This window comes from Phyllobates terribilis, unplaced genomic scaffold (assembly GCF_046119375.1).
Source record: "Phyllobates terribilis strain yellow unplaced genomic scaffold, ASM4611937v1 Scaffold_817__1_contigs__length_633815, whole genome shotgun sequence".
Classification (NCBI taxonomy): Eukaryota; Metazoa; Chordata; class Amphibia; order Anura; family Dendrobatidae; genus Phyllobates; species Phyllobates terribilis.
In genome coordinates this window covers 215,082-287,170 of record NW_027363577.1, presented here as the reverse complement: position 1 = coordinate 287,170, position 72,089 = coordinate 215,082, and the positions used below count along the sequence as shown (strand labels likewise).

The window sequence follows — 72,089 nt, the reverse complement described above, 5'->3', positions numbered from 1 at the left end:
GCCATGCCCCCAAAAAGTGAAATGATGAATTGGTGCCGGGCAGCTATTGGTCTGAGAGGTAGAGATTACCAGGCAATGGTAGAACCAGTTTACTCAGACAGTAGGCCCACCATTTTGACAGCACGGGGGGTGGTCAATGTACGTCATGGGAGGGTGCCCGTTCGCATAATAAATATCGGGAAGAGGGAAGTGTACCTGCCCCGGTATGCCACGCTAGCCAAATTGTATCCCATCAATCAAAATTCCATACAGTCCGTAGAACCCTTGCCTCCATCTTCCCCGGAGGAAGGTAACGGCTCTATGGAAACAATGGAGGACTGGTGTCAGCAACTACATTTGGGTACTGACTCCACTCCCTCACACCAGAGACAGGGAGTCTATCGGGTGGTTCAAGAGTACGAGAGAGTGTTTAGTAAACACCCGTTAGACTTCGGGCGAGTAAAGGGGGTAGAACACCACATCCCCACGGGAGACCATCTTCCCATAAAAGAGAGGTATCGACCCGTACCCCCTGCACACTACCAACACGCCAAGGGGATGCTTAGGGACATGAAGGAGGCTGGGGTGATCAGGGATAGCTGTAGCCCCTGGGCAGCTCCACTAGTCTTAGTCAAAAAGAAAGACAACACCATGAGGATGTGTGTAGATTACCGGAAAATCAACCGTATCACACACAAGGATGCGTACCCCTTACCAAGGATAGAGGAGTCTTTGGCTGCTTTAAGATCTGCTAACTTCTTCTCTACCTTGGATCTCACTAGCGGGTACTGGCAGGTTCCTGTAGCAGAGGCGGACCGGGAGAAGACCGCATTCACCACCCCGATGGGACTTAGCGAGTTTACCTGCATGCCGTTCGGACTCTGTAACGCACCAGGCACCTTTCAAAGATTAATGGAGTGCTGTCTGGGCCACAAAAACTTCGAGACGGTCCTGTTGTACCTGGACGATGTCATCGTATATTCCAAGACTTATGAGGACCACCTGAAACACCTGGCGGAAGTGTTCGAAGCTCTGGCAAACTACGGCCTAAAGGTAAAACCCTCCAAGTGTCACCTCCTAAAACCAAAGGTGCAGTACCTGGGACACGTGGTGAGCGCTGACGGAGTGGCTCCCGACCCTGATAAGATCACCGCAATTAAGGAATGGCCAAGTCCCTCCAGTGTAAAGGAAGTGCGGCAGTTCCTCGGGTTGGTAGGCTATTACCGCAGATTCATCCCCGGTTTCACCAAAAAGGCAGCTCCTATGCAGGACCTCCTGATAGGCCAGTCCCGGAAGGCCAAGAACCAGAAGCCGCCCTTCAAATGGGAGAAGTTAGAAGAAGAGTCCTTCCGCCAGCTGAAGATGGCCCTCACGGGGGATGAAATCCTGGCGTACCCTGATTACAGCCAGCCCTTTATCCTCTACACCGACGCAAGTAACATCGGGCTAGGAGCCGTACTGTCCCAGATCCAGCAGGGGAAAGAACGAGTAATCGCTTACGCCAGTCGAAAAGTGCGACCCACCGAAAGAAACCCTGAGAATTACAGCTCATTTAAGCTAGAGTTCCTGGCAGTGGTGTGGGCAGTCACCGAACGCTTTAAGCACTACCTCGCTTCTTCCCGGTTCACCGTGTACACGGATAACAACCCGTTGACACACCTGGACACGGCAAGACTCGGTGCCCTAGAGCAGAGATGGATGGCCCGTCTGTCCAACTACGAGTTCACAATCAAATACCGGGCAGGACGCTCCAATACCAACGTGGACGCCCTGTCCAGGATGCCAAACCTACCGGACGTAGGAGAAGATCCAGAGGGACTGGAAGAAGTCGAACTCCCCGCGTTCCACCGTCATGGGACTATCCAGTATTCCCATCGGGTAAGGAGTAAGCAAGCCGCTACGGTTAACCCCTTGCCTCACTACAACTGGGAGGAAACGCAAGACAGTGACCCTGCCGTCCGACTGGTGAAGGAGATGCTGACTCGGCCAGAGGCTCGCCTTGACCCAGACGCTCCGGAGGAAGCCAAACAACTGTGGGCTGAGAAGAGTCGACTGTTCCTTTACAAGGGGAAGTTGTGCCGCAGAATGGTTAACTCCCGGACGCATGAACTAATCTGGCAAGTAGTGGTGCCACGAAGAGACGCAGCCATGGTGATGGAGGCATACCACGACGGGGCTGGACACTTCGGATGGAAGAAGCTGGAGTTGGGTAGGCATGAGGGGAACCATCGAGAGGTGGTGCAGAGACTGTGGCCCGTGCAACCTAAGAAGGAAGAACCATGCCAGCCAGAAGACCCCCCTTCAGTCCATCGTCACCAAGCAGCCGTTGGAACTGGTAGCCTTGGATCATGTAAAACTGACCCCAAGCAGAAGTGGCTACGTCTACGCGTTAACCATTGTGGATCATTACTCCCGGTTCTTGGTTGTCGTCCCCGTTAAGGACTTAACAGCTCAAACAGCAGCTAGAGCCTTCCAGCAGCACTTCTGCCGTCCACACGGGTACCCGGACCAAGTGCTGACGGACCAGGGACCTGCCTTTGAAGCGGAGGTCTTCCAGGAATTCTGCAATCTGTATGGCTGCCGGAAGATAAGGACGACACCCTATCATCCGCAAACTAATGGACTTTGTGAGAAAATGAACCAGGTGGTAATGGATCTTCTGAAAACGTTGCCCCTGGAAGAACGCAGTCTGTGGCCTGAGAAGCTGCCCGACCTGGTGGACCTATACAACTACATCCCTGTAGGTTCCACCAACTGTACCCCGGCTTACCTAATGAGGGCAAGGCCTGGTAAGCTACCTGTTGACCTGGAGATGGGAGTCCTGACACCCGAGGAGAGCGTGGAGCGAAGTCTCTGTCTCGCTAGGGAAAGACAAGAGAAAACTTACAACCAGTATGCTCCCGCTGTTCCCCTGGTACCCGGAGAGCAGGTCTTGAAGAGGAAGAGACGGCTCCACAAGTTGGACGACCAGTGGGAGAAGGACCCGTACACCGTACTGCCCTCAAGCCACGACAACCCAAAGGTCTGTACCATCAGTAAAGACGGAGGGGAAACCACAGCCATTGTATCCCGGGATCACCTGAAGAAGTGTCCCGAACAGCTACGGAACCCAGAAGGAGAGCAAGAAGACCCTCGACCCGTAGAGGAAAGGGAAGATATGGTTAGTACTGTGCTCGGAGACTTCCCTCGGTCCTGGACTCAAGTCAATGGTGCAGTTGTGGTACCCGTCCTCACGTTCCTCCAACCAGCATCCCAAGTGCCTACGGAGCAACAGGTAGAGCTGGAAGAGCAGCCGGTCCAGGAGGCAGCAGACTCCACACAAGCAGAACAGGAGGATCAACCCTCTGCTCATAGTGAGCCTGCCGTACCCCTAGTGAGCCAAAGAGCCCGTAGACAGCTGCCCAGTTTACCGTTGACAGCTCCTACACCCTGTAGTTCAGGGCCAGACAGTCAGCTCCGTAGGTCCACTAGGGCCACTAGAGGCCAGTTACCCGCACGTTGGAGGATTTGAAGTGTTTAAATTGTTTTATTTGTGGTCACCTGTCTGTTACTTGTAAATAATTATGTGTTTCTAGTTATTTTTAGGAGTCCTTGGTGGATTTACCGGGAATCCTTGTACAATTGGTTGGAGCGTAACCTAGGAATGGACTAAAGACTGTTAAGGACTCGGGGCAGGACAGACCCCTACCTGGTTACGTCTCCCTGTTTTGGTGAAATGGACACCTTGCTTTTCTTCAAAACTGCACCCGGTTGCGGACACGCCGTAACCATCTTTATGTGTTTTTCTTATTGTATTATTATTGTTTATACCTTGTTATGTTTTTCTAAAAAATATGTTTAGTCCCGGAGTACTAAATTTCACTAGGGGGAATGTGACACCCCAGGGGTCTGGTTGCCACAGTGATAGAGATATTACGTCTGAGAGCAGGTGGGAGGTCTCTTGGTCAGGGATCCTATGCATGCCACACCTCCTGCCCAGTCCTGGGAGGGGAAGAACTTCCCCTATATAAACCTAGGGCTGAGGCAGGGTTAGTGTGTAGAGAAGAAGTAGAGACAGAGAAGAGAAGCAGATATAGGAAAAGAACATCAGGAGCTCTGTGGGAGCAGTGCTATAAGGAGTCAGGGGCTGGCAGCTGCAGAGCTCGCCCTGACTGAGAAGCTATCACCGGACCCGGAGTCCGAGGCTGTGGGGACTAATCTTTACCCAGCAGCAGAAACCGCCCGGCAGGGGATTTCAGGTCCTCTGGTCAAGAAACCCGAAGGCACGGTCACACGCGTGGGACCAGCACCGCCGTCGTGGAGCGGACGCCACTAGAAGGCCCCGAGTCACCGGCCATACGGGTGAGCACCACACGGTACACTCAGGGACGTGGGCTACTTATACCCGCCTCTAGCAAGGTAGCCAGAAGAGTACAGTCAGTTTGGGAGGCCTACAACTCCGCCTGGCCAGGGGAGATCCCATCTGCTCAAGGACTGACCAGGCCCCGATCGCTAGCCAGTACTCCGGGAGGGTCTATCTTTATCACCAGTAAAGACCCTGAACTACACCGCATCGTCTCTGAGTGATTCCTGCTACCCCCATCATCCACGTCGGCTGCCCTGAGGCCATACCCCTCCCGTTGGGGGTGATACTATCACGCTGCACAATCCTACCACCGGCCTCAGCGGTCTGCCCTGCAGCGGCAGCTCCTTCGCTGCATTCAACGGGTGGCGTAGTCGTCCAACATCTACTGCTAATACAACGCCACTTAGTCTGACTCCCTGGGCACGGACCGGGTCACCGCCACGAGACTACAACCCTCAACAGATCCGGCTCCGGGTAAGCTCCTGCATGCGCAACGCTGTGCGACACAGGTCCAAGGGTGCGTCACTAGTACTAACATTGTGTACTGCCCACAAAGCCCCCAATTCTAGCCGCAGAAGGCTTATTATGATCTGACTTTACAGGACGCAAAGGAATACGCCAAATTAAAAACCAAAATATTGGCACGCTCAGGAGTGACTATGTCTGTCAGAGCACAAAGGGTCCACCACTGGGCGTATGCTGGCGACAGATCTCCACGCTCATAGATGTTCGACTTGTTACATGTTGTACAAAAATGGCTGCAGCCAGTGTCTTCCTCTCCTGCCCAGATGGTTGAGCGTGTGGTGATGGACAGGTTCATCCATTCCCTAACCAGGCCGATGCAGACCTGGTTTGCCCAAGGTGACCCTCGGACGCAGACAATCTCGTAGGTCTGGTAGAAAGATACCAAGTGGTCGAAAAATCCCTGGGGAAACCCGACATAGCCACCTACCCTTACTGGAGTGCCCAAAAGGGGATGGGTTCACCATGGAAGGGATTCAGAGCTACAACTGATGGCATTCCATTTCCACTGAAGAGACTGCAAGGTCTGTTGTGAAGGATGTGATTTGTTGGCGATGTCGCAGTCCGGGACACGTAGCCGCCCAGTGTCATACATCTGCTGAGCCTAGGCAGATGATGTTCATACTATGCTTACCCAACATGCAGTGTGGACTGTCGACACGGCGAGGGACCGCAGGGGTGTGCCATGTCCGTTAATGGAGTGATGGGCTGTTGGACTCCAGGAGTCTGGTGACCTTGATCCGGGATAGTGTTCTGGTTCTCATTTCCACTGTCGAAAGTAAGTTCCTGGCCAAGTGGCAGGGCCCATATGAGGTGGTGGAGAAACTCAGTTAAGTGAACTCCGAGTCCACCAGCATGGCTGAAGAAAGCCGCACCAAGTATACCATGTGAACTTGCTCAAGCTGTGGTGGAACCGGGAGCCTGTGGAAACTCCTTGCCTGGGAGCCGCTCCCGAAGGCAAGGTGGAAGAGGTCACTATTTCAGAGACTCTATTGGCAGCCCAGAAGCAAGAGTGTCGAGAACTACTACAGTGGAATCGGGAGCTGTTCTCAGAGTTGCCGGAGCATACTCAGGTGGTAGAGCATGACGAGTTAACAGAACCACATGTAAGAGTGAATCTGAAGCCGTATCGGGTTCCGGAAGCACGCCGGGAAATGATCTCGGCCGAGGTGAAAAGGAGGTTAGACCTCGATGTGATAGAGGAGTCAAAGAGTGGGTGGTCGAGCCCAATCGTCCTCGTACCAAAACCCAACGGAGAGTGGAGGTTTTGTAATGACTAGCGCCGGCTGAATGAGGTGTCCAAGTGTGATGCGTACCCGATGCCCCGCGTTGACGAACTCATCGAAAGGCTTGGACAGGCGAGATACATCACCACTCTCGACCTGACGAAGGGCTATCGGCAGATCCCCATGTCCCAGGTGGCCAAGGAGAAGACGGTTTTCTCTACACCCAGATGGGTGCTTTCAATACACTTGGATGCCATTCGGGTTACAGGGGGCCTCAGCCACCTTCCAGAGGGCTATGGATCGGATCATAGCCCCACATAAGAAGTATGCCGCAGCCTACCTTGACGACATTGTAGTTTTTAGCCCAGACTTTAGACCTTAACTACAGCCCATTCTGGATGCTCTAAGGAAGGCGGGATTTGCAATAAATCTGAAAAAATGCACCTTTGGAAAAGAGGAGGCCAAGTACTTGGGCTATGTCGTCGGGAGAGGCGAAATAAAGCCGCAAGTTAATAAAGTGGAGGCAATCCAGACCTGCCCGCAACTGCTCTCCAAGAAGCAAGTGAGAGCATTCCTGGGAATGGTGGGATATTACCGGCAGTTTAACCCAAATTTTGCCATGATGGCTGCACCACTGACGGATCTCCTAAAAAGCACCAGGTCAACCATGGGGAAGTGGACGGAGAAAACAGAGACCACGTTCCAACTGTTGAAGTCAGCACTGTGTAAACAACCGGTCCTGGTCGCACCAGACTTTAACCCCTTTATGACATAGGGCGTATTAGTACGTATCTGTGCCCTGGGCCTTATGGACCAGATACGTATTAATACGCCCTATCTTTAATGCGGCACCGCGACCGAAGTCGCGGTGATAGCATTAAAATTCCGGTGCCATCTTACCTTAGGGTAGATGGCGCCAGCATCTTAGGGGTGTCGCCGCCCCTTCACACCCACGATCGCTGTGATTGGCTGTTCAATTCTGAACAGCCAATCACAGCATTTCTCACTGTTTCCGGCAATCAGATTGCCAGAAACAGTGATGTGCAGCCTAGGATTGGTGCTCCTAAGAGCACTGATCCTAGGTTGTTGCCTAGTAACCCTGCCTGTCACCTCCCCATGACCCCCTGTGATGTCAAATAAGCCCCAGCCAGGTCTGATTGGAGCGATCGATGATGACATCGATCGCTCCAATCAGAGTACCTGAACACAGGTGACAGGGCGGTCACAGGGCGATGACCGGCTTGTGATCTGCCTGTCACCTCTTTGTGACCCCCTGTGATGCTGCCCAGGCCCCTGCCATCTCTGATTGGTGCGATCGATGTCATCATCGATCGCACCAATCAGAGTACCTGACCGGGAGGTGACCGGGTGGTGACCAGCCGGTGACCTGCCTGTCACCACCCTGTCACCCCCCTGTGACCGCCCAGCAGATCCTCACACTTGGTGAGGATTTCTACAGAGCGGTCACGTCTGATCTGCGCTGTGCTGGGCCTTGTAGTGCCACAGAATCTTCTGTTACACTACAAGACCTTTCTCCTACCTGCTCCAGTCGCTGCTGCTGCTCCGGCATCCTGCTGCGGTCTCCAGGGTCCTGGATCTCCTGCTCCGGCACCCTGCTGCTGTCTCCAGGTTGCTGGGTCTCCAGCTTCGGCGTCCTGCTGCTGTCTCCAGGGTCCTGGGTCTCCAGCTCCTTATCCAGCTGCTGCGGATCCTGCTCCAGAGCCTCTTCCAGAACCTGCTGCTGATCCTGCTGAAAGAAGAACAGAGAAGACTTTGGTAAGTCCATCTCTGTTCTCCCCTCATCCACCCCTCTCCCCCCCTCCTCCTCTCCCCCCCTCCTTTTACCCCCAATCCTCCTCCCCCCCAGTTTTTTTTTTTACGTGCGTCCTGCAGCGGCCGAGCGCTGAGCAGTGTCTACGTCACTGATCAACGTCCGTGCTCGCTGCTTTTCAGGACTTTTTCTTGCCCCTGTCAATTCTCCCCCCCCACCTTTGCACCACATCCGCGCACACACCCAGCAGCTGCCGAGAGTTGATAGGTGACATAGTTCACCGATCCGTTTGCACCACCTACGGTAGTTCCTTTTTTTCTCTTTTTTTTTTCAGAAAAAAAAAATTCACACCAAGCACACTGACACACACACACTCTAAATAAAGTACTGACACACACGCACCACATACACGAGAAAAAAAAAATGTCCGGCTCATCCCAAACTTGCTATTCAGCGGAGGAGGCATACGCTATTGTTGCCTCCGACACTGAGACTGAAAGCGAGGGTGAGGATCCCACATTTCTTTACTTTTCCGACGCCTCATCGTCCTCCTCTTCCTCCTCTTCTTCCTCCTCTTCCTCCTCAGGTGCTGCTGGACCGCCCCGCAGTCGTCGCAGGAGAGAAGATGTTCCAGTGCCCCCCACTATTGACCCCATATGGACCTCGCCCCCCGAAAATGTTGAGCCACTGATTCCTGATTTCGTGGCGGAATCAGGAATCAAGTTTGACACCACCGGCCTGACAGAAATAGACTTTTTCAAAGTCTTTTTCTCTGAGGACTTTATAAACCTCATGGTGGGCCAAACTAATTTGTATGCTCATCAATTTTTGGAACAAAACCCCTCTTCATCATTTTCTAACTGGTCTCCTGTAGACGCAGAAGAAATGATGAAGTTTTGGGGCCTGGTCCTTCATATGGGGATCCTGAAAAAAACAGAGGTTCGGCAATACTGGAGTGTTGACGTTTTGTATAACACTCCAGTGTTCCGAATGGTCATGACCCAGACACGTTTTGAGGCCATCCGCAAGTTCTTGCATTACCAAGATAATGCAATGTGTCCTGCATGCGATGACCCAAACTTTGATCGTCTTTTCAAAGTTCGGCCGGTCATCGAGCACTTCAACAAGTTTGGTGAAGTGCACGTGCCCCAAAGGGACATCTGCGTGGATGAGTCCTTAATTTCTTTTAAGGGGCGGCTTGGATTCCGGCAGTACTTGCCCAGTAAAAGGTCCAGGTACAGGATCAAGCTGTATAAACTTTGGGGGAGTACCTCAGGGTACACTCACAAGTTTAGAGTTTATGAAGGGAAGGACTCCTGGATTGAACCCCCTGAATGCCCCCCTGTTCTGGGAGTGAGTGGGAAAATTGTGTGGGACTTGGTGCACCCACTGCTGGATAAAGGTTATCACCTGTACGTGGATAACTTTTATACAAGTAACCCGCTCTTCAAGTCCCTCTCTGCGCGACATACCGCAGCTTGCGGTACTGTCCGCAAAAATCAGAAAGGCCTCCCAAAGGCGCTAATTGGGCAGCTGCTCAGAAGGGGTGAGAGCAGAGCCCAATGTAGCGACCACCTGTTGGTGGTCAAGTACAAGGACAAGAGGGATGTCCTTCTCTTGACCACCATACATGGTGATGGCAGCACCCTCAGCACTGTAAGAGGTTCCACTACACAGGTCGCCAAACCAGACTGTGTAGTGGGGTACAACAAGTACATGGGGGGAGTTGATCTCTCTGATCAAGTCCTCCAGCCGTACAGTGCTTTGAGAAAGGCCTAGGTATGGTATAAGAAGCCGGCCGTGCACATTGTTCAGATGGCAATGCACAACGCTTTCCTTCTGTCAAAATGTGCAGGCCAGACTTCTACGTCGTACCTTCACTTCCAGGAGACAGTTATCAAGGCCCTGATATTTGGCAGTGGTGGTGGAGCGGGCCCCTCTACTTCTGGAACTGAAGGACCTAGAATTGTACCTGACCAGCATTTCCTGGGGCAGATCCCTCACAGCGGAATAAAAGGTAAGTCACAAAAGAAGTGCCGAGTGTGTTACCGAAGGGGAATACGCAAGGACACCATTTACCAATGTGACACCTGCCCCGACAAACCTGGCCTCTGCATGAAAGACTGCTTCAAAAGGTACCATACTTCCATGGACTATTGAATTAATTTCTGATGTATGACAACCTGACGAACACTACACAGCTGACGTAATGTTCGTCAGATTGTCATACTTCAGTTGTGTAGTGTTTGTCAGGTTGTCCTACACAACTGGCGTATAACACTACATTATAAAATTGACAAATCAGGTATCTGTTCCAAAAAGGGGGCACTTGTTGGGCATTTCCACTGTTTAGGCACATCAGGGGCTCTGAGAACGTGACATGACGCCCGCAGACCATTCCATCAAAGTCTGCATTCCAAAGCATCACTCCTTCCCTTCCAAGCCCTGACATGCGCACAAACAGTAGTTTTCTCCAACACATGGGGTATCAGCGTACTCAGAAGAAATTGCACAACAACTTTTGGGATCCAATCTCTCCTAGTACCCTTGTGAAAATAAAAATATTGCGGCTAAAAGAGCATTTTTGTGGAAAAAAAAATATTTTTTTCACGGCTCTACGTCATAAACCTTTGCAAAACACTTGGGGGTTCAAAGTGCTCACCACACATCTAGATAAGTTCCCTGAGGGGTCTAGTTTCCAAAATGGAGTCACTTGTGGGGGATATCCAATGTTTAGGCACACAGGGGCTCTCCAAACGCGACATGGTGTCCGCTAACAAGTTGAAACCATGTCGCGTTTGGAGAGCCCCTGTGTGCCTAAACATTGGAGTTCCCCCACAAGTGACCCCATTTTGGAAACTAGACCCCCCAAGGCACCTATATAGATGCATATTGAGCACTTGGAACCCCCAGGTGCTTCACAAATTAATCCGTAAAAATAAAAAAGTGTTTTTTTTTCCACTTTTTCATTTTTACGAATCAATTTGTGAAGCACCTGGGGGTTCCAAGTGCTCACTATGCATCTAGATAGGTGCCTTGTGGGGTCTAGTTTCCAAAATGGGTTCACTTATGGGGGAGCCCCAATGTTTAGGCACACAGGGGCTCTCCAAACGCGACATTGCGTCCGCTAATTATTCAAGCAAATATTCCAATCAAAAAGTCAAATGGCGCTCCTTCCCATCCAAGCCCTGCCGTGCGCCCAAACAGTGTTTTCCCCCACATATGGGGTATCTGCGTGCCCAGGGGAAATTGCACAACAAATTTTGGGGTCCATTTTTTCTTGTTACCCCTGCAAAAATAAAAAAAATTGGGTCTAAACTAACATTTTTGTGAAAAAAGTTAAATGTTCATTTTTTTCTTCCACATTCCAAAAATTCCTGTGAAGCACCTGAAGGCTTAATAAAGTTCTTGAATGTGGTATTGAGCACCTTGAGGGGTGCAGTTTTTAGAATGGTGTCACTTTTGGGTATTTTCTGTCATAAAGACCTCTCAAAGTGACTTCAAATGTGATGTGGTCCCTAAAAAAATGGTTTTGTAAATTTTGTTGGAAAAATGAGAAATCGCTGGTCAACTTTTAACCCTTATAAGCTCCCTAACAAAAAAAAAATTTGGTTCCAAAATTGTGCTGATGTAAAGTAGACATGTGGGAAATGTTACTTATTAACTATTTTGTGTGACACATCTCTCTGATTTAAGGGCATAAAAATAAAAATTTTGAAAATTGCAAAATTTTCAAAATTTTCGCCAAATTTCCATTTTTTTCACAAATAAACGCAAGTGATATCGAAGAAATTTTACCACAATCATGAAGTACAATATGTCACGAAAAAAGAATCTCAGAATCAGGGGGATCCATTTAAGTTTTCCAGAGTAATTACCTCATAAAGTGACAGTGGTCAGAATTGTAAAAATTGGCCTGGTCATTAACGTGCAAATCACCCTCGGGGGTAAAGGGGTTAAGAAAGAGTTTGTGGTCCAGACAGACGCTTCAGAGCTTGGTCTAGGAGCTGTACTCTCTCAAGAGATAAATGGATAAATGGGGAAGAACATCCCATTCTCTATCTGAGCCGGAAGCTGTCCTCCTGCGAGAAAAACTACGCAATAGTAGAAAAGGAGTGTTTAGCCATAAAGTGGGCCGTAGATACATTAAGATACTACCTACTAGGCCGGAAGTTTAAGTTGGTGTCAGACCATGCCCCGTTGAGATGGTTGAGGGAAAAGAGGGGTAACAATGCCAGGGTAACTAGATGGTTCCTAGCTCTTCAGGACTTCAACTTTCACGTAGAGCATAGGCCTGGGAAGTTACATGGGAACGCTGATGCCCTTTCCCGTTTTAGGTCAATTAGGATTACCATAATTTTTAATATTTGCCAAATGCCAGAATAAGGAGAGAGAGAATGTATTAAGGCATTTAAAAAAACGGGAAAGGTTTATTCTGATTTCATGTCAGATATTGAGAAAAACATGCATATGTGTCTTTTTATATAGTGTATGTAAACTTCTGGTTTCAACTGTACATCTTGGGCCTCTTCCTTGTATAATGTGCTCTATTCTGCGCCATTTCCTGGTATAATGTTCCCCATCCTGAGCACCTTCCTGGTATAACGCACTACATCATGAGCACCTTCCTGGTATAATGCACTCCATCCTGGGCATCTTCCTGGAATAATGTACCCAATTCTCAGCACATTCCTGGTATAATGTACCCCATTCTGAGCACATTCCTGGTATAATGTCCCCCATCATGAGCACATTCCTGGTATAATGTCCCCCATCCTGAGCCCTTTCCTGGTATAATGTTCCCCATCCTGGGACCCTTCCTGGTATAATGCACTTCATCCTGGGACCCTTCCTGGTATAAGCACCCATCAGCCCACGGGTGCTTTTAATTAGTGTTGGTTTCTACCTGCCCACTTAAATTTGTAGGTTTCTCTCCTAAGAGAGGCATGTTTGCCCATTTATATTGTAGGCTTATAGCCCAAGAGAGGCATGTTTAAGAGGTTAGTTACCCATCATGCGGAGGCTACCTTGTCGTGGTTGATGGGCATACATGAATTGGCCAATTTGTGCGCTAAGAGCCTTCATTTTTTGTAAGTACATTTTATTTAGCAATAATGCAGTTTAGCTCTTATGTTCTCAGTGTCTGCATATGTATTGTCCCTTGCAGTGTGTTGCTGTGCTTTCTTATTGTACCCTTCCTGGTATAATGTCCCCCATCCTGTGCCCCTTCCATTAATAATGTTTGCTGTTCTTCTCCAATACATTTAAAAATAAATAAATTATTCTTCTTCCCTTCCTCCACTCCCACAACTCGCAGCGTATTCTTCTATAGCACTTGAAGGAACTGGCATCTAACTTCGTCTTGCTGGCATGGTGCATGACGTCACGGTCATGTGCCGCCTGTGACTGGCACACCAACGTCAACAGCCGGCCTCTGATTGGCTGGCAGGGTGTATTGCGGTGCAGGGACACAGATGGTCTCTGCGTCTCAATACATTTCAGCTGAATGTGTGTCCTTGCATGCACCTCTAACTGAAATAGGTGCTGGTGGCGGCCAACCCCCCTCCTGCACGGGCCCGGTCGCACCCTCTGTGACCGATGTCGTTCCGCTCCTGGAAGGGATATGCTGATGTTTACTATTGGATTCTATCATGTATGTGAGAATAAAAGGCTTCTTGAGATTGATGACACTGCCATATCTAGCAGTCAAGACTTCTCAATAATAGCGGACAATTGAGGCTGCTGGGATCTAGATCAATCACACAACGACACATGTACAATGCAATAGTGTTTTTATTAGCAAAATCATAAGAATCATTAACCTGAATTACATCGTGATTTACCAATAAAGAAGGTCAGCTCCAGATTTTACATAATGGAACATAATAGCCAAATTGTAAAATCCAGGATCTGGAGCATTTATTCAAGATTAATAGATTATTATTAAGTAAGTAAAATTGTGAAGGCTCCGGCTTATTTACGGATAATAACGGACTTTGAAGTGAAAAAACAAGATATATATGATGTGTTTAAGTCCTGGAATTCGGAGATGTCCACATGTGTAATGGAGGCCTCCACCATCCAGGTGCCTAAACTGTAAACAGGAAAATTATGTGCAAATTAATCAATATGGCAAAAGTCTGAAATATTCTATCTGCTGACAAGAGCGGTTTATCTCCAGTTTACCCAATACAGAGAAAATGCCGCCAGTGATCGATAATGGCGCCATCATCCCATTCTCTCACACATTTACACTGCTGCACTGCCATCTAGTGATGAAAGAAAAAAAGTACAATACCAACACAGTTTATTGTCACTATTGGTGGGATCATATTATTAACACGGCTCATTATAGACTGCAGGTTATTTACAAGTTAATGAACGTTACAGAATATAATAACTAAACTATTGTACATGGCTTTATCAGTGAAGAAGGGTCCTTGTACATACCTCACAAATAAGAAAGAGAGCGAGTGTATAGTGCTGGGACCCTAATCTCACCTGGTCCTTTATATGTGCTCACACAGAAATATTCTCCTAATGAAGACATGCTGGTTCAGTATGCCTTCAATTTTGAATAAATCCCCAACAGTGTCACCAGCAAAGCACCCCCACACCATCGCACCTCCTCCTCCATGCTTCACGGTGGGAACCAGGCATGTAGAGTCCATCCGTTCACCTTTTCTGCGTCGCATAAAGACACGGTGGTTGGAACCAAAGATCTCAAATTTAGACTCATCAGACCAAAGCACAGATTTCCACTGGTCTAATGTGCATTCCTTGTGTTCTTTAGCCCAAACAAGTCTCTTCTGCTTGTTGCCTGTCCTTAGCAGTGGTTTCCTAGCAGCTATTTTACCATGAAGGCCTGCTGCACAAAGTCTCCTCTTAACAGTTGTTGTAGAGATGTGTCTGCTGCTAGAACTCTGTGTGGCATTGACCTAGTCTCTAATCTGAGCTGCTGTTAACCTGCAATTTCTGTGGCTGGTGACTCGGATAAACTTATCCTCAGAAGCAGAGGTGACTCTTGGTCTTCCTTTCCTGGGGCGATCCTCATGTGAGCCAGTTTCTTTGTAGCACTTGATGGTTTTTGCAACTGCATTTGGGGACACTTTCAAAGTTTTCCCAATTTTTCAAACTGACTGACCTTAATTTCTTAAAGTAATGATGGCCACTCGTTTTTCTTTACTTAGCTGCTTTTTTCTTGCCATAATACAAATTCTAACAGTCTATTCAGTAGGACTATCAGCTGTGTATCCACCAGACTTCTGCACAACACAACTGATGGTCCCAACACCATTTATAAGGCAAGAAATCCCACTTATTAAACCTTACAGGGCACACCTGTGAAGTGAAAACCATTTCCGGTGACTACCTCTTGAAGCTCATCAAGAGAATGCCAAGAGTGTGCAAAGCAGTCATCAAAGCAAAAGGTGGTTACTTTGAAAAACCTATAATATAAGACATAATTTCAGTTGTTTAACACTTTTTTGTTAAGTATATAATTCCATGTGTTAATTCATAGTTTTGATGCCTTCAGTGTGAATGTACAATTTTCATAGTCATGAAAATACAGAAAAATCTTTAAATGAGAAGGTGTGTCCAAACTTTTGGTCTGTACTGTATATATATATATATATATATATATATATATATATATATATACGCGGCTGCTGATGTTCTCGGCTGTCCCCATCAGTCCCATAGACACTGGATGGAGTGTGGCAGTGCGCATGCCCCGCAACGGCTCCATACTATTTCCTCCATAAGAGAGGATAGGGATCACCACTCTAGTGATTGGTGGGGTTCCCAGTAACTACCATCACCGATCCTGCTGATCCTTTCTCCTGTCAATAGGTTTTTTTATGTTTTACATGGTCCAATAGAGAGATCAGAGGTGCGATATAGTGAACTAACACATGCGAAGCCTAAATCATATAAAATGTGAAACCACCAGACTGTGACCGTAGCCAAACATCTTCTAACCTTCCTTACAATTCCTAAAATTGTTGACCAATGTTTTTCTTTAAAGGGGTTCTCCAACCATAGACACTTATGACAAATATACTTCAAAAACTCTTACCAACACTTATCAACCATTTGCAGTCCAAAAAGACCCACAGTGGCCAAGAAAGTAAGGAGAAAGTTTGGCCAGTTTTAATGGCCTGTCTCCAATAGGTGGATGTCCCCAAGTAAATATCATTACTGGCAGATAAACCCTTTTACCACTTTGAAAATCTAACACTCAGAGCAGCGAATCATCCGCAAAACAATTTTATATTACATCCATTTATAATCTACATAATAAATTGAGCAACTTTGTTACTAGATAGAATTGCTTGTCTTGCACTGGCCCTGAGTTATACCTTATTCTCTTCCACATCTCCATTGATCATTCTTAATTTTACTGCATAGCCTGCTTGTTCAGTGTCTGGACAGCAATTATGCTCTTTACTTTATTTGTATTCTTGGCATCATACAGTCATCTGATGTGTTAGAAGGGGCATCATTAAGTCAGTTATTAGGGGAAATAAAATTCAATGCTGGATCCCTGCAGATCCATTGCCATATGGCACCCCTGGATCCCATTGACGCAAGCCGCTGAGTGGTCTTCGAGGTCTGCATTGTATGGATGGTAGGAATAGCGCTGCATGCTGCACCTTTTTTGCCATGAAAAGCAAATGAATGCATAATGGAGCTACAGACGGAGGGCCGGAGCACAGAACAGGACCCTACAAAAAGCAGTACAGCAGAACTAAGCTGTAGCTAATCATGTGTCATCCCACACCTTTACATTCAGTAGTAATTCAGTGTGAATGCAGCTGGCCATGGGAGGAAGCAAAAGAGTATACAGACAGGACACCACAGGATGGCAGCTGATTCTGTGAGGTAAAACATTTCCCTGCCTGTTTAAAAACTTGTTTTCCCTCACATAAAGAATCGGCTGTGATCCCCTGCTGTAATGTCTGTATACTCTCTTGCATCCTCCCCGTCCAGGAGATGAGGTATGTTCAGACCATGTTCCTGTATGGTCAGACATTACACAGTACACAGCAGGGGCATATTTCTAAGATTATCTCAGCACAGGAACATTTTATTTAAACACATCCAGTTGTGGAACTTATTATTATTCCAAGATCTATTGATTAAAATGAATTTTGTTTGTGGGAAAATGCATTTAAATAATTGAAAGAGGGTTACAATTGCTCCTTTGAAACTTGATGCAGGTAATCTTATATGAGAGTAATGGCGTATTCACACATCTGTGTGTCATAGATCGTGATGCACAAGCTGTTTGCGAGTCTCCTGCTCCGATCTTTGACAGCCTCATATACGTCTATTAGGCCACATTGGCAGAAATGGAAGCTGGCACGTTTAGGTGGGCTGCACTGTGGGAATGAAGAGCCTTGGGATTCCCAAACGTTTTTGATTAATATCAATGCGTTTCTGCAATGGACCAGGGCCTTTCTCAAGGTATAAAAAAAAACAAGCTCTTCACTCCCGCAGCACGGCCCACCTAAATGTGCCAGCTTCCATTTTTGCCATTCCACCTCTTGAAGAACCTTTCCTCCAGCCACAGGGCAGCAGCGGCTTTCTACACCATTATAGCTGTGGTGACTGCACACAACACCTCTAGGTGAGCGCTGCCATCAATTATCCCGACCCCTTATCAGACGCTATTGCCCTATTTTGTGTGCGCTCCTGTCCTTCTCCACAGCGTCTCTATTAGGCACCTTCACACGTTCAGTAAGTTTCATCAGTGACGTGTTTCTATTATACTTTTCCTCTAATTGTTCCACTCCTGGTTTTGGCTTCCTAATACTGAGGTAAAATACTGACCAAATTACTGAATGTATGAACATGGCCTTAAGCTCTTAAGTTCGGGTCAAGAGGCCAGCAACTAATCTTAGAATCATTTTGTGCTCAGACCATGACGCGCCTTAATGTGTAGAGTCACTTTCATCTTACAACTAAATAAAAACTACGTATTGTTTTAAAGGGGTATGCTACCACTTATCAATTAGGAGAAGGCATCAATATAAGTCAGTAGTATCAGATTGATAGGTGTCCAAATCCTAACACCACCAATCAGCTGTTACCAGCTCCAGCATGGAATCAATGGGGTGGCAGAGTGTTGGAACTCTACCAATCTGATCTTGGTGGTCCATCCTAAGTATAAGTGATCAATATCATAACAGTGAATGACCCTTTTAACTTTTTTTTGCAAATACTTGCTTCTCTCATCCTGAAATGCAGCATGTTTTTGGATCAAATCACATGTGGCATTTTTTTTTGCATACATTTTTTCGACTAAAATTCAATTCTTACATTTAAAGGGGTTGTCTTATCCTAAAGAGGACCTGTCACCAAATTTTTCATGTTTTTTTTTCTATTTTATCTTTCATTTGCGGAGATATTAGCAATGAAAGTATTTGGCGCCTAATGAGTTAAAAAAATTAAGTCCAAGTAGATGTTATCAGAGTTTTCACTGGGGGTGCGAAATTCTTCTCCCTGCATGATGCTGACCAATTATAAGCAGATGACAACACTGAAAAGAAAGATGATCACATCCCCACCACAGATTAGAGCAGATTTCTCAGTGTCTAAGATGTAAGGATACAGACCTGGTCTCCTGGGCTAACCTCCTGCATGAGTAGAGCACACAACTGACTAATACCTTTCAGTTAAGGTCTCTGTGGGTGAAGGGGCAGCACAAGAGAGTTTAGTTGTGCAACATTACAAACCTTTCTAACAGATTTCCTCCTCTTATGGCACTCTCACCTCTGCTGTACTGCGCCTATCCCAAACTGCCTGTCCAGAAATGAGAGCACAGCGTCAGTATCACACTTAGATCCGTTGTGCTCAACTTGTACTCATTCTGCAGTGAGATTAGAGCAGACTGTCATTACATTTCACCATAGAAGTAACCCAGAACACACTGCTCCTGTGTGAGGTGTAATAACAGCCTAATATCACTGCAGAGAGAATACAAGTTGCTTGAGCACAGAAGACATAAGTGTGATACTGGCACACTCCATAATCAGGAGAGTCAATAAAAGGGTTTGTAATGTGACACAGAGAAACTCAGCTGTGCGGCTCCTTCCTTGTCTAAGAGCTGTTATCTCTGCTTTCTAATCATGCAGAAGGTTAGACCAGGAGATCAGGACTCTCCATCATTATACATCTTAGGCTAGGTTCCCACGTTGAGCTTTTGGTGAGTTTTTGATGTTGCAGAATTTCTGCACCCATTAAGATAGGTTACTTGTATTATTTCTAAAATATGCAGCGAAAAAACTCACTAAAAACTCATTGTGAGAACGTGTCTTTATACCCTAAGAAACCCGCTTTGAGCTATGGTGGGGGCGTGTTCTTCTTTTCTTTGACTGTTGCTGCTTGCTTATGATTGGTCAGCATCATACAGGAGAAATCTGCAGCATATTTAAGGATTTCTCACAAGCCTCATTCGGGTAAATGCAAAAAGGTAAATAAAATTACCAAAATCTCCACAACAAAAGTGTAGCTCTACCTACAGCGTATTCACACCCAGACTATAAGATTATGGCCGGTCTCTGGGTGGTGTTTTTTTACACAGTAGTCAGAACCTACAACATTGTGGTGCCGTGCATTACATGGGCTATACTAAGGGAGCGCCTGTCAGCATAGAGCGAATACGTCCATATAGCGACCAGCAGAAAGTGTAAGAGAAGAACTATAGAAGGATGGACCATAGTGGAGCATTCCGGACTGGAGCAACATAAGGAGCCAGAAGGCTTCCCCCCGGTATTCCATGCTATGTGCTCCTTATAAAGTGACATCTCTCCATAGACCCCTCTGTGAAGACCACCCCCTTATCCAGATGATACATTCTCACTTCCACCATATATAATGCAGACTGGCCATTTTATTTTTTTTTTCAGAAAATCCCCAATTTTGGGTCGTCAGCTGTAAAAGAAGAAATGCTTTACACCAGTGCTGGGAACCTATGGCAGCGTGCAGAGGGGGCAGCAGAGCCCTCCTGGGGGGCACCATGGCCGCAGCACTAGCGCTACTGGATCGGGCCGGCGGGGAGAACTCTGAGCCGCCGAGTGCCGGCACCAGCTCCGCTACTGCAGCTAGATGTGCGATCTCTCTCGGACGGAAACACATCGAGCTGAAGTGTATTGCAGCGCACGAACTAGCCAGGCCCGTGCGCTGCAATACACGCTGCCGGCCAATCAGAGGCCAGCGCCGGCCAATCAGAAGCCAGCATGACGTCGGCCGGTCAATCAGAGGCCAGCGTCTGTCGGCCAATCAGAGGCCAGTATGACGTCGGCCGGCCAATCAGAGGCCAGCGGCTTCCGGCCAATCAGAGGCCAGCATGACGTCGGCCGGCCAATCAGAGGCCAGAGGCTGACGGCCAATCATAGGCCAGCATGACGTCGGCCGGCCAATCAGAGGCCAGCGGCTTCCGGCCAATCAGAGGCCAGCATGACGTCGGCCGGCCAATCAGAGGCCAGCGACTGACGGCCAATGAGAGGCCAGCATGACGTCGGCCGGTCAATCAGAGGCCAGCGTCTGACGGCCAATCAGAAACTAGCATGACATTAGGCGGCCAATCAGAGGCCAGCGGCTGACGACCAATCATAGGCCAGCATGACGTCGGCCGGCCAACAGAGGCCAGCGGCTGCCGTCCAATCAGAGGCCAGCATGAATTCGGCCGGACAATCAGAGGCCTGCGGCTTCTGGCCAATCAGAGACCAGCATGACGTTGGCCGGCCAATCACAGGCTAGCGGCTTCATGCAGACTGGCCATTTTTTTTTTTTTTTTTCAGAAAATCCCCAATTTTGGGTCGTCAGCTGTAAAAGAAGAAATGCTTTACACCAGTGCTGGGAACCTATGGCAGCGTGCAGAGGGGGCAGCAGAGCCCTCCTGGGGGGCACCATGGCCGCAGCACTAGCACTACTGGATCGGGCCGGTGGGGAGAACTCTGAGCGGAAACACATCGAGCTGAAGGGTATTGCAGCGCAGGAACTAGCCAGGCCCGTGCGCTGCAATACACGCTATCGGCCAATCAGAGGCCATCGGCTGCCGGCCAATCAGAGGCCAGCATGAATTCGGCCGGACAATCAGAGACCAGCATGACGTTGGCCGGCCAATCACAGGCTAGCGGCTTCCGGACAATCAGAAGCGGCTGCCGGCCAATCAGAGGCCATCATGACGTCCGCTGGCCTCTGATTGGCCGGCAGCGTGTACTGCAGCGCGCACGGGCCTGGCTAGTACGTGCGCTGCAATACACTTCAGCTAGATGTGCCGACTACAGGAGAGGACGCTGCGCGGGAGAAGAAGGAAGGTGAGGAGGAGGGTTTATTATGTGTTTTTTTTTTTTTTTTTAATATGTGATGCACAGTGACTGGGGGGGAGAGGGAGCATATATACCAGGACTGAGGGGAGGGCCAGCATATATACCAGGACTGAGGGGGGGAGCATATATACCAGGATTGAGGGGTGGGCCAGCATATATACCAGGATTGAGGGGAGGGCCAGCATATATACAAGGATTGAGGGAAGGGCCTGCATATATACCAGGATTGGGGGGAGGGCCAGCATATATACCAGGATTGAGGGGAGGGCCAGCATATATACCAGGATTGAGGGGAGAGCCAGCATATATACCAGGATTGAGGGGAGGGCCAGCATATATACAAGGATTGAGGGGAGGGCCAGCATATATACCAGGATTGAGGGGGGGCCAGCATATATACCAGGATTCAGGTGAGGGCCAGCATATATACCAGGATTCAGGGGAGGGCCAGCATATATACCAGGATTGAGGGGAGGGCCACCATATATACCAGGATTGAGGGGGGGCCAGCATATATACCAGGATTGAGGGGGGGGGCAGCATATATACCAGGATTGAGGGGAGGGCCACCATATATACCAGGATTGAGGGGGGGGGGCAGCATATATACCAGGATTCAGGGGAGAGCCAGCATATATACCAGGATTGAGGGGAGGGCCACCATATATACCAGGATTCAGGGGAGAGCCAGCATAAATACCAGGATTGAGGGGAGGGCCACCATATATACCAGGATTGAGGGGAGCGCCAGCACATATACCAGGATTGAGGGGACGGCCAGCATATATACCAGGATTGAGGGGGGGGGCAGCATATATACCAGGATTGAGGGGAGGGCCAGCATATATACCAGGATTGAGGGGAGGGCCAGCATATATACCAGGATTGAGGGGAGGGCCAGCATATATACCAGGATTGAGGGGAGGGCCAGCATATATACTAGGATTGAGGGGAGGGCCAGCATATATACCAGGATTGAGGGGAGGGCCAGCATATATACCAGGATTGAGGGGAGGGCCAGCATACATACTAGGATTGAGGGGAGGGCCAGCATATATACCAGGATTGAGGGGAGGGCCAGCATATATACGAGGATTGAGGGGAGGGCCAGCATATATACCAGGATTGAGGGGAGGGCCAGCATATATACCAGGATTGAGGGGAGGGCCAGCATATATACCAGGATTGAGGGGAGGGCCAGCATATATACCAGGATTGGGGGGAGGGCCAGCATATATACCAGGATTGAGGGGAGGGCCAGCATATATACCAGGATTGAGGGGGGGGGGCAGCATATATACCAGGATTGAGGGTAGGGCCAGCATATATACCAGGATTGATGGGAGGGTCAGCATATATACCAGGATTGAGGGGAGGGCCAGCATATATACCAGGATTGAGGGGAGGGCCACCATATATACCAGGATTGAGGGGAGGGCCAGCATATATACCAGGATTGGGGGGAGGGCCAGCATATATACCAGGATTGAGGGGAGGGCCAGCATATATACCAGGATTGAGGGGGGGGCAGCATATATACCAGGATTGAGGGGAGGGCCAGCATATATACCAGGATTGAGGGGAGGGCCAGCATATATACCAGGATTGAGGGGAGGGCCAGCATATATACCAGGATTGAGGGGAGGGCCAGCATATATACCAGGATTGAGGGGAGGGCCAGCATATATACCAGGATTGAGGGGAGGGCCAGCATATATATCAGGATTGAGGGGAGGGCCAGCATATATACCAGGATTGGGGGGAGGGCCAGCATATATACCAGGATTGAGGGGAGGGCCAGCATATATACCAGGATTAAGGGGGGGGCCAGCATATATACCAGGATTGAGGGTAGGGCCAGCATATATACCAGGATGTGGGCGAGCACATTCTTTATTTCTGCAGTCTCTTACCCCTGCTCCTGTCTGTGGCTACTCTATGCTGCCCTCGTCTGCTCTTTGTATCAGTTGTTTGTATCAGTAAAACCTCAATATTTAGGATAAATTGCCGTGTTGGCACTTGGCGATAAATAAGTGGGTTTTGGATTGCAGTTTGGGCACTCGGTCTCTAAAAGATTCGCCATCACTGCTTTAAACCAATCAGTGTGCAAATATCAACATTTTTGAGAAAATACAATACATTTGATCAGATGTCAAAAAATATTCCAGAAAAAAAAATTGTGATCAGAAATCATAAAGAAAAATTAACTCTTTAATACCATTTTTACCAAAAATACATTGTAAAAAAAAAAGAAGTGTAATTTTCTACAGTACAATATTTATTTCTATTTTTCTCAAAAGAATTTTCATTTTAGGCCCCCAACAATTGAAAATCAATGTAAAAAGTGTATTTTAATACAATAAAAAAAATCAGGGTAATTGTTCAGTTGTATTGCCAGTTTTACAGCACGACCCGTAGCGATTTACGATCCCACAGGCCGATGAGCTACAATCTTCCTGAGAAAGGATTCATCAATGTATCAGATGCTTTCTTGCATGTTTCTACATGGAGCAATACACATATGTTCCATGTCCCTTCCTCTAAGAAACCTTCAATGAACCCTGATAGGATCTACAGAGAATAGACAAGACGTCCTTTACAGTGTTACACACTTACTCGATACTCAGTCTAATTTCATCATTCATTTTACTTTCTGCTTATAAATGCATTCATTAAAATAATGAATATCTGCATTGAGGACAGTAGAAGAACTAGTTTGTGTTTGTTCATCAAGATGCATTATCTTGGTCTCGTCTTGGCACTGTTAACTGTTGGTAGGTAGCAGAGTACTGGAGAGGTTGCTCCCGTCGTTCAGAGAGTTGCTCCGGTGCGGTGTTCTGTTGGTAGACTGACCGCTTTGTTGGTTTACTATCAGGTGGTGAATCATATCGGTTATGAGATTGAGTTTATGATCCATTTGAGTTACCTACAAATGTATAAAAAAAAATTCAAACAAAGAGAATAGCATAGATACAGACCACACTCCATACACATTTCACACTACCCGTGAGCGCTGCCTGATATTGTAGCTTATCCCTAACCAAATCAATGGGGCACTTAGTTGCAATACCAGACACACCCCATGGACTAGAGAGGCACATTTTTGGGGAGAAATAAAGTAGATAGATCCTTTAATGCAATATTGGTTAGCCATTTAGACATTGTTGTTTTATTTGAAAACTAGAGTTGGTGCGATTCGTTTCGCAGCACTCGGTCCATCGGCCACGTCAGTAATCTTTGGATGCTGGACAGGAGCCTCAAGACCTGCCTTCTACCTTCCAAGATTCCCTGCTTCTCTTCTGATTAGCTGCATCTTTATGGTTACAGCATGATGCATATGTGACATTGCATCAGGCCGGCTAATCAGTAGAACAGCTGTGGATGCCGGGATGTAGGAGGTGGTTCTCAGGGCTCCGATGCAGCGGTCACAGATTATGGATGTGGCTGATGGACTGCGTCCTGCGAATTGACTCGCACCAACTCTATTGGAAACCTTTGTCAGATTGAACTACTTAATGAACTCAGAAAGAGCTTTCTGTCCACATCCATGAAAGTAGTAGCCAACACTTAAAGGGGTTTTCTACTACTCGGACATCTCCTTCTCCATAAATATATTTTTGCCCTCCGTAAAATAATAACACCTATACTCCCCTCCAGTGTTCCAGCCGTGTCGGCATTGGCTCTCCTTGGGATCACGTGACATTGTTATGTCAAGTGATCCCTGCTGCCAATCAGCGCTGGCTTCACTCTTCCTGCCTCCAGTTATAGCACATACCTGTACATCCGGAGGAAGTAAGAGCAGCAACAGCTCTCACTTCCTCTGGATGTATGCAAGTTGGCCAAAGGTGGGGAGAGTAAAGTCAGTGCTGATTGCCCCTAGGAATCATGAGATATAATGTCATGCTGTCACGCAAGGTGTGGGAAAGACTAAGTGCAACACAAAGGGAAAAGGGAAAGGGAACCCAGACTAGGGAAAGTGGGGAGTGGAGAACTCCTAGGCTGATCTAGTGTCACCCTGTCTCCACTAATGTCCCTTTATTGGTTCTTCACCAATCGCCGCACGCGTACCTCGGCCTGTCTTTCCCTGCCATTAGGCTCAGGCTAGGGAACAGAAAGGATGAGCACTAGTTGATCCCCACTGCACACTAAACACAACAAGGGGGGACAAACAAGGGAAAATCGCTTAGCTTTAGTCGACTCCAGACAAATGCGCACACGTTCTCTAGCACCGGAGAGGAAGAAGTGCTGCTCTTGCTCAAGCCTTCACAAGGGGTAATGAATATCGCCGGCACTTCCCTCTGGCTCACAACAGGTATTTATACATCCAGGCCAGGGTGTTAATTAGCCGGAAGGAAGCTAGCCGCTGGGTCCTAGAGATACATATTCTAAGAAGTTGTCTGTAAGGCCAAATGAAGAGATCTCCTGCAACCAACTGCAGGATGACTGTCTGTCACTTCTGACACACCCATGACACACGCAATCCCCAGGAGAGCCAGTGCAGACACTTCTGGAATAGTGCTGGCACTGGAGGTGAGTATAGGTGTTATTATTTTACTGGGACACACACATATGGATTGAGAAGGAGTTGTCTGAGTAATGGAAAACCCCTTTAAGCCTCCATAAACAATAGATTAAGATAATAGTCTAAGGAGACATCCAGACTCTTCCCTGACAGATGAGGTCAGAGGAGGTAAAATTCAAACTGCCTGACCCTTAATGCCCGACCCTTTTGTTATTCAGGTGATAAGCTACTGCCAGAGCCGTTTGGCAGTGATTTTCACAGTTCTCCACTTTGAAAACACATCAACATTTAACCAAGCCAAACCTTCTCGTGTATGAGAGTTGGGAGAGGTAGTGGACGGCCGAACCAGCAATCAACTTTCAGTTATTGTGTGTGGCCACCTTAACTTGTTGTTTCCCAAATTTTTTGTGTTAAGTATATAATTCCACCTGTGTTAATTCATAGTTTTGATGCCTTCAGTGTGAATGTACAATTTTCATAGTCATGAAAATACAGAACAATCTTTAAATGAGAAGGTGTATCCAAACTTTTGGTCTGTACTGTATATATATATATATATATATATATATATATATATATATATTATTTAGAATCATTTATTTTTATTTCAGACATGTAGTTCATACACATTCTAAAATATGTAGATCTAGATTCTTTCTATTTGAACAAAGGAAATGTTTGATGCCTAAAAGGAGTTTTCATAAGTGATCTCTTGAGCAGCTCAGAGCTATGCAGTCTCCTTACTTCCTGATTTCTGGCAGGACGGGCTCTTCTCCCTGAGTGATAGCTCTGATGAGCAGCAGAGCTGTAGTATTATTAGAACTATAAAGCTCAACACAAGTTCTGCTGTAACACATTCAGCCATCAGTGGTTGGTTCTGGAATGTTCTCTATCACTATCACTATTTTTACACATAGAGACAACAGGGTATTTGAGCAAGCACACAGCCACAGACAATGAGAGCCTAGATACTGGGTGCCAGGAATTGTGATTCTACAGGATGGATAAGAGCATCTCGTCAAAAGCCTAAAGGGAGAAGGCAGGGAGCAGCTAACTGATGTATAGAAATGAATGGGCTGGACAGAGATAACGGTATGTTAGGAGTTAACTTTTCTCCTGGAATGTGACTACTGCACACTCTCTACCAAGGTCTACTAGTGGCTGAACTCCATGGAAATGGGCTTTACACTATGTAAGATAAAAGCTCTCATTGCAGGAGAATGACAGCAGATAGAAAAAGCAAGTCAGTGGCAAACTTGCGTATTTTCATGCTGTTTAACTAATTAAAGAAACTTAGTAATTTGAGAATACCTGTTTATTGACAAAGGTGTTATGAGACTTAATGAGGTTGTCTGGTTTAGAAACCACTTGCACATACTTGGGGCACTATACAGGTTAATAGTGGGGATTCTCCGTTGTAAACCTGAACCCATTTTATGCAGACTAGAGAGCAGTTACATGGAGTCATTCCCACTTTGAAGGTCCCAGGACTTCATTCATTACATAGTCAGCTTATTGATTTCACTGGATACTGTGCAGTACCTCCTCTTTCCTTTGGTGGCAGTGCAGGAGAATTAAATGCTTGTTGCCAGATTTTTCAACAAATGGCTTATCGCTGAGATTGCCAGCAACAGATCATCCTTTAGTCAGCATATTGGGGCCCTTCTAACAAAAAGACATTAACTAATGCAGACATTCCCTTTAAGTACAAAGCACATGCCAGTATACTATCTGCAAAGTAAAAAATAAATAAATTCTTAAGTGCTTAAAAGGAACGTGTCCTCTGTTGTTTAACCCCTATCTGCCCTACATGTATAGTGCATGTTGGGTGCGAGTGTGTGGAGTGGACTCTGCAACTCCACCCGCAATATACCTGCAGATTCCAGCTGTGTTATACTGCCGGTATTTGTCTGTAAAAGCCGCTATTAGAGCAGCTCTGGTTGCTGCTGTTAACCCCTTAGATGCTGCAGTAAATCCCTGACCGTGGTAGTTAAGGTGCGATGTCCCAGAGGTTAACCATTTTGGATGCCCATGGGATGTTGCCTTCCACCCCCCTTCACTAAGTGAAAGTGCTGCTTATGGATTTCAGTGGCAACCATGAGCCTGCTGACCGCCCCCATGGTTGCCATGTTGGTACATGAAAAAGTGGGATTGAAACATCGTATATAACCCAAAAAATGTTATTAATGAAAACCTCAGCAATTAACAAGCCCTCATAAAGCTCTATCGACCGAATCTCTGAAATATTTTCACCATCAAAATAAAAACTATACAAGTTTGATATCTGGTTTTTCAAGTTTGCTCAACGTGAAGAATCATGTTCACAGGTCATTTTCACTGCACAATAAAACCTTAGAAACAAAACCCAAATACAATGAAAAACGCAATCCCATTTAACTTCACTTGGAATTTTTGTTCCAGTTTTCCAGTATATTGTAGGGTAAAAAACCAGCCCTCATACAGCTATGTCACACGAAAGGGGAGAAAGAAGGAGAGGAACAAAGAAAAAGCCCAAAAACTAAAACTGTCCATGGTGAGAAGGGATTACATTAAATTTACTGTAAATGTCATTTTTTTTAGATTTTCACTTTTTAACATCACAATCAAAAAAATCAATCCTGAAGTCTTACAATTTTCACACTGGCCACTAGTCCTAAGAATAGACTCATTGTGAAGGAAGGGTGAGGAGGTGAGCTGTGACTATCATTTCTTGTGAATGGTGGCTACTTTATCTGCTTTATATAGAGGTGTCATCTTTCATTGTCATTTTCACTGATGATAATAAAACTGCTGAAAAATCTTCTGCATACAACAGGAAATATGAAACTAATTTTGGCCAGGGTGATAATTGCAGGATCTGTGGGTGTGTTTTTTTTAGTTTAGATGGTTACTATAGTGAAAAAAAAGTAAAAAAAAAATAATAAATTTCATGTAAAAAGGTAATTGAAACAATTGGTTATTGTTTGATAACACATTCTCTTTAACTGCTCTTCTCTAATAAGATGGCAATATTGCACCGTTGCAAAAATAGGAAGAAGTAGTTTGTCAATTTTAAAGCAGCTTCTTGGAAACTAATGACTTAGTCATTGATATAACATCCTGACAAAATGACTGTTCACTGTCTGTTTCTGAGAAATTAATTCAAAGGTCACAACCGATATGGCTGCACTTCCTATTATCACTTTTGGAAAGACAGACAGTGGATAATGATTATTTCTATTATATATGATCTACGGTATATTCTGATTTGCTAAAAGTGAGATAAGTGACAAGTCTATTGGAAGTAGCAATCCTAAAAGTCAATATCGACCCTTTAACGAGCCTTGTCACATGACTTGGGATAAAAGCCAAACCAGAATCTCAATTTGCAGCCACGGTGTTTCAGGGTATTGCTCCTCGTCAGTACAAAGCATGAGATCCGATTTGACTGTATGAGAGGCTTCTCACTGGGATCTAAAGGGTCATTTTTCTCCTTGTGGAGATTGACATGCCTGGCATGCCAGTGTATATATAGATACTCGGCACTCAAATATTCATAATGATAATGCAATTCTTTATTTCATAAAGAAATCCCAAAATTCAATGTAACGTTTCAGCCTTATGCAAAAGGCCTTTTTCAAACACTGAGACATAAATGAAACAGATAAAGAAATCAATATTACAAAATTAACACCACAATAGAATGTTTTATTTTAATTTTTTTTATTATAAGAAAATAACATCCTGTTGTATTGTTGAAATCACTTGAGATTTATTTAAATATAAAGACATTATTATATAACTAGATGGTGGCCCGATTCGAAAGCATTGGGTATTCTAGAATAGGTATGCAGCCGACGGGGCGCAATTAGCAGAGCGGCGTTTAAATTTGGCGCCCAAATCGCTGATTGGTCACGTTCGGCAACCGCCGGCCGCGACCAATCAGCGATTTTGGCGCAAAATTTAAACAACGCTCTGCTGATTGGTCACGGCCGTCAGATGCGACTAATCAGCGACTTTGGGGCCAAATTTAAACCCCGCTCTGCTGATTGGTCGCGGTCGCCGGCCTCGACCAATCAGCAGAGCGTTGTTTAAATTTGGCACCCAATCTCGCTGATTGGTCGCGGTTGGCGGCCGCGACCAATCAGCAGAGCGGTGTTTAAATTTGGCGCCAAAATCGCTGATTGGTCGCGGGCGGCGGCCGCGACCAATCAGCGAACCGTGTTAGTGAGGAATGGAGAGCGTGTTTATATTTGGCACCAAAATCGCTGATTAGTCGCGACCAATCAGCAAAGAGGTGTTTAAATGTGGCGACAATACTGCTGATTGGTCGCGGCCGGCGACCGCGACCAATCAGCAGAGCGATGCAGAGCGGGGTTTAAATTTGGCGCCAAAATCGCTGATTGGTCGCCGGCCGTGACCAATCAGCAGAGCGGTGTTTCAATTTGGCGCCAAAATCGCTGATTGGACGAGTCTGGCGTCCGCGACCAATCAGAGCGTTGTTTCAATTTGGCGCCAAGCTCGCTGATTGGACGCGTCTGGCGTCAGCGGCCAATCAGCAGAGCGTTGTTTAAATTTGGCGCCAAGCTCGCTGATTGGTCGCGGCTGGCGTCCGCGACCAATTAGCACGGCAGTGTTTAATTGTGGCGGCAAGATCGGTGATTGGTCGCGGCTGCTGCCCGCGACCAATCACCGATTTGGGCGCCACATTTAAATAGCGGCCGCGACCAATCACCAATCTTGGCTCCAGATTTAAACACCGTTGTGCTGATTGGTCGCGGCCGATATTTAAATTTGGCGCCCAAATCGGTGATTGGTCGCGGGCAGCGTCCGCGACCAATCAGCACAGCGGTATCTAACTTTTGTGCTAAGATCAGTGATTGGTCGGGTCCGAAGACCGCGACCAATCATCGAATCGTCTTGGTGAGGACCGGGGAGTGGTGCAGCCTGTGCGGCTACTTCCGCTGCGAGAACCCGGGACATGAGCGTGCGCTCGCAGTAGAAGTATCCCGACCCGCAGCGCCGCTCCCCGGTCCTCCCTTCCGCATGGATGTCAGCGCCGCCGGCGGTCCATCCGCTGCTACAGGCCGGGAGATGAGCGCCTCGCGCCACTCATCTCCCGGCTGCATCTCCGTCCCGCAGATGGGTCCGGCGGTCGGGGTCCTTCTGCTGTTACCGGCCGGGAGATGAGCGCCTCGCGGCGCTCATCTCCCGGCTGCAACGCCGCTGAGCTCCGTCCTGCAGATGAGCCGCTAACGGCCGCTATCTTTTTTCTGAAATCCCGCGGCGCTGATTGGCCGCTGCCGGACCAATGAGCGACGCGGGATTTCCTGGACAGACAGACAGACAGACGGGATAAGACAATTATATAGTAGATGTCAAATTAATGTGGGAATTCACTTACTTCATTCAAAATAAATTACAATATGACCAATTAAATTTCAATATCTCATATACAGTTGAAACCAGAAGTTTCCATACACTATATAAAAAGACATACAGTATATGCATGTTTCTCTCCATATCTGACATGAAATCAGAATAAACCTTTACTGTTTTAGGTCAATTAGGATTACCATCATTTGTAATATTTGCCAAATGCCAGAATAATGAGAGAGCGAGAATGCAGTAAGTAATAAAAATGCCTTAAAACAAAGTCAAAACTTTCCATCCATTTCATTAGTATTTGGTACCATTGTCCTTAAAGTGAATGACTTGGGTGAAACATTTGGGATTTCCTCCCACAAGCTTCTCACAATATAAGGCTATGTGCCCACGTTGCTTTCCGCATGTCCTCTCCCGGAAAAACGCATGCGGAATTCCACGCGCGTTTATCCTGCGTTTATCGCGCGTTTTCCACATGCGGAATTCCATGCGCGTTTATCCTGCGTTTATCGCGCGTTTTCCACATGCGGAATTCCACGCACGTTTATCCTGCGTTTATCGCGCGTTTTCCACATGCGGAATTCCACGCGCGTTTATCCTGCGTTTATTGCGCGTTTTCCACATGCGGAATTCCACGCGCGTTTATCCTGCGTTTATCGCGTTTTTTCCACATGCGGAATTGCCTTGCGTTTTTTATTGCATTGCAAAGGCAATTCCGCTTGCGGAAACGCAAAATGAATTGACATGCTGTGGATTATTGCGCGCATCAAAAACGCTGCGGAAAAATCCGCAGCATGGGCATAGAACTTGCGGATTCCCCTTGGGGACCATGGGGGGCAGATTACCTAGCGTTTCACAAGCGTTTACCCTGAGGACAGTCCGCAGCATATACGCTTGTAAAACGCTACGTGGGCACATACTCTTAGGTCGGAATTTGGGCCCATTTCTCCTGACACAACTGCTGTACCTGATCCAGGTTTGTAGGTCGTCTTGCTCGCACCGGCCTTTTCAGCTTTGCCCATACATTTTCAATAGGACTAAGATCAGGGCTTTGTGATGGCCGCTCCAAAACATTGACTTTGTTATCCTTAACCCCTTATTGACCAATAGACGTCTTTTTACTGATCTGCAATATAAGAGACTAGCGTTCCCCGACAGGTGACTATCCTGTAGCTGTCACCTGTACATTATAGCTGACAACTTGCTGCATCAGCCATGATCAGTGTTGGCACAGACCATGGACGTTTAACCCCTTTGATTCTGTTGTCAATAGTGATTATAGAATCTAAATAGTTAACACCGTGTTGGGGCTTCCTTTTAACTTTATCGGCACCTTGATATCTTGATTGTGTGGTCCTGATGTTTGCCTTGGCAGTTCATGGCCAAATAACTACCTTTAAAGTATGCCGGCTATAATTGCCTGTTCAGAAGTTATCAAAATCTAGATTGTAAAAATAAACTTATTCATTCTTGTCATTCCACTTTCCATTACTTCCTGAAAAGAACCAGAAGGGTTAATGAACTATATGAAAGCAATTTTAAATACGTTGAGGGGTGCAGTGTTTAACCCCTTTACAACCCAAGGTGGTTTGCACGTTAATGAGTTAATGACCAGGCCAATTTTTACAATTCTGACCACTGTCAATTTATGAAGTAATTACTCTGGAACACTTCAACGGATTCCCCTGATTCTGAGATTGTTTTTTCGTGACATATTGTACTTCATGATTGTGGTAAAATTTCTTCGATATCACTTGCGTTTATTTGTGAAAAAAATGAAAATTTGGCAAAAATTTAGAAAATTTTGCAATTTTCAAAATTTGAATTTTTATGCCCTTAAATCAGAGAGATATGTCACACAAAAGAGTTAATAAATAACATTTCCCACATGTCTACTTTACATCAGCACAATTTTGGAACCAAAATTTTTTTTTGTTAGGGAGCTATAAGGGTTAAAAGTTGACCAGCGATTTCTCATTTTTCCAACAAAATTTACAAAACCATTTTTTAGGGACCACATCACATTTGAAGTCACTTTGAGAGGTCTTTATGACAAAAAATACCCAAAAGTGACACCATTCTAAAAACTGCACCCCTCAAGGTGCTCAAAACCACATTCAAGAACTTTATTAACCCTTCAGGTGCTTCACAGGAATTTTTGGAATGTGTAAGAAAAAAATGAACATTAACCTTTTTTTCACAAAAATGTTACTTTAGACCCATTTTTTTTTATTTTCGCAGGGGTAACAGGAAAAAATGGACCCCAAAATTTGTTGTGCAATTTCCCCTGGGCACGCAGATACCCCATATGTGGGGAAAAACCACTGTTTGGGTGCACGGCAGGGCTCGGAAGGGAAGGAGCGCCATTTGACTTTTTGATTGTAAAATTTGCTTGAATAATTAGCGGATTCCAAGTGCTCACTATGCATCTCTAGATAGGTGCCTTGGGGGGTCTAGTTTCCAAAATAGGGTCACTTGTGGGGGAGCTCCACTGTTTAGGCACATCAGGGACTCTCCAAACGCAACATGGTTTCCGCTAACAAATTGAATGGAAAATCGGCTCAAATTGTTAGCGGACACCATGTTGCATTTGGAGAGCCCCTGTGGGGCCGCGAAGCATATGGGGCGGAGACTCGAGCACCCGCGATACTCAATGCATACCCGAGCACCCGATGCAAACTCAAGTAGCGAGCACTTGCATTCAACACTAGTTGTCATATCGTCATCTTTTTTTTTTTCTTTACTTTTGAAAAAAAAACAACCCCAGCCCTAGCGTTTATTTTTTACACCGTTCCTCGTGCTTTATAAGTGATGAGATTACTTTATTCTTCGGGTCGGTGCGATTACAGCGATACCAGAATCATATTGAGTTTTTATGACTGACAGCTGTCACACACTAAAAGACACATATTTTGTAAAATCTAGTTTTTGCATTGCCATATTTTGGCCGACAGAGTCATGTGACAGCTTGTTTTTTGCGGGATGAGTTGACGTTGTTATTGGTGCCATTTTCAGGCATGTGACATTTTTTGATCGCTTTCTATTCCAGCCTTTGGGAGACAGAATAAACAAAAACCAACAATTCAGGAATTGTGTTTTTTTACATTTTTTTATTCTACTCCATGTGTGGTAAAATTGATAAGGTAGCTTTATTCTTCGGGTCAGTACGTTTACAGCGGTACCACATTTATATTATTTTTTATGTTTTGGCGCTTTTACACAATAAAAGCTATTTTATAGAAAAAAATATTTTTTTGCATTGCTTTATTCTGAGAGCTGTAACTTTTTGATTTTTCGGATGATGGAGCTGTATGGCAGCTTGCTTTTTGCGGGACGAGATGACGTTTTCAGCGGCACCATTTTTATTTATATTCGTCTGTTTGATCGCGTGTTATTCCATTTTTTGTTTGGCAGTATGATGATAAAGCATTGTTTTTTGCTTTGTTTTTTATTTTATTTTTTTACCGTGTTCACTGAAGGGGTTAACTAGTGGAACAGTTTTATAGTCCAGGTCGTTACGGACGCGGCGATACCAAATATGTTTACTTTTATTGTTTGTTTGTTTTTTCATAATAATATTTATTCATGGGTACATTTCATTTTTATTTTTAGTGGATTATTTTTTTAATATTTTTACAATTTTTTTTTTTTTTCACTTTCTGGGAGTTTTTACAGTTTTTTACTTTGTCCCACTGTGGGACTTTCACTTTTTTTATTCTGATCGCCTGCACAGCATAGGGATGGAGCACCATCCCTGTGCCATGCAGGCTGTCAGCGCTGGACAGGGAGAAGATAGTTTGGAGATGCACTGCACATGTCCAAACAATCTTACTGCTGTCTGGTGACCCGGATGTTGTCATGACGACATCGGGTAGTCATGGCAACACCCGGGAAGCCGCGGCAGAAAGCGCTGGAGGCCGGAAGAGGAGGTGAGTATACCGATCACCTCCCCTTGCCTCCGCAATGCTGCAATTGACTTCGATCGCAGCATTGTGGGGGTTAATGTGCTGGGAGCGGTGCGGAACCGCTCCCTGCACATAGTACCGGGTGTCAGCTGTGACAATCAGCTGACACCCGGCGGCGATCACGTCTGCACAGCCTGTGTGCGCGCGCGATCGCGATGACGTACTAATACGGGTCAGGCTCTTAAAGCCCAGGGCACAGACGCGTATTAGTACGTCATGGGCTTTAAAGGGGTTAAAATGGTAACACTTTTGGGTGGTTTCCAACATATAAGACTCGCAGGCTAAGTGCCCACGAAGCAAAAATGCTCCGGATTTTTTCTGTATCTCCCTGGCAGGAAAAATGCATGCGGATTTTACATGCGTTTTTCCCGCCAGGTAGAAGCGTTTGTCAAGCATTTTTGCATGCGGGTTATCAAGCGCTTTTCCAAGCGATTTTAGCATCACTTGGAAAAGTGCTTGACAACTTGGTCACACTATATAAATCCATGCAACCGGCATGGATTTATATAGTGTGACCAAGTTAATAGTTATAAAAAGAATAAAAGTGGTAAACAAAAAGAAACATTCTACTCGCCTTCCGATAGCCCCCGGTCTCCTTCTCCGGTGCGTCCGGTGTCTTGGGCGGCTCGCGATGGTGTAAAAGGACTTTCCATGAAGTAATTTAGTCATGTGACAGGTCAAGCGACCGCCGACATCAACGGTCACGTGACCTGTCACATGACTAAATAACGTCATGGAAGGTCCTTTTACACCACCACGAGCCGCCGAAGACACCGAGCGCACCATACAGGAGACCGGGGGCCATGAGAAGGTAAGTATATTTTTTATTTTATTCTTTTTTAACTACAGGCACTATGGTACCCGGGTCTGGAGGAGAGTCTCCTGTTCTCCAGACCTGGGTACCATCCGCACATTGAATCACTTAATATCCACATGTGTACATGTAGTCATTAAGATATTATGCAATTCAATGGAAGTCAATGGCGGCAATTACGCCGCGTTTCCGTAAAATTAATGGATATGCTTCAGATTTTTCCGCAATGATAATCCGCAGCGTTAATTTCCGCAGCATGTGCACAGTGTTGCACAGCTTCTGGATACCCACAGTTGCAGTATAAAACTTCACAGAGCAGATTACAGGGGATAACAAGCTTTTACTTCTCAGAACATGAGGTAAAGGAAAAAACGCACAGTTACACAGTACTGCACCAGGAAGTAAGAACGAAATAGAAAATACAAGAGAGACTTTTTTTCTTTTACAATACAGTAAACAAGGAAACTTTACACAACATCGCCATCTACTGTCAGATCAGCATAAAGTCCTCCTTCACACAAACAAAGAAGTCCACAACTGTTGCATATACCAACACACAGCACATGCGGGTTATCATTGAGGACCATGGGGCATGCATTACCAAGCGTTTTCGCTTCGAAAATTCCGCAGCAAAAACGCTTGAAAAACGCACAATGGACACGCAGCCTCAAAGTCACTTCAAAACTGAACAGGTCCCTATAAAAAAAAGTTTTGTATATTTCCTTGAAAAAAATGAAAAATAACTGCTACGTTTTTAAATCTTCTAAAATGCTAATAAAATAAAACAACATTTTACAAATGGTGCTGATGTAAAGCAGACATGAGGGAAATGTTATTTATTACTGTTTTTGTGTGGTATGACTATTGGGATTAAAGGCATAATCAATCATAGTTTGAAAAGTGCAATTTTTAAGACATTTTTGCCAAGTTTCTGATATTTTTATAAATAAACGCAAACCATATCAGCCTAAATTTACCATTATTATAAAGTATCATGTGTCACAAAAAACAGTCTCAAAAGCTATGGGATATGTTATTCCAGAGTTATTACTACATAAAGTGACACTGGTCAGATTTAAAAAAATTGGTTTGGTCACGAAGGGGTTAAGCCACTTTGTTTCCATTTTGGCAGTATGCTTCGGGTCATTGCTCATTTGGAGGACCCATTTCTGCTCAAGCTTTAACTTCCTGGCTGATGTCTTGAGATGTTGCTTCAGTATTGCCACATAATCTTCTTTTCTCATGAAGCCATCTAATTATTTTGTGATGTGCACCAAGTCCCTCTTGCAGCAAAGCAACCCCACAACATGATGCTGCCACCCCCGTGTTTCACAGTTGGGATGGTGTTCTTAGGCTTCTAAGCTTCTCCCTTTTTCCTCCAAACTTAACGATGGTCATTATGCACAAAAAGTTCAATTCTAGTTTCATCAGACCACAGGACATGTCTCCAAAAATTAAGGTCTTTGTTCCTGTGTGCATTTGCAAACATTAATCTGGATTTTTTATGTTTCTTTTGGAGTAATGGCTTCTTCCTGGCAGAGTGGTCTTTCAGCCCATGTTGATACAGTACTCGTTTCACTGTGAATTGTCACTCTGACAATCTTACTAGCTTCTGCCATCCTCTTCACAAGGTCTTTTGCTTTAGTCCTGGGGTTGATATGCACATGTCGGACCAAAGCACGTTCATCTCTGGGACACAGAACCCGTCTCCTTCCTGAGTGGTATGATGGCTGGACATTCCAATCTTGTTTGTACTTGCATATAATTGTTTGTACAGATGAAAGAGGCACCTTCAGATATCTTGAAATTGTACCCAAGGATGAGCCAGACTTGAGCAAGTCCACAATTCTCTTCCTGATATCTTGGCTGATTTATTTACACTTTCCCATGATGCTACACAAAGAAGCAGTGTGTTTCAGGTGTGCATTAAAATACATCCACAGGTGTATCTCTAGTTAACTCAGATGTTGCCCAAATATCTATTAGAAGCTTCCAAACATATGGCATCATCATATGGGCAGTCGAGAATTGTTTAACCACTTTGCGCCAGAGCCTGTTTTTGCCTTCGTGACCGGGCCAATTTTTTCAATTCTGACCACTGTCAATTTATGAAGTAATTACTCTGGAACGCTTCAACGGATCCCGCTGATTCTGAGAATGTTTTTTTGTGACATATTGTACTTCATGATAGTGGTAAAATTTATTCGATATCACTTCCGTTTATTTGTGAAAAAATTGGAAATTTGGCGAAAATTTTTAAAATTTTGCAATTTTCAAACTTTGAATTTTCATGCCCTTAAATCAGAGAGATATGTCACACAAAATAGTTAATAAATAACATTTCCCACATGTCTACTTTACATCAGCACAATTTTGGAACCAACATTTTTTTTTGTTAGGGAGCTATAAGGGTTAAAAGTTGACCAGCGATTTCTCATTTTTTCAACAAAATTTACAAAAACATTTTTTTAGGGACCACATCATATTTGAAGTCACTTTGATGGGTCTTTATGACAGAAAATACCCAAAAGTGACACCATTCTAAAAACTGCACCCCTCAAGGTGCTCAAAACCACATTCAAGAACTTTATTAACCCTTCAGGTGCTTCACAGGAATTTTTGGAATGTGGAAGAAAAAAATGAACATTTAACTTTTTTCACAAAAATGTTACTTTAGACCCAATTTTTTTTATTTTCGCAGGGGTAGCAGGAAAAAATGAACCCCAAATTTTTTTGTGCAATTTCTCTTGAGCGCGCTGATACCCCATGTGTGAGGGAAAACCACTGTTTGGGCGCACTGCAGGGTTCGGAAGGGAAGGAGCGCCATTAGACTTTTTGAATGCAAAATTTGTTTGAATAATTAGCAGACACCATGTTGCGTTTGGAGAGCTCCTGATGTGCCTAAACAGTGGAAACTCCCCACAAGTGACACCATTTTGGAAACTAGACCCCTTAGGGAACTTATCTAGATGTGTGGTGAGCACCTTGAGCCCCAAGGTGCTTCACAGAAGTTTATAATATTGAGCTGTAAAAATAAAATATTCACATTTTTCCTACAAAAATGTTTTTCATCCCCTAATTTTGCATTATTATAAGGGTAATAGAATAAATTGCACCATGAAGTTTGTTGTGCAATTTCTCCTGAACACGCCAATACCCCATATGTGGGGGAAAACCACTGATTGGGCGCACGGCAGGGTTTGGAAGGGAAGGAGCGCCATTTGACTTTTTGAATGTAAAATTTGCTTGAATAATTAGCGGACGCCATGTTGCATTTGGGGAGTCCCTGATGTGCCTAAACAGTGGAAACCCCCCACAAGTGACACCATTTTGGAAACTAGACCCCTTAAGGAACTTATCTAGATGTGTGGTGAGCACATTGGGAGACATAATAAACAAATCAGTAGCAGATGAAGAATTGGTTTTATTTATTTTTTACGCCGTTCCTCGTGCGGTATAAGTGATGAGATTACTTTATTCTTCGGGTCGGTGCGATTACAGAGATACCAGATTCATATCGGGTTTTTATGATTGACAGCTATCACACACTAAGAAACGCTTTTTTTTGCAAAATCTAGTTTTTATATTGCCATATTTTGAGAGCTATAATTTTTCCATATTTCGGCCGACAGAGTCATGTGATGGCTTGTTTTTTGCGGGACGAGTTGACATTTTTATTCGTACCATTTTTAGGTACGTGACATTTTTTGATCGCTTTCTATTCCGTTTTTTGGGAGGTAAAATTAACAAAAACCAACAATTCAGGAATATTTTTTTGAGTTTTTTTTTTATGCCGTTCTGCGTGTGGTAAAAGTGATAAGGCAGCGTTATTCTTCAGGTCAGTACGTTTACAGTGATACTACACTTACTGTATATTTTTTTATGTTTTGGCGCTTTTACACAATAAAACAATTTTATAGAAAAAATATTTTTTTTGCATTGCTTTATTCTGAGAGCTATAACTTTTTTATTTTTCGGCTGATGGAGCTCTATCGCGGCTTGTTTTTTGCGGAACAAGATGACGTTTTCAGCGTTACCATTTTTATTTCCATTTTGCTTTTTAATCGCATTTTTTTCCACTTTTTGTTTGGCGATATGAGGAAAAAGCATAGTTTTTTGCTCCGTTTTTTATTTATTTTTATTACGGTGTGCACAGAAGGAGTTAATTAGTGTGACAGTTTTATAGCTTGGGTTGTTTCGGATGCGGCGATACCAAATATGTGTACTTTTTTTGTTTTTTCATAAATATACGGATTTATCGGTTTAATATTTTATTTATTTATTTTTATTTATTTTGTGATTTTTTTTTTAGTAGTTTGAAAACATTTTTTTTACTTTTTTTTTTAAATTTTTACTTAGTCCCTGTATGGTACATTAATTTTTATTTTTCTGATCACTGATCTCATGTAATGTAATAGACATATATTACATTACATGAGATCTTTGCTGACTGTTTCACAGTCAGTGTCTCCTGCCAGGCTTCAGCTGCAGGCTGAGCCTTGCAGGACACCATATATGGCAGATCTGGAGGCGGTCATGTGACCTCCAGCTGCCATAGCAACGCCAGGTCCTGGAAGGTGTCAGGGGTCGTCGGAGAGGTAAGTAGACGACCCCCTCTCCGCCTGCTGTCTTCTATATGCCGCGATCACTATAGATCACGGCATAAAGAAGACAGCAAAGGGTTATCATCACTGGGACCTGATCCAATCAGGTCCCGATGATGTTCCCTGTCAGAGCTATTGCTCTGCACCGCACCCTCAGCGCTTGCAGGACCCTCGGGGTCCTGAGCGCTGCGGGACCACCCACCATTTTTAAGCGTTCGTGCTGCACAGAGCCCAGGCAGCGCGGACGTTTATCTACAGTGGGCGGTCGGGAAGCGGTTAAATAAAAAAAAGTTTTCACAAAGTAAAATAGAGAGTTACCTTTTTGTTATCATCTAGGACTGTGTTCATACTTTCTATCCCTAGCGTATCAATAGGTCCATCAAAGATAACCCATTTTCTTTCCGGGGTCTCAGATAACGCAAACTCCCGGAAAGTATTAGCGACTATCCCATCGGTCCACTGCAAATGAAGAGAGGCATCAATAAAATTGCTCTTCCCATAAAATCCAATACAATCCCACAATTGAAAGGATTATTAAAGGGAATGCCTGGGATTATGATATTGATGATACACATGTATTGACTACACGTGGCCCCTATTGAAGTGAACGTGCCGGCACCGGGAGAGACCGCAAGTAAGTGATTTGCATATATGCGGTCACATGCCAACTAGAAGTGCGTGACCTCACTCAAAGCAAGTGTATTGAGTGAGGCCAGACACAGTCTAGTCAGAATGTTGCTGGAAGTATGCAAATTTATGCTAATTTCTGGCATAAATAATACAATTTGTTGTTTCCATGTCTGATGGGGAAAATAAAACAGTTTCCAATTTTTGTGCAAACAGGGAGTAAGTCATAATAAAATGATTGCCCGGCAATGTATGGCTGGGGTCTATGTCTCTGAAGGAACCCCTTCTACCATGTCCATAAGCCATAAAAGGGCTTTTTCCCATTTTCAGCAAAGATATTAGAATTATCTATATATATAATCGTCTTATCCCGTCTGTCTGTCTGTCTGTCCAGGAAATCCCGCGTCGCTGATTGGTCCGGCCGCGGCCAATCAGCGACGCGGGATTTGAGAAAAAGATGGCGGCCGTTAGCGGCTCATCTGCAGGACGGAGGTCAGCGGCGATGCAGCAGGGAGATCACTGGCGCGAGGCGCTCATCTCCCTGCCGCTAGCTGAACGGAGGACCGGGGAGCGGCGCCGCCGGTCGGGATGCTTCTGCTGCGAGCAGCCGCACATCTCCCAGCTTCTCGCAGCGGAAGTAGCCGCACAAGCAGCGCCGCTCCCCGGTCCTCACTAATACGACGCTGATTGGTCGTGGCCGCCGCCCGCGACCAATCACCGATGTTGCTGCCAAATTTAAACACCGCTTTGCTGATTGGTCGCGGTTGCCGGCCGCGACCAATCAGCGATTTTGGCGGCAAATTTAAACACCGCTCTGCTAATTGCACCCGGTCGGCCGCATACATATTCTAGAATACCGATGTGTTAGAATCGGGCCACCATCTAGTAAACAATAATTCCAATCATAGACGAACCTCATGTGACACTGGATCAAACTGCCCGAACAGCTGCCCCATGGTGATGGCTTTAGGGTTCACTGTCCGGTAAATCACTTTTTCTTCTTCGCACCCTCGCTCATTCATAAGAGACAGCGTATCAGCGAGGACGTGGAGGACCTTCGTTTTTCCAGAGAACGGCTCTCCAACCAACATAAAACTGTACGGGATAAACAAAATGCAGCATGGTCCATTGTATAAAATGGAAACAGCGAAGAATAAATCCCCCGTCCCATGGACTTTTGTAGTTACAGCTTACCTGTGTCTGACAATCATCATCTCATACGTCTGGATCATTTCCTCCAGGAAGACCTTCTCGGGCTGGATGTTGTGTCCAGCACAGCTCTCCTGTGCGCATTCGAGTAAATCCTGAGCAAAAGGAAGGTAAAATATTTCATCAGTCTGATTACAGTGGATCCAATTAGAGGTGGGAGAATACATTTTCAGGACCCAGATCAGTATTCTGTGGAAGCTGGACGGGACTCCTGAGAGCCGCCTCTTAGCTGCCGGCATCCCCGGCTCCTCTTCTGATTATATGGCCTGGTGTACATCATGCTGCAACCATAACGTCATGCCAGGCCGGCTAATCTGAAGAAGAGCCGGGGGGCAGGAAGAAATAAGGTGGCTCTCAGGGGTCTCATTCAGTGCCCACCACTGAGCTGATGTCACGCACAGTGTAGGAAAGACAAAGTGCGACACAAAGGGATGAGGGGAAGGGAGCCCAGATACTAGGGAAAGGGGGAAATGGAGACCTCCTAGGCTGATCTGCAATCACCCTGTCTCCCCTACCCACTCTATATTGGTTCCTCACCAGTTGCCGCACAGGAACCTATCCCTGTATTTCCTTAGCGCTTGACCCTAGATAGGGAAGGGGGGTGAGCACTAGTCGATCCCCACTGACAACTAAAGACAGCAAGGGGAGACAGACAAAGGGGAAGTAGCTTAGCTTGAGTCGACTTCAGAGAGATGGCACACACATCCTCTTAGCACCAGAGAGGAAGTAAGAACTGCACTTGCTCCAAGCCTTCACAAGGGGTCATGTGAATATCACTGGCGCCTCTGTGTAGCAACCTGGAAGTATTTAAACACCCAGGCCTGATTGTCAATTAGAACAGGAGGGAGGTAGCCGCTGGGTCCTACATTGAGACCGCTAAGAAGATGTCTGTAATGCCAAACGAAGGGATCTCCTGCAACCAACTGCAGGGCGACTGTCTGTCACATATGACGCACCCATGACACCTGGCCATTGGATCAGTCTCCTGCGAATCGATTCATTCATCTAAAAAAAAATGTCTCCATAACCTACAACTAAACTAGCGATAAATCACTCACAGATGTTTTAACCATTTTTTTCTACATCAGATCATCTTGCATTGGAGGTATAAGTGAGCCCCCTTACCTCTGGTGCCCCTGTGCAACTGCCCAGGTTGCACTAATGGGACCGGACGATGAGTGACAAGGTTATGTAACCCAATTCCAAAGCAGTGGATCAGGATCGGGTGATTTCAATGGGATTGGTCCACCATCTACTGTGTATGGGGGCCTCATGACAGATTATGTTGGGGGACATAAAAATCGGGCGGTTGGAATTTAATCACCCAATCCTTACTCTCTGACCCTGAAATTAGCAGCTGCCATAAGATTCTGGCAGCGACTCTGTCATAGAGAAAACAGGAGCGAGCATTCCTGAATATGGGGGAGCCGGGAAAGATAACTGTCATCCTAATGATAGCTGGCCCGCTATATAGGACCTATCACTTGCCATTAATATGCAATTTTATTACCTGATGTAAATGCCGCTGTTCTGAATCCGGTGTTGTTTTTCTTTTGCTCCTGCGCCTCTCCATTCCTGAGATATAGCCTCTTTATAGAAATCTAGTTCATAATTTTTAATAGCCAATTGGGCGTGGTCATCAAGTCCTCTCTGTGGGAGTCTTCAGGAAGGCCTTGCCCAGTTGGCTTAAAGGGCTAGAGGAGAGTGACAGATGTCAGGAACGGAGAGGAGCAGGAAGAAAAGAAAAACAATGCCGGAGTCAGGAGAACAGCGGCATTTACATATTTATGGCGAGGGACAAGTCCTCTTTAAGTCTTGGAAAACCCCTTTAAGACACTATTATATTTTAATACCTTATAGTCGGCTTCCGGAAGTTGAATGCCAGGGAACAGGTCACTGGTAATCCCATTGAACAGAGGAATATCAGGAGACAAAAATTTGGGTTCGTTTACATCCTTAATTGACCACAAGAGCTAAATAGAATGAAAAAGGATTAAATGATAAAATAATTCATATACAATATGACATGAAACAATATTAAAAGTGAAGAACCCCATTACAAAGGAGCCGTCAGTTCTTGTGGTATGTCTGTATTAGTAAAGAATAGTATTCTCCAAAAAATAAGGATGAAACCTCTTTTCCTAAAACTCTACATTGTATCGTCCCTCTGTTATACCTCCTGGAAATGTACGTGTAAATTATATATAATGTATATATAATCTATATAGGGGACAACCCTATACACTGACTGTGCCCAAACAGTGGTGACATTGTCAGACTGTGTAGGGTACTCGTTATTGACAGATTTCAATTAATTCCTACATTTCCAGGAATGATAAAAGAGGAATGGAACGCTGCTGAGTTGCACTATAATATGCTGCAGAATTGTTTTTCCATAGGGAATACATGTGGCCTCTGTGTTGCACTGTTAATTGCCGGCTGCAGAATGAGTTAAGTGAGATACTGTCAGTGAACTCGTTTTTGCTGGCTGACGGGGAGTTTGTAAATGTTTAGAGGTTTAGCGTGCAGAAAACCGTAAGAATAAAGGCAGATCTCCGCAATCAGAGCATAGTTGGGGACCATCATTGCTACAGTCCGGAAAAGAACCTGAAATGCGCAAACCAGATGGGTCAGTCAACAAATGAAACTAAATTACTGTAAACTAGGCATAGAGCCGGGGAGCCCATTATGTCCATTTACACTATCCTCCACCCCAGACCTAAAAGTGATGTGTCTATTCCACATCAGAGGAAGGTCAGTCAAAGTGTGGTTAAAGGGGTATTCCCATCTCCAAGATCCTGTCCCAATATGTAATAGGTATAATAATAATAATGTTTGCAAATATCTCCAATTAGAAATGTAGTCTAGTTCTTCTGATTAGCTACAGTTATATGAAAAAGTTTGGGCACCCCTATTAATCTTAAGCTTAATGTTTTATAAAAATTGGTGTTTTTGCAACAGCTATTTCAGTTTGATATATGTAATAACTGTTGGACACAGTAATGTTTCTGCCTTGAAATGAGGTTTATTGTACTAACAGAAAATGTGCAATCTGCATTCAAGCTAAATTTGACAGGTGCATAAGTATGGGCACCTCACCAGAAACGTGACATTAATATTTAGTAGATCCTCCTTTTGCAAAAATAACAGCCTCTAGTCGCTTCCTGTAGCTTTTAATGAGATCCTGGATCCTGGATGAAGGTATTTTTGACCATTCCTCTTTACAAAACAATTCCAGTTCAGTTAAGTTTGATGGTCGCCGAGCATGGACAGCCCTCTTCAAATGATCCCACAGATGTTCAATGATATTCAGGTCTGGGGACTGGGATGGCCATTCCAGAACATTGTAATTGTTCCTCTGCATGAATGCCTGGATAGATTTGGAGCGGTGTTTTGGATCATTGTCTTGCTGAAAGATCCATCCCCTGCGTAACTTCAACTTTGATTCTTGAACATTATTGTCAAGAATCTGCTGATACTGAGTGGAATCCATGCGTCCCTCAACTTTAACAAGATTCCCGGTGCCGGCATTGGCCACACAGCCCCAAAGCATGATGGAACCTCCACCAAATTTTACTGTGGGTAGCAAGTGTTTTTCTTGGAATGCTGTGTTTTTTTGCCGCCATGCATAACGCCTTTTTGTATGACCAAACAACTCAATCTTGGTTTCATCAGTCCACAGGACCTTCTTCCAAAAGGAAATTGGCTTCTCCAAATGTGCTTTTGCATACCTCAGCCGACTCGGTTTGTGGCGTGCTTGCAGAAACGGCTTCTTTCGCATCACTCTCCCATACAGCTTCTCCTTGTGCAAAGTGCGTTGTATAGTTGACCGATGCACAGTGACACCATCTGAAGCAAGTTGATGCTGCAGCTCTCTGGAGGTGGTCTGAGGATTGTCCTTGACTGATCTCACCATTCTTCTTCTCTGCCTTTCTGATGTTTTTCTTGGCCTGCCACTTCTGGCATTAACAAGAACTGTCCCTGTGTTCTTCCATTTCCTTACTATGTTCCTCACAGTGGAAACTGACAGGTTAAATCTCTGAGACAGCTTTTTGTATCCTTCCCCTGAACAACTATGTTGAATAATCTTTGTTTTCAGATCATTTGACAGTTGTTTTGAGGAGCCCATGATGCCACTCTTCAGAGGAGATTCAAACAGGAGAACAACTTGCAAGTGGCCACTTTAAGTAGCTTTTCTCATGATTGCATACACCTGGCTATGAAGTTCAAAGCTCAATGAGGTTACAAAACCAAAAAAAGTGCTTTAGCAAGTCAGTAAAAAGTAGGTAGGAGTATTTAAAACAAGAAAATGATAACTGTGCCCATACTTACTTATGCACCTGTCAAATTTTGTTTGAATGCAGATTGCACATTTTCTGTTAGTACAATAAACCTCATTTCAAGGCAGAAACATTACTGTGTCCAACAGTTATTACATATATCAAACTGAAATAGCTGTTGCAAAAACACCAATTTTTATAAAACATTAAGCTTAAGATTAATAGGGGTGCCCAAACTTTTTCATATAACTGTATAGTGACCACCATCTCAATATGCATAAATGACTACTGCCCCATAGACGTCATTGTAAGTACACCCCAAGATTGCTTTACTGTGACAAGATCAATTGTGTCCTATGAAAACCCAAAGAAAAGAGGGGGGAATATAACATAGATATGGAAAGAACATAGGAATGGGGTGAAATGTATGAAGGTGCTCGGCATATTGAGCTGTGATATCTGTAGAGGGACTGACTCCATATTAACATCCTGTATATGGATTTAGAATAGGAGGCCATAAAAGCCCCTGTAGGTGTAATGTGGAGGGGGCACAATACCTTTCTCCATGTAGTGTATGATAAATAGAACATGGTATTGGAAAGTTTGGTGCCAGCCATGATGTTTGCACAAACCTGTTTGGATCATTTCCATGCCCACGTCACGAGCGTGCCCCTCTATGGTGACGAGAGCCCCCAATGTGCTGCGAGTCTGCTGGGACAATTTGCCTCCTCGCACAAGCTCCACAATATCATTTAGCTGGAGCTGCAGATTATCATAGGAGTTTTTCAGGCCCTACAAGAAGGATGTAACGGTGAAATCATCTGCAGAAACATTCATAGAACATACATATTGCAAGGGGGCTGAAATCTATACAGATTATAAGCTGCAGACTAGATTGAGAACTCCACAATATGCAGGCACTTTTTAATGTACACAACAATTTTACAACATATCTTTATAGAAGTTGGAGATCTGGATAGAACCCAGAGCTCCAAATACCCAGATGTACCTCTATAAAACCCTGCCACAAACAGCATGGAAAACTCAATGCAGATGGATTAATTTTATGCTGGTATTATGGGAAATCCCATACAATGTCTTCCCTTATTGGTAGATATGACGAGAGTAGAGATGAGCGAATGGATTTGCAGGACTCTGGTCCAACAGTCGGGTCAGTATTCCACGGCCGCAGGACCGGAGCTCCGTGAACCGGCATCTCTGGCTCCTCTTTTGATGTCGATGTCAGAGTTGTGGTGTGAGGCACAAATGACATCACGCCTGGCCGGCCAATCAAAAGAGGAGCCAGGGATGCCGGCATGTAAGAGGCGGTTAGCAAGGCTCCCATCCAACAGCCACAGACTACTAACCTGCTCTCTTAGACCAAGGTCCTGCAAATTTAGTTGCTCATCTCTAGACAAGATGCATGAATCAATGCAAAATCCCAACAATACTATGGAGCCTTTTGGGTACCTTCAAGATATTGAGCCGCTGTACAACTGCAACCCCCAGGAGAAGACCCATGGGCAAGAACAGTACATGGGCTCTTTGCAGTCTAATAACGTACTGTGAAAGAAGCTACTTGCATCTTTTGATGTGAATGTGGGTCCCCTTACCTCTGTTGCACCAATGGTATATCCGCCCCTGGAAACTCCTATAAGCTGCGTCCCTGGGTATGACAGTCTATTAGCAGGAGAACACCTGAAGTCTGTCTATGAATGTATATATATGTATTTCTCCCAGAAAATTATTACAATTACACATGTTTTGTTGTTCACATGTTTGTTTAATTTGTGTGTATTGGAACAACACAAAAAGAAGATATTGGTCAACAATTTTGGTTCTCAAGTCCTCAGACAGTTCTCTTTTCCTCTTTCTGTTCTCCCTACTTAGTGTGGCACGTAACAACGCAAAGATTGAGTCGACTTTTCCCCTTTGTATCGGGTTTCAGGTGTGATTTTCATATTGCCCACACCTTTTACTTGCCACAGGTGAGTTTGAACGAGCATCACATGCTTGAAACAAAATTGTTTACCCACAATTTTGGAAAGATGCCAACAATTTTGTCCGGCCCATTTTTGGGGTTTTGTGTGAAATTATATCCAATTTGCCTTTTTTTCTCTGTTTTTTTTGTGCTGTTCCAATACACACAAAGGAAATAAACATGTGTATAACAAAAAATACACATGCAATTGCAATAATTTTATGGAAAATACTTCAAGGGTGCCAACACTTCCGGCCATGACTGTTTCTAGTGAAGCAACCTTGATCAGTAAAGGAGCTTATGCCGTACCTCTGAGCCACTGCCGATAGCTTCATGCACTTCACTTGTCCAGAACATCTGAGACACACAGAGCACGACCTGTCCCGGCCATTCCCTCACCCAGTCTTTTCTTGCAGTCTCGGGGTATGCCTTTTAAAAAAACAAAGTTAAATTACGTTGACAGAAGCATTTAAGAGAGGGACAACCTTACTAGTATTATCTAGCAAATTCATTTCTACCGATTTCAGGTAGAAGATCTGCTACCTGGCTCTATAGCAAGAGATACATCATCCACAAATCATTCACTGCTGCCAAATAATCTTATACAAATATAAAAGTACTAGATTAGTTCCAATTAATGCTTTTGGTCTGTAGGTAGATCCGTACCATTCGTGACCGAGCAATAACATCATGCACGCTCCTTAACATGACATCTTCCCCTTGGATGAGCCACTTCTCCACGGCCCCCCGAGCCTCGGAGGTGGAGATGGTCTGGATGAGCTCTACGCGTTCCCCCTCGGTGCTGTACATGGCTTTGATGTCCAGGTTAGGAAGGAACTCCAGCTTTGCGATGCCTTCAAAGCCCTTCTTTAGATGTGGTTGGACCCGCAGAGGATCTTTAGTCTCAGAGAGAATTTCTAGCATTTCGTCGTTGGACAGGAAGAAAAAGCTAAAGCGAAAATGCACAATATGATAAAGTATTGGGTCAGGCGCCATTTGTATTAGTGTCTGTGAGAAAATAGAAAAGCAAAGCTTTAAAGTAAAGATTCAGTCCCCATACACATTGGATTAAAATAGTTTAAACCTGACGATTGCAGCAGGACCGGCCTACCCACTGATGTGTATGGGGGTCTCATGACTCTCCCCCGATAGAGGATGTCAGGGCCAGAAGGATCGGGCAGATGGGATTTCAATACCCGGTCTTTTGGCTCTCAGGGGAGATAACCCGCTGCCGGAGGTGTCCAGTACTGACTTTCTCCTCTCTCTCCATTAAAAACACATGACTGTTCAGCAGAATATGTGGGAGTCAGGAGAAATAGCCAAATAACCATTCAGACCACGGGTATCTCATATCTGATGCGTATGGCTAGCTTAAAGGGGCTATCCAGCTTTGGGAACTTTTTTTATTTAACTGAAATGGGTATTCCCATCTCCAAGATTCTACCCCAATATGTAGTACGTGTAATAATAATAATATTAGCAAATACCTCCAATTAGAAGTGTTGTATAGTTCTTCTGATTTGCTTTGTCGCTTACCCCATGTGCAGGGCATTGCAGTAGCTTAGGTTACGACCACTAGCAAATAACTGTCACTATATGAGTGGTCGTAACCATGGATACCGAAGCTGGGGAAAGCGACATAGTGAATCAGAAGAACTATACTACATTTCTAATTGGAGGTATTTGCTAATATTATTATTATTACTACGCCTACTACATATTGGGATAGGATCTTGGAGATGGGAATACCCATTTAATTGCGAGTATTTGCGACAATTCAGTTTCATTAAAAATGTTGCACCGTTAGGCTTTTTGTTTCCTGCACATTCAGCTTTGATGTGATCTGTGGTCATAAATCGGCTAAGAGGAGCTGAAAAAAGACATTAAAAATAAGTCCAATAGCCAGCGCAACACAGAGCCAATAGAAGGCAAACAGTGCAAAATTATTAATGAAATCCAATTACAAAAATGATTTCAATGGTTTAAATAAGAAAAAAAAAATTATTTAAGGAGTATATAGAATCATTGCAACAAGTGAAAGGACTATACCGTGGGAAAAAAAGCCTCTTCTTCTCCAGATAGGCATTCAGCCCTTTCATGATTTTATCCAGAAGCACATTGCTGTCCTGAAGTTTTTCCAGAAGTCCGGTCAGAGAAGTGGCGCTTAAAACCTAAAACAAAGTAGATAGCCCATAAGTAAGATTCCATTATATAGTTATAGAGACTGAAAAAAGGTCACATTCATTGACTATTGTGCCAATAGTTCATATTAAAAAAAAAGTTAGAACCTATTTGGATAGAAAATAGAAGATGCGGGAGGCTGGAGTCCAGGCAGTGCGGAGCCCCATAACCCGGGATCCTTGTGATGGAAGCATCAGGACACGGACTCTTGGAAAACATCAATCCTAGATGCAAGATGACCGTGCTTTCTTGTATCAGTCCACCAAGAAGCATCCATTTACCTTCGGGTCTTTAAAGCAATGTTTCATGATCTCTCTCCAGTTTCTGTCCACAGTCTGGAATAAGCGTCCTTCTTCAGGCATTTGCTGCATGATGTCCTCAGAAGAGAAGATGGGGTCTAGATAAAGCCACTGGGCCTGCACCTTCAGCCATTCATCAATGGTTTCCTGGATCCTTATCAGTCGTTCCTCCCATTGCTTAAAGGAGGAGAGCAAAAAGTTAATTACACATAAAATGAAAATGATAGAAAAAAATGCTATCGTTTTAGAAGATAAATTATCAATGGATATGAATTCTGAATTGTTGGACATTTGTAGGGAAAGTTTGGTGAGACTCCTTGATACCATCCCCTTTACATGTAAGCTGGAGCCGCATGTAACTTTAGCCTCGGAGATCCTAATGAAACCTTAGCTTCTGCCAATAAGCAAGTGAATATTTTATACCTTGATTTCTTTCTCATAGGGCTTGATGAAAGGCGATCCCCTCATTGTCTGAGGCTTCACAATTTGGTCATCCAGAGTGGTTTGGATTTCATCCACTGCTGATAGAATAGAAACGCCAGATTCTCGATAGGGACTGGTATTAAAGGATATGGAGTCCCACATTTCTTCCATGGTATGCTTCGCCTTCTCCAGGGAAAACTCCTAATAAGAAAACACAGAAACTTTTCACTAGTAGCAGATTCCTCTTTGTTCCGACAAGGATGGGGGAGAAGCATATGTACAAGGATGGGGGGCAGCATATATACAAGGATGGGGGAGCAGGATATATACAAGGATGGGGGGCAGCATATATACAAGGATGGGGGGCAGCATATATACAAGGATGGGGGAGCAGCATATATACAAGGATGGGGGGCAGCATATATACAAGGATGGGGGAGCAGCATATATACAAGGATGGGGGGAGCATATATACAAGGATGGGGGGGAGCACATACAAGGATGGGGGGCAGCATATATACAAGGATGGGGGAGCAGCATATATACAAGGATGGGAGAGCAGCATATATACAAGGATGGGGGAGCAGGATATATACAATAATGGGGGACAGCATATATACAAGGATGGGGGGCAGCATATATACAAGGATGGGGGAGCAGCATATATACAAGGATGGGGGGCAGCATATATACAAGGATGGGGGAGCAGCATATATACAAGGATGGGGGGAGCATATATACAAGGATGGGGGGAGCACATACAAGGATGGGGGGCAGCATATATACAAGGATGGGGGAGCAGCATATATACAAGGATGGGAGAGCAGCATATATACAAGGATGGGGGAGCAGGATATATACAAGGATGGGGGGCAGCATATATACAAGGATGGGGGGCAGCATATATACAAGGATGGGGGAGCAGCATATATACAAGGATGGGGGGCAGCATATATACAAGGATGGGGGAGCAGCATATATACAAGGATGGGGGGAGCATATATACAAGGATGGGGGGGAGCACATACAAGGATGGGGGGCAGCATATATACAAGGATGGGGGAGCAGCATATATACAAGGATGGGAGAGCAGCATATATACAAGGATGGGGGAGCAGCATATATACAAGGATAGGGAGCAGCATATATACAAGGATGGGGGAGCAGCATATATACAAGGATAGGGAGCAGCATATATACAAGGATGGGGGAGCAGCATATATTCAAGGATGGGGAAGCAGGATATATACAAGGATGTGGAAGCAGCATATATACAAGGATGGGGAAGCAGCATATATACAAGGATGGGGAAGCAGCATATATGCAAGGATGGGGGGCAGCATATATACAAGGATGGGGAAGCAACATATATACAAGGATGGGGGAGCAGCATATATACAAGGATGGGGGAGCAACATATATACAAGGATGGGGGAGCAGAATATATACAAGGATGGGGGAGCAGCATATATACAAGGATGGGGGAGCAACATATATACAAGGATGGGGGGCAGCATATATACAAGGCTGGGGGAGAAGCATATATACAAGGATGGGGAAGCAGGATATATACAAGGATGGGGAAGCAGCACATATACAATGATGGGGGAGAAGCATATATACAAGGATGGGGGAGCAGCATATTTACAAGGATGGGGGAGCAGCATATTTACAAGGATGGGGGAGCAACATATCTACAAGGATGGGGGGCAGCATATATACAAGGATAGGGGAGCAGCATATATACCAGGATGGGGGAGCAGCATATATACAAGGATGGGGGAGCAGCATATATACAAGGATGGGGGAGCAGAATATATACAAGGATGGGGGAGAAGCATATGTACAAGGATAGGGGAGCAACATATATACAATGATGGGGGAGCAGCATATATACAAGAATGGGGAGCAGCATATATACAAGGATGGGGGAGCAAGATATATACAAGGATGGGGGAGCAAGATATATACAAGGATGGGGAAGCAGCATATTTACAAGGATGGGGAAGCAGCATATATACAAGGATGGGGAAGCAGCATATATACAAGGATAGGGGAGCAGCATATATACAAGGATGGGGGAGCAGCATATATACAAGGATGGGGGAGCAGCATATATACAAGGATGGGGGCAGCATATATACAAGGCTGGGGGAGCAGCATATATACAAGGATGGGGTAGCAGCATATATACAAGGATGGGGGAGCAGCATATATACAAGGATGGGGGAGCAGCATATATACAAGGATGGGGGAGCAGCATATATACAAGGATGGGGGAGCAGCATATATACAAGGATGGGGAAGCAGCATATATACTAGGATGAGGGAGCAGCATATATACAAGGATGGGGAAGCAGCATATATACAAGGATGGGGAAGCAGCATATATACAAGGATAGGGAGCAGCATATATATAAGGATGGGGAAGCAGCATATATACAAGGATGGGGGAGCAGCATATATACAAGGATGGGGAAGCAACATATCTACAAGGATGGGGGAGAAACATATATACAAGGATGGGGAAGCAGCATATATACAAGGATGGGGCAGCAGCATATATACAAGGATGGGGAAGCAGCATATATACAAGGATGGGGGAGCAGCATATATACAAGGATGGGGGAGAAGCATATATACAAGGATTTGGGGGAACACATACAAGGATGGGGGTAGCACATACAAAGATGGGGGAGAAGCATATATACAAGGATGGGGAAGCAGCATATATACAAGGATGGTGGAGCAGCATATAAACAAGGATGGGGAGCAGGATATATACAAGAATGGGGGGTAGCACATACAAGGATTGGGGCAGCATATATACAAGGATGGGCAAACATATACCAGGATGGAAGGGGGAGCATATTTTTTCTATCTGCAGTCTCATACCCCTGCTCCTGTTTGTGGCTGCTTTCGGTTCCCCTCGCCTGCTCTATGTATTAGTTGTTTTTCTAAACTAAAACCTCAGCATTCTGGTTAAATGACCGTGTTGGCACTATGGGATAAATAAGTGGATTTTCGGTTGCAGTTTGAGCTCTCGGTCTGTAAAAGGTTCGCCATCACTGACCTAGGATATTTAGGAGATATTGTCACTGCAGTATTCAGGTGTCACCATCTAGAGGTCGAAATGCAAATTACTACATGGATTCTTAAATTAAGAAATAGGGAGTCACATAGCAAGAGTGATTTGTATCATACTATCAAAAAATACTGCATCTTTTTGTAAAAGCATCTCATATACAGTACTGTGCAAAAGTTTTAGGCAGGTGTGGAAAATATGCCGCAGAGTAAAAAGCTTTAAAAATAGAAGTGATAATAGTTTACTTTTAAGGACAGTTATTAGGCTATGTTCACATGCTGCGTTTTTTCAACCCTTTGCATAACTAATAATCTTTATAATAATAATAATCTTTTTATTTATATAGCGCCAACATATTCTGCAGCTCTTTACAATTCAGACAATTTACAGCCATTATGGGCGCTGTCCCCATCAGGGCTCACAATCTACATTCCCTATCAGTATGTCTGATACAAATGGAAGCAAGGGGACCCTCTGGGTTCTGTTATAGGACGGATAATAATACTCCAATATCTGCAGTGGATTTTTCTGCTGCAATTACTGAACATGTGCACATACCCTTATGACGTTTCTTTATATTTTAGTGGTTAAAAAAAAATTCAGACCCTTAAATTGTTTGTCTCTCCATATTCTGAGACCTGCATCTTTTCGCTCATGGAGCTGAGTGAGGTCTTGGTTATTTTTCGCTGGGAGCTGATGCTTTTAACCCCTTCACCACCTTGGGTTTTTCCATTTTTGCGTTTTCGTTTTTTGCTCCCCTTCTTCCCAGAGCCATAACTTTTTTTTTTTTCCTTCTTCATGTTTAACATATTGTCTGAATAATTTAATATTTCGATAGATCGGACTTTTTTAGTAATGACGATATCAATTTTTTTTTAAATTTTTCCATTTTTGAATGAGGACAAAGGAGGTGCAGTTTTTTATACATTTTTATTTTTTAAATGGAACCTATCATGTGAAAAAAACGCTATCACGCTATCAACCTGCAGATGTGGGGTTACTCTGAACTTGCTCGGCGCCCGCACTTTGAGCCCCGCTGCCAGGAGGAAGCTTTATTCCTCCCGCCATTGGTGTAACCGCACCCCCCGGCATTGATTGACAGCAGCTCAGCAGTACGACCGGAAGACAGTCAGTGCTGGAGGCGCCACTCTCTATGTACAGAGCAATGACTGAACCCGCGCCACCGCATCTATGACTTGAAGCTGACCGCTGCCAGGAGGAATACACATAATTTCGTCCCGGCAGCGGGGCTCTAAATGCCAGGGCCAGACAGGTTCAGAACGCTATTAACCTGCAGATTAACCCTGTTTTTTCACGTGACAGGTTCCCATTTTTTTATTTCTACTTTTTTTGTACCACTAGGGGATCTCAACCTGCAATTGTTCGATTGCTTACACTATACTTACCGGCTGCCATGGTAATGTGGCGCCCCTGCGGGTCCAGTTGCCACAGGGGTACTGCATCTCACCCAGAGGTGTGGTACTCCACACTCAGGTAAGGACGGAGTACTACCCGGGACCCACACACCCACATCCAATACTCTTCACTACAGTAGGGAAGGGCGAGATTGATCCTAAGGGAGAGCAGTCCCTGGTCCCTAGCTGGAGGGTGAAACTAGGTACAGGAGGTGGGTGGAGGAAGAAGTTCAGGGGAGCACAGACAGAAAGAGTATAAAAGACAAGGGGAACCATCTAGAAGTGGACAGTACAGAGAGGAGCTCAGTTGGGAGTGGGAGCTCAGGAGGAGCTCCGCTCAGGAGAGCAAGGAAGGATAGAGAGGAGTCGGACCTAGTAAGAGAGGCCCAGGAGGAGAGTGAGAGAAGACGGGAGCAGCGAGAGAAAGGCTCCAGAGACAGAGGGGATCCCAGGGGCATGGTGAGCGCAGGAAGCCACCCGTGTGCCCGAATTCATGCGGACGTGGAGGGATCAGGCCGCAGAGGGGTACCGGCCCCAGACTAGTGGAGAACAACCAGGCTCAGCTAGCCAACCGGAGGCTGCAGCATTTGCAAGGTGTTGCAGCCAATATTCACAATTATATCGCTGAAAAGGTGGCCACATAGGGTACAGGAGATTGCAAGTTGCCCGACAAGGCCCGAGGCCACTGGCTTGGGACACTGATTGTGAGGCGCAGGGTAGGATGGTGAGAACTAGCGCTGTGAGACGACCAGGAAAGGTACATAGAACGGGGTCCCGTTCAAGTGCTCCCGAGGTACCATAGAGTTTGCTGGATCACTACCCCGGAGGACACAGGGCGACGTGGGAAGTTGCACACTGGTGACTGTAACCTGAGGAATTTAACAACTGTGAGTAAATCCTGAAGACTGCACCCCACTGTGTCCTTGAATAATTGCTGCGCCATCACCTGAATTACACCGCACCAACAACATCTACCTTCAAAACTCATCTTATTCTGCCCTGGGGCTAAGCTCTGCCTGTGGAGAGCTGAACCAACTCTGCTGCGTCACCTTCAGCTCCAGTGGATCTGCACCACAGCGGCGGCCCCATATAGCCGCATACCACAGATGGGGTCACAAACATTATCTCTAAAAAACTTTATTCCCCTTTTACTTTTCCTTTAATTTGACCACCCGGGGCCACCACCAGTGACCGGGTCACTGCCACCGTGACATCCCCAGCACCAACCGGCCCAGCTACCGAGTACCCCACAGCCCCAGGGGGCGCGTCAGTAACCCATCAGCTCCCTGCAATCGCCATTCAGTGATTGACAAAGGCATTTAGATGGATAAACCTCAGCGATCGGAACGAGCTCCGGTTGCTGCAGTTACAGGCAGTTTTTGGCTGTGCAGCACAGCCGGCATCTGCTACATATGATGTGAGCTCTACTACTGAGTTGGTTTCATACAGGCCTTAGAGACCTGGGACAAAACTACATCATGGGTTAAAGGGAACCTGTCATGTAAAATAACACTTAACCTGCAGATATGGGATATGGGGTAAATCTGCAAGTAATAGCATTGTGACACTGTGCGGTGCCTGCACTGAGAGCCCCGCTGCCAGGAGGAAATTAACTTTATGTCACCCAGCAGCCTCTCTCTGTCAGTCACAGGGGCGGCGCCTGCGCGGTTTCAATCACCGCTCTGTGTATAGTGAGCGGCAGCTGTAGAAAACCCAATATCTAAATGCCACCTTATGGGAATCTGAAGTTCTGTATTCTCATCCATTAGTCAGAATGAAAACGACCACCAAACAGCGTCTCCTGCCCTGGAGGACCCAACACTTCCATGATTTCCAGGTACAGCCCAGTGATTACAGAGAATCATGTGTAATACTTCATTTCTCCTTTGGAGGCGCTGTAGAGAAATTCAGAACCTGCTGCCGGGTACTCGCTTACTGCAGAAGGGATCAGTTTGGTCTTTATCCGCAGCACATTGGGGTTTCACCTCTGACCCATATGGAGAAACCTTACATGAGACCGTACGACCCCATCAAGACTCAGGGGCGAAACCCACATTCACTACATGGACGACCGATGGAATAAAGACAAGAACAACGATGTAGAGGGTAAACGAAAGATTTTATTTCTATATGGGGTTATTATATGTTATAGTATCATGTATATGTGTAAATTATTCTTCTATCAGAATAATCCTATTTATGGGCCGCGTTGATCCAGAGGAAGGCGAAAACCCCCTGTGAGGAATAAGCCAATTGTCCTCATATCAGGGGGGAAAATTCCTTCCTGACCCCAAATATGGCGATCAGAATAAATCCCAGGATCAAGGGCTGAGACCGAAAATAAATTAATTTCTAAAAAATGTATTAAACTATTTATCTTTTCCTTATTTAAGTTCAGAGCTACGGTATATATTATACATTATCTGAAAATCTGCCTATACTTTAAAATGTTTTTATGTATTTATAATAAGCCATTAATATGTGAATTACTTATATAACTGTCAGTTTATATCTATTTAAGGCCGTGTTGATCCAGAAGAAGGTGAAAAATTCCTTCCTGATCCCAAATATGACGATCGGGATGAATCCCAGGATCAAGGGCTCATAGCTAATGTGTGATACGTAAGTGTACATTTTTTATTTAAATATTTAATTATTTTCAATTTTTGGAGTAATTTATTTTTATATTTATTTTAACTAACTTTTCTTAAACCAAAAAATAAATTATTTTTTCAGATATTTTTTCATTATAAATATAAGAACCTACTTATTTCTTCTATTTTACTAAACCTATCTATGGGCCGTGTTGATCTAGAGGAAGGCGAAAACCACAGGTGAGAAATGGGCCAATTATTCTCATGACGGGGGAAAAATTCCTTCCTGACCCCAAATATGGCGATCAGATTAAATCCCAGGATCAAAGGCTCGTACCTCCCTGTGTGTAATGGAAGTGAGATTTTTAAAAAATATATTTACATTTTTTAATTGTTATATATTTAGACTAAAAATGTTTTTGGTTTGTGTAAAATAAACTATTTTTGAATTTTATTTTTTTAAACTTATTTTTTTGCACTACTTATGTGTGAATCTACTTATTGATATATTACTAAACCTATTTAAGGCCGTGTAGATCCAGAGGAAGGCGAAAACCCCCTATGAGGAATGGGCCAATTATCCTCATATTAGGGGGGAAAATTCCTTCCTGACCCCAAATATGGCGATCAGATTAAATCCCAGGATCAAAAGCCGAAATCAATATCTACGTCCTATGTGTCTATGTGTGTGTGCCTATACCTGTAGTGTAGTGTAGGGTCTACACCTATCATGTACTGTGGATGTGACGGATGATGGGTGCAGTACTTACCCGGCCTGCGCTGAGGTAAGTTCAGGGATAATGGCCTATATTATACTATTGTTTCTGAACTCACCAGATGGAAACTTAGCACAGGCCGCTCCTGGGGCGCAGAACAGCTTCGGGCTGGAGGGATCTCAGATGCCAGCCATGGATTGGAGGAGGCCAAGTCAAGGGCCTGGTGCAGCGACACGATGGCAGTGGTCCGACATGAAGGTGTTAATGAGAGACATGATGTTCTAGGGCAGCCGAGGTGACAAACAGCAGCAGAGACGTGAGGTACGGGTCAGGAGGCAAGAAGTTCTGGGCAGTTGGCACGGGTTCATCCTGCAAGACGTAAGAGGAAGACATTTCAATAACTTCTATCTCCTGGATCTTCTGTTATCTTAGAGGAATGGTCATTATAATGAACCATTCCCCTATGTAACATCAGATATAATGTACACATCTAATGATCGGTGTCCTGTGTGTACAGCGGTCACTCACCAGATGGTCGTGGATTCTTTCACAGCCCAGATATTCTCATCCACCTAAGAATGACAGAGACATAGTCATTGACAGAAACAGTGGGAGAAGACAAAGATGGTCATAATGGCCACAAGGTGAGAAGAACATTTGATGGGATTTATCCTCACAGAGGATGATCTTACCGGGCCCAGCTTGATGACACATAATTGAATCCGGCCACGGGGTTAAAGGCTTTCTTATCCTCCGGCCACTGCAGATGATGGTTCTCCAGAACTGGCCTGAATGGTATAAATGGCAGCTTTGCTCTCCTTTTCTCTAGATCCTCCCAGCCGATGTTGGTAAAGAATGGATGCTCTCTGATGTTCCCGCACACATCCAATCGTTTCTCAGGATTTTTGCACAGCAGCTTCTTGATAAGATCTTTCAAGTCAGCATCAAGCCAAGATGGAATTTCAGGCTCTCCTCTGGTTATCGCTGTGTAAGCCATTTTGCTGACGGAGCCGGTGTAAAATGGGGAGCGTCCTGTTGCCATCTTGGACACCACAATCCCCAGGCTCCACCAATCCACTGCTGTGCCATATCCTTTTTTGAGAAGCACCTCAGGGGCCATGAAGTGGAAAGTGCCCGTCACTCCAGAGATGTTATTGGAGGAGGTGACCCCATCTTGGGCGAGCCCCAGGTCAACTACACGGATGTGGCCATCGGCATCCAACATGATGTTTACTGGCTTAATATCTCTGGAATGAAATAAGAAAGCATAATAAGAAATCTGCCCCATGATACAGGAGATTGAAAATGGGTCACTGCAAGATGAGGTGGACTAGGCAGACAGGAGCCCAGGAAAGTTGGGGGCAATTTTTTGAGCATGTAGAGGGGACAGAGAGAAGGAGGAAAGTTGTGCTTACCGGTGGACGATGTTGTGTCCGTGGAGGAACTGGAGACCACATACAATCTCTGCTGTGTAGAATCTGATGGAGAGAACAGAGTGTAGTATCAATGTCATCACTGATACCTCCTTCCCTCCTGGGCTACATGACCTGCCAGTCCTCTCCCAGCTACATCTCCACCTCTGCTTTTATTTTCACCCCTCTGCTCTCTTTTTCGTATATCTTCCTCATACTCACCTTACGCTGTCGATGTTCAGGCAGCCGCACATGTCAATCAAAGCCTCGAGGCTGCCGCCGGACAGATACTCCGTGATGAAATACGCCAGCTTCCGAGACTGCTGTGCGGCATAGAGGTGACATAAGAATGGGCAGTCTCGGGCCGCCAGGAGTACCCGCCGCTCTCTCATAAGGATGTTTTCCTTCACCTTCTTTTTCTTGATCATTTTTACAGCCATAAAGATGTTTCGGCTGGGGACTGATGTCAGAACCACCTGAAGAAAGAAATAGGGAATGCTTAGAAAATGTGTATGGGAGGTGGAGAACAGCTGGTTTATCACTGCACAAGAAACGGGTGGGCTGAGTGGTGTTTGAGTTTGATGGTAATGGGGCGCCCCTGAGGGTTCTGTCGCCACAGGGGTACTGCATCTCTTTAATGAGGTGTGGTATCTCCTCTCCGAGGTAAGGATGGAGTACCTGTCAGGACCCCACCTCTGCATTCAACACTACACCTCTCCCACCTGTAGGGTTCTTATATGCACCAGGGTGCTGCCCCAGCCAGGATAAGAGGAGATGGGGGGGAACCAAAGATAGGGGGAACCTAGTAGTGGGTGAGGGTGGAGGACACACCAGGAGGTTACACTTGCTAATACATATTTAATAAACAGCCATCTTAGGTTCAAGGTGTTTTGATTGTGATCTTCATCGCTGAACTTGGCTTTCTGCTAGAACCTGCAGCTGTTGAAGATACACGGTCCTCGTACTCTGGCCTTGAGGCGAGGAGCGGGTTAGAGTTAACGGCTGTCTCTACCCGGTCAAGGTCCCTACCTAAGAAGGCCTGGAGAGGAGCGGAGGAGTAAACTCCACAGGCAAAAGGATCCCAGGGAATTCGGACGGAGCGGTTTACGCCACCTGTACTCTTCATTCTGGCTTAGTCAGAGGGACTCCTGCTGCAAGAGGGGACCGGCCCCCGTTATCTGACTTTGTTACTTCACGTCCTAGTCAGAAAGGCTCCGGAGGCTTAGTGGATCCCACCAGGTAACAGACGGAGCGGAGTCGCCACCCGTACCCTTGTTCTGTGAGTAACCAGAGGGAGACCCAGCCTTACTACACGCACCACACACGAACAGGAGAGGACCTAGTGGGAGTTTCTAGGAACACTCTGGTGCTGGGGTTCCTGATTGATGCACCCGAACTACCCGGAGAGTGCCGAACCCCCTTTCCTGGTGGCCGCAGCGCGCCGTGAGGAGCAAGGAGAAGCCTTGCAGCTGACCATTGACAACGTGATTAAAGCTTGGAAGACTGCATCCATTGCCTCCAGTCCTTTATTCTAGCGCGACACCACACCACAACATACAACCCACTACTACTCTCCTGATCCCTCTTCGCTGCCCTGAGACCCTGCTCCACCTGTGGGGAGTAGTACCATCTGCTGCTGCCACGACATCCCGCCTCAGAGGACTGCTGCAAAGCTGTTGGCAATCACCGGACACCACAGGTGGCGTAGTCGAGCACCTTTCCATCATCCCTCCTAGCCCGTATTTTTATGTGACAACCCTGGGCACGGACCTTGCCTAGGTCACGACTGCATCCACCCTACACGGAAGCCCGGCTCCGAGTACCCCAACTCTCAGGGTGGGCTAGCGAGCGAGTCCCCGTGAGGGGAGGCGTCACCGTAACCTGGACCTTATAGCTGAGCAAAGCTAATCTATCGGCATAATGCACTATCTGCTCCATGAATGCTCTATGGAGAGGTCTTAAAGGGTATTCCATTATCACCATATGGGAACAAATAGGACAAACCCTGGATGGCACTTTGAGCTGGTTGGAGTCAGTATTGGTCTTATATCAATGTGCAACTGATTTAAAGTTTACTGAAACATAGAGGGCAATGTATATATTGTATCCTGATAGGAGCATATATGTGTGGCGCCCCATAGGTACTGCATCTCACCCAGAGGTGTGGTATCCCACTCTCAGGTAAGGATGGAGTACTGCCCGGGACCCACACACTTGAATCCATTACACTCCACTTCAGAGGGAAGGGCAAGATTGCTCCTAAGGGAGAGCACAGTCCCTGGTCTCTAGCTGGAGGGTGGAACCAAGTAGTGGCTGTGGGTGGAAGAAGTAGTTTAGGGGAGCACTTCAGTAGGTGTATAAAAAGGGGAGCCATCTTGAGAGAGTGTGGTCAGTCTGAGAGAGAGATAGTTGGGAGCAGGAGCTTTGGAGGAGCTCTGCTCAGTAGGAGAGGAGGAAGGAGCGGGCCTAGTCTGGGAGGCCCAGGAGAACAGACTGAGAGAGAGGATGGGAGCAGAGGGAAGGCTCCAAGAGGAACAGAGGGGATACCAGGGGCACGGGAAGTGCAGATGCCACCCGTGCGCCCGAATCTACCAGGACGTGGAGGGATCAGGCCGCAGAGGGGAACGGCCCCTAACTAGTGGAGAACTACAAATCTCAGCTAGAAATCAGAGGCTGCTGTACTTGCAAGGTGTAGCTGCCAACCACCACAATTACATAGCCGAAAAGGTGGTCACAGAAGGTCCAGGGGACTGCAGGTCGCCCGACAAGATCCGAGGCTACCGGCTTGGGGCCCTGATTGTGAGGCGCAGGGCAGGAGGGTGAGAGCCAGTGCAGGAAGACGACCGAGGAAGGCACATAGAACGAGGTCCCGTTTAAGTACTCCGTTTAAGTACTCCTGAAAAAGGAAGGCACATAGAACGGGGTCCCATTTTAGTACTCCGTTTAAGTACTCCTGAAAGAGGGATTGCTGAACCCCTTCCTTGGTGAACGCAGGATGACGTGGGTGGTTATAAGCTGGCAGTTGTAACCAGGAGCAGCGTGATAACTGAGTAAAATCTGAAGACTGCACCCCACTGTGTCCTCGAATAACCATCACCAGCCCTGCACTACACAGCACCAGCAACATCTACCTCATAAAATCACTATATCCTGCCCTGGAGCATAGCTCTACCTGTGGAGAGCTGAACCAACTCTGCTGCATCACCATTAGCTCCAAGGGATCTGCACCGCAGCGGCGGCTCCATATAGCCGCATACGACAGGTTGCGTCATGAACATTAAACTATAAAAACTATAATCCCCTTTTATTGACCACCCTGGGTCACGGACCAGGTCACTGCCACTGTGACATCCCCTGCACCGACTGGCCCGGCACCGTGCACCCCACGGCCCAGGGGGCGTGTCATATGGACCAGGGCATGGACGGAAATAAACCTTGTCCCCCCAACTCCCCACAGATGTGATCCCGGAGATCAGCTCTTCAATGAATCAGAATACCCATTTATAGAGTAGATGAGCTAATATGTGAAATAATCATGGGCTCAGGGGAGCGTCTGGATGTTTTTTCAGTCATCCCATAGAAGAGCACTTCAATGAATATATATCTACAGAACAGGGCCAACCCCAGGTTTTCATGGGCACCGGGTGAAAACGTCTAAGTGGGCCCCTTTAACACATACCACCATTCATGATGCACAGATACGGCAGAGAAATATAGGTATAGTACAATGCCAAAGATTTCACTTACATGAGTGATATCTATTGTAAATTCTACAATAATTCAGAAACCGGCGAATCCTCGCAACGCACAGTGCAGACCGGACAGTATAGAACTCCATACAGTATTATACGCACCACATAGTCCTTCATACAGTATTATGGAACCAACATAGTCCTCCATACAGTATTATGGGCACCACATATTCCTCCATACAGAATAATGGGCCACACGTAGTCCTCCATACAGTATTATAGGCACCACATAGTCCTCCATACAGTATAATGGCCCCACATAGTCCTCCATACAGTATTATGGGCACCACATAGTCCTCCATACAGAATAATGGGCCCCACGTAGTCCTCCATACAGTATTATAGCCACCACATAGTCCTCCATACAGTATAATGGCCCCACATAGTCCTCCATACAGTATTATGGGCACCACATAGTCCTCCATACAGAATGATGGGCCCCATATAATGCTCCATACAGAATAATGGGTACCATATATTGCTCCATACAGTATGGGCCCAATATAATACTCCATATAGAATGGGCACCATGTAATGCTCCATACATAATGGGCCCCATATTTTGCTCCATACATAAAAAAAATCAAATACTCACCTCTCCTCGCTGGCCGCTGCTCTGCTTCGGACTCCTCAGGGTTAGCGTCTTCTGGCTCTGAGCACTTCTCAGTACAGAGGGTGCTTCTGTAGTAACATCATCGCTCCCTCTGTCCTATGACAATGTGGCGCCCCTGAGGGTTTGACTGCCACAGGGATACTGCACTTCTTTAATGGAGTGTAGTGTTCCTCCTCTGAGGTAAGAACAGTGTGATGGTCAGGACCCCACCTCCACATCCAACACCACACTTCTCCCACCAGAGGGGGCTAGAATGCACTAGGTGCTGCCCTCTTGGGTACTTGGGAGACTGGGGAACCAAGAGATAGCGGAACCATTTAGTGGGTGAGGGTGGAGGACTCATATTCTAGTGACAATAATTCATATTTAATGCACAGCCATCTTGGTCATTGGTCGTCGTCTTTTGGCAGTCTGTCCTTTGCAATGGTTCTTTGACTGTCCTCTACTGTGATCTCCCACCCTGAGCGTGGATCCTGTGTGGACCTGCAGCGGATGGAGACACAGCTCTCGTACCTTGGCCTTGGATCGAGGGGCAGGTTGCAGATAATGTATGTCTCAACCATGTCAAGGACCATGACCAAGAAGGCTCGGAGCTTAAGAGTGTCGCTCCACCGCAAATGGATCCCAGGGAGGATGCAGACGGAGCGGTGTACGCCACTTGTCCTCGCTATGCTGATCTATTCAGAGGGATTCCGGCTGCAAGAGGGGTACGGACACCCGACCTTGCTACTCCACGTCCTGGTCGGGAAAGCCCGGTAGGCCCTGAGGATCCCACCGGGTAATGGAAGGAGCGAAGCTGCTACCCGTACCCTGTTTCTGAGAGGAGTTCAGAGGGAGACCTGGCCTATCTACACACGCAGACAGGAATGGACCCAGTCTGAAGTCTAGGAACACTCTGGTGCGGGGTCCTGATTAAACACTTGTATTACTCGGAGGTGGTTGGACCCTCGTTCCTGGTGAACGCAGAACTCCACGTGAAGCAGGGAGAAGCCTTGCAGTTGTACTCTTCACCGTGAGTAAAAACCCTGGAAGTTAACCCCTATGGCCTCCGGACTCTTTATTCTGCACTACTCCGCGGCACAAGAACTCCTAGACTACTACCCCCTCCATCCTGTCTCTCTGCCCTGAGGCCCTGCTCCGCCTGTGGGGAGTAGTAACAACGACGGCTGCCGTAACATCCCGCCTCAGAGGACTGCAGCAGCGCTGGTGGCCTTCACCAGGTGCCACAGGTGGCGTAGTGGAGATCAGCCACTCAACCCGGATAAGCCCGTATCATCCCTTTTTAATGCGACGGCCCTGGGCACGGAGCGGGTTCGGGCCATGGCTGCACCCCATCTACAACATAGGACCCGGCTCCGAATCCCCCATCTCCCAGGCTAGGGCTTTCGTGAGGCGTCACAACATCACAGAGTCAGAAGACGCCGAAGACACCGGAGCTGTGGTGGAACAGGGAGAGGTAAGTATTGCAAGTGCCGGGGCCCTGAACAAGCGGGGGGGCCCTCTCACGGGCTTTAGCACCAAACTCCGCTTACTCACAGGCAGGGGCGGGCTGGGCCTGGGGGAAGAGGGGCAAATGCCCCCCGGGCCAGTTCCCCAGCAGAAGCTTTGAGCCGTCGGCTGCCAGGAAGACAGCAGCCAGCACTTTAATTGTATATAAGTGCTGGTCCGGCCATCCCTGTATTGCCGGCTGTGTGACCCTATCTCTTGAACTCACTAGCACGCCGGCCTGCTGGGTCTTCACCGGAGAGAGGTCAGCAGGGGCCAGGGCAGGAGGTCAGGGCTGGATCCTGAGTGTCTTGTGTCAGCGATGCTCTGAGGTCTCAAGAGTTATTACTGCGGCTTCATCAGGTCACGCTGTCTGTAGCCAGATCTGCAGGAAAGTCCCAGAGCCACTGCAGACTGTATATATACTCCAACACTGACTGCTCCTGAGCCTGGATCCAGGACATCATACATTATATATACTGCTATACATGATAATATGTGATGTTCTGTAGCCAGGTCCAGGTGTAATCAGTAAGGGTGTATTCACACTGCGTTCTGGCGCTCGTTCATTGGTCCCGCTGGGGCCTACTTCCGAATCCCCAGCAAAAAGTGATTCGGGCGTATGTGCCGACGGGGCTTATGACTATAATGGTGGCGACAGAAGAGCGAACGTGTGCTCTGACAAGGGTCATTTTTGGACATGTGCCTCTACTGGAGACGGGCACTCAGAAGCACGTGTTACTGTCTGCCTCCAGTAGGCGTACGAGCCCAAAAATGATGCACGGTGGGGATGTGGGAGGGGGAGGTTCAGTCATAAGCCCCAAAGGAAACAGCAAACTTGTGCCAGAACACAGTGTGAATGCACCCCACATATAACACTGTGTATGTGCGCACATAATTTAGGACATCAGTACATATATTAGCATACTAGATGGTGGCCCGATTCTAACACATCGGGTATTCTAGAACATGTATGTGGCCGACCAGGCGCAATCAGCAGAGCAGTGTTTACATTTGGCATCAAAATGGCTGATTGGTCGTGGCCCCGGCCGCGACCAATCAGCAGAGCGGTGTTTAAATTTGGCGCCAATATCGCTGATTGGTCGCGACCGCGACCAATCAGCAGAGCGGTGTTTAAACTTGGCGCCAATCAGCAGAGCGGTGTTTAAATTTGGCGCCAATCAGCAGAGCGGTGTTTAAATTTGGCGCCAATCAGCAGAGCGGTGTTTAAATTTGGCGCCGGCCGCGAACAATCAGCGAACCGTATTACTGAGGACCAGGCAGCGGCGCCGTCCCTCCCTTCACACTTGCCGTCGGGAGATTAGCGGGCCAAGCTTCTGATCACCCGACGGTAGCCGCATGGGGGTCAGCGGCGCTGCAGGTCGGGGTACTTATGCTGCTAGCAGCCGTGAGATGAGCTGCTGTATATTATACTATGTGTACAGACATCTGATGGTATATACAGGATAGTATGTGACTGCTGTATATTATACTATGTGTACAGACATCAGATGGCATATACAGGATAGTATGTTACTGCTGTATATTATACTATGTGTACAGACATCAGATGGCATATACCGGATAGTATGTGACTGCTGTGTATTATACTATGTGTACAGACATCTAATGGTATATACAGGATAGTATGTGACTGCTGTATATTATACTATGTGTACAGACATCAGATGGTATATACAGGATAGTATGTGACTGCTGTATATTATACTATGTGTACAGACATCAGATGGTATATACAGGATAGTATGTGACTGCTGTATATTATACTATGTGTACAGACATCTGATGGTATATACAGGATAGTATGTGACTGCTGTATATTATACTATGAGTACAGACATCTGATGGTATATACAGGATAGTATGTGACTGCTGTGTATTATACTATGTGTACAGACATCAGATGGTATATACAGGATAGTATGTGACTGCTGTATATTATACTATGTGTACAGACATCAGATGGTATATACAGGATAGTATCTGACTGCTGTATATTATACTATGTGTACAGACATCTGATGGTATATACAGGATAATATGTGACTACTGTATATTATACTATGTGTACAGACATCTGATGGTATATACAGGATAGTATGTGACTGCTGTATATTATACTATGAGTACAGACATCTGATGGTATATACAGGGTAATATGTGACTGCTGTGTATTATACTATGTGTACAGACATCTGATAGTATATACAGGATAGTATGTGACTGCTGTATATTATACTATGAGTACTATCCTGTATATACCATCAGATGTCTGTACACATAGTATAATATACAGCAGTCACATACTATCCTGTATATACCATCAGATGTCTGTACACATAGTATAATATACAGCCGTCAGTCACATATTATCCTGTATATACCATCAGATGTCTGTACACATAGTATAATATACAGCTGTCAGACACATATTATCCTGTATATACCATCAGATGTCTGTACACATAGTATAATATACATCAGTCACATACTATCCTGTATATACCATCAGATATCTGTACACATAGTATAATATACAGCAGTCACATACTATCCTGTATATACCATCAGATGTCTGTACTCATAGTATAATATACAGCAGTCACATACTATCCTGTATATACCATCAGATGTCTGTACACATAATATAATATACAGCAGTCACATACTATCCTGTATATACCATCTGATGTCTGTACTCATAGTATAATATACAGCAGTCACATACCATCCTGTATATACCATCAGATGTCTGTACACATAGTATAATATACAGCAGTCACATACTATCCTGTATAAACCATCAGATGTCTGGACACATAGTATAATATACAGCAGTCACATACTATCCTGTATATACCATCAGATGTCTGTACTCATAGTATAATATACAGCAGTCACATATTATCCTGTATATACCATCAGATGTCTGTACACATAGTATAATATACAGCAGTCACGTACTATCCTGTATATACCATCAGATATCTGTACACATAGTATAATATACAGCAGTCACATACTATCCTGTATATACCATCAGATGTCTGTACACATAGTATAATATACAGCAGTCACGTACTATCCTGTATATACCATCAGATATCTGTACACATAGTATAATATACAGCAGTCACATACTATCCTGTATATACCATCAGATTTCTGTACACATAGTATAATATACAGCAGTCACATACTATCCTGTATATACCATCAGATGTCTGTACACATAGTATAATATACAGCAGTCACATATTATCCTGTATAGACCATCAGATGTCTGTACACATAGTATAATATACAGCAGTCACATACTATCCTGTATATACCATCAGATGTCTGTACACATAGTATAATATCAAGCAGTGTGAACTGAGGTCTAAGATGGTAGACATGCAAGAATTAGGAGCATGTTCACACTAGCAAAAAGAAGCAAAACCTACAAAAGACAAAAGACAAAAATATATCTCATACCCTACCATCATTATATATAAATGTAAAGCAAAGTTGCATAATAAATATAGGGTACTTAGTGAACTATTTTTGATCAAAAAAAGTATACAAGCCGTCCCACCAGCGGCAAGGTGACCCTAAATTGGGACGGTACCTATACTGCCTATATTAAAAACCTTACTGTATATCAAAGTTGAAGTAATGCATATAAAAGGGTAGACAAATAGGACCGGGTCCCAACTCCAGACCACCCAGGCCCGTGGTAAGCTACATATATACCAGTCAGCTCAACAAAGGGGATGCCACACCCTTAAATTGCACAGAATGCAAACAAGATAAAAAACCAAGCAATGTGAACTGAGGTCTAAGATGGTAGACATGCAAGAATTAGGAGCATGTTCACACTAGCAAAAAGAAGCAAAACCTACAAAAGACAAAAGACAAAAATATATCTCATACCCTACCATCATTATATATAAATGTAAAGCAAAGTTGCATAATAAATATAGGGTACTTAGTGAACTATTTTTGATCAAAAAAAGTATACAAGCCGTCCCACCAGCGGCAAGGTGACCCTAAATTGGGACGGTACCTATACTGCCTATATTAAAAACCTTACTGTATATCAAAGTTGAAGTAATGCATATAAAAGGGTAGACAAATAGGACCGGGTCCCAACTCCAGACCACCTAGGCTCATGGTAAGCTACATATATACCAGTCAGCTCAACAAAGGGGATGCCACACCCTTAACTTGCACAGAATTAGTATAATATACAGCAGTCAGTCACATATTATCCTGTATATACCATCAGATGTCTGTACACATAGTATAATATACAGCAGTCACATATTATCCTGTATATACCATCAGATGTCTGTACACATAGTATAATATACAGCCGTCAGTCACATATTATCCTGTATATACCATCAGATGTCTGTACACATAGTATAATATACAGCAGTCAGACACATATTATCCTGTATATACCATCATATGTCTGTACACATAGTATAATATACAGCAGTCACATACTATCCTGTATATACCATTTGATGTCTGTACACATAGTATAATATACAGCAGTCACATACTATCCTGTATATACCATCAGATGTCTGTGCACATAGTATAATATACAGCAGTCACATATTATCCTGTATATACCATCAGATGTCTGTAATCATAGTATAATATACAGCAGTCACATATTATCCTGTATATACCATCAGATGTCTGTACACATAGTATAATATACAGCAGTCACATATTATCCTGTATATACCATCAGATGTCTGTACACATAGTATAATATACAGCAGTCACATATTATCCTGTATATACCATCAGATGTCTGTACACATAGTATAATATACAGCAGTCACATACTATCCTGTATATACCATCAGATGTCTGTACACATAGTGTAATATACAGCAGCCACATACTATCCTGTATATACCATCAGATGTCTGTACACATAGTATAATATACAGCAGTCACATACTATCCTGTATGTACCATCAGATGTCTGTACACATAGTATAATATACAGCAGTCACATACTATCCTGTATATACCATCAGATGTCTGTACTCATAGTATAATATACAGCAGTCACATATTATCCTGTATATACCATCAGATGTCTGTACACATAGTATAATATACAGCAGTCACATACTATCCTGTATATACCATCAGATGTCTGTGCACATAGTATAATATACAGCAGCCACATACTATCCTGTATATACCATCAGATGTCTGTACACATAGTATAATATGTAGCAGTCACATATTATCCTGTATATACCATCTGATGTCTGTACTCATAGTATAATATACAGCAGTCACATACTATCCTGTATATACCATCAGATGTCTGTACACACAGTATAATATACAGCAGTCACATACTATCCTGTATATACCATCAGATATCTGTACACATAGTATAATATACAGCAGTCACATACTATCCTGTATATACCATCAGATGTCTGTACACATAATATAATATACAGCAGTCACATACTATCCTGTATATACCATCTGATGTCTGTACTCATAGTATAATATACA

The 72,089-nt window shown here is 45.2% G+C and overlaps 1 protein-coding gene across 1 annotated transcript; it reads right to left on the bottom strand.

Annotated features, from left to right (window-relative positions):
• Positions 1–20,377: 20,377 nt before the first annotated feature.
• LOC141240293 (dynein axonemal heavy chain 12-like) lies at positions 20,378–55,181 on the bottom strand. Its single transcript, XM_073668623.1, has 4 exons — positions 55,143–55,181; positions 50,599–50,720; positions 49,216–49,498; positions 20,378–20,395 (listed from the first exon to the last, which is right to left on the bottom strand). Exons 1-4 carry the CDS (start codon positions 55,179–55,181, stop codon positions 20,378–20,380), a joined length of 462 nt encoding a protein of 153 aa, XP_073524724.1.
• Positions 55,182–72,089: the final 16,908 nt, after the last annotated feature.

Excerpts from the sequence above, each read along its gene's own strand:
- LOC141240293 (XM_073668623.1), bottom strand. The coding sequence starts at position 55,181 with ATGCAGGTCTCAGAATATGGAGAGACAAACAATTTAAGG. Across the intron at positions 50,721-55,142 it reads GAGAGACAAACAATTTAAGG|GTTTTAAGCGCCACTTCTCT; the intron begins GTCTGAATTTTT and ends ACTTTGTTTTAG. Across the intron at positions 49,499-50,598 it reads AAGAGGCTTTTTTTCCCACG|CTTTTTCTTCCTGTCCAACG; the intron begins GTATAGTCCTTT and ends TTTTCGCTTTAG.